This window comes from Salvelinus sp. IW2-2015, linkage group LG30 (assembly GCF_002910315.2).
Source record: "Salvelinus sp. IW2-2015 linkage group LG30, ASM291031v2, whole genome shotgun sequence".
In the NCBI taxonomy this organism is placed as follows: Eukaryota; Metazoa; Chordata; class Actinopteri; order Salmoniformes; family Salmonidae; genus Salvelinus; species Salvelinus sp. IW2-2015.
Window position 1 is genome coordinate 9055504 of NC_036869.1, and position 72089 is coordinate 9127592.

At 44.4% G+C, this 72089-nt stretch overlaps 1 pseudogene; it reads right to left on the reverse strand.

Annotated features, from left to right (window-relative positions):
* Nucleotides 1-4008: 4008 nt before the first annotated feature.
* LOC111955225 (septin-7-like) lies at nucleotides 4009-52862 on the reverse strand (annotated as a pseudogene).
* Nucleotides 52863-72089: the final 19227 nt, after the last annotated feature.

A 72089-nucleotide genomic window follows, 5' to 3' on the forward strand; every position in this document is an offset into this window, starting at 1 on the left:
AGGCAGCGCACAGTAGTCTCAAGGTCCTGGTTGGCTTGCTCTGACTGGCCGTTGGACTGGGGGTGGAACCCAGAGGACAGGCTGGCCGACGACCCAATGAGGGTGCAGAACGCCTTCCAGAACCGGGATGAGAACTGAGGACCCCGGTTGGAGACCATGTCAACTGGAAGTCCATGGATCTGGAAGATGTGCTGCACCATGAGATGGGCCATCTCTTTGGCAGAGGGTAGCTTGGGGAGAGGAATGAGGTGAGCGGTTGCCATCAGCCGGGGGAATCCGTGACAAAGTCCAGGGAGATGTGAGACCACGGACGGTGAGGGACAGGCAGAGGTTGGAGGAGACCAGCCAGAGCTTGCCGAGGAGTCTTGTTCTGTGCACAGACCGTGCAAGCGGCGACAAACGCGGAGACGTCAGGAACCATGGTAGGCCACTACAAGTGTTGTCACACAAATGCCAGGGTCCAACGGGAGCCCGGGTGCCAGGAGGAGTGGGCCCACGGACCGCGTCAGGCACGAACATCCGGTTATCTGGACCCCCCCCCCCCYGGTTTGGCTGGGAACCCTGTGCCTCCCGAACCTGCTTCTCTATTCCCCAGCTGAGTTCCGTCGCCAGGCATGAGGTGGGAAGGATGGTCTCAGGTTCTGGGATAGTAGTCGTGGGGCTATAGCACCATGACAGCGCATCCAGCTTGACATTCTTGGATCCCGGCCGGTAAGAGAGGGAGAAATTGAACCGGGTGAAGAGTAGGGCCCACCTAGCCTGCCTGGAATTGAGGTGCTTGGCGGTGCGGAGATATTCCAGGTTCTTGTGGTTGGTCCACACAATGAATGCCAGTGCCTCCACTTCTCTATCTTTACTGCGAGAAGCTCCCGATTCCCGACATTGTAGGTCCTCTCTGTGGCGTTGAGGCGCATCTGAAGCATCGGCCTCCACCACGAACTGGCGGGACGGTCAGGATGAAACAAGATGGGAGCTGTTTGAAGCGGTGTTTGAGATCCCGGAACACCTGGTCAGCAGCTGGGGACCACGTGAATGGAACCTTGGGAGAGGTGAGGGCAGACAGGGGGGAAAGCCAGGCGATAAAAGTTRGCGAAACCCAGGAAACGCTGCAGCTGTACTCTGGACATAGTGGATTGGCCCCAGCCTACCGCTCTCACCTTCCCGAGATCCATCTGTACGCTCCCTGCAGCGATGATGTAATCCAGAAAGGGGATGGTGGAGCGATGGAATTCGCACTTCTCTGCTTTTACAAAAAGCTGGTTCTCCAGGAAGTGTTGGAGAACCTGTGGAGATGTAGAGCACGTATTCTTGGGTAGGGCAGGAGAAGATGAGGATGTCATTGAGGTTGGCGAAGACGAATCGTTTCAACATGTCACGGAGAACATCATTAACCAGAGCTTGAAACACAGTAGGGGCGTGGGTAAGGTCAAAAGGCACGACCAGGTACTTGTAGTGGCTGCTGGCCGTGTTGAAGGCAGTCTTCCAGTCGTCCACTTCCCGTATCGGCACCAGGTGGTAGGCGTTCCGTAAGTCCAGCTTGGAGAACACTGTGGCCCCCTGGAGCGGCTCGAAGGCAGAGGAGATGAGAGGTAGCGGGTAGCGGTTCTTCACCGTGATGCCGTTGAGACCTCAGTAGTCGATGGACGGGCACAGGGTTTTGTCCTTCTCCACAAAAAAGAACCCTGCGCCGGCAGGGGAGGCAGAAGGACAGATGAACCCAGCAGCTAGGGAGTCCTCAATGTAGGTCTCCATAGCCTTGGTCTCCGGACCCGACAGAGAGTACAGTCGTCCTCGGGGTGTAGTGGTACCTGGGAGAAGATCAATCCTGCAGTCATAAGGTCGGTGTGGTGGCAGCAAAGAGGCCTGGGCCTTACTGAGCACCTCCCGGAGGTCCTGGTACTCCGCGGGAATGGTGGAGCATACGGCCGACTGTTGTTCCCATATTGCCGTAGCCCAGGCGAGAGCCCTCCCGGACATCAACGTGATGAGGTAGGCTATCTTAGAGCAGTCTGCGGGGAAGGAGGAGGGCTGTAGCTCGATGATGAGTGAATACTGAGCGAGAAACACCCAACAGGTGCCCGACTCTCCATCGAAGCACTCCGGTGAAGGTAAGCGGGGTTCCCGGGAAACGGCGCACTAACAGCTGGGTTACTGAGGGGCTGGGAGGTTACCGTCGTGGTAGGCTGCATAGTAGACAACCCACGGAATTGCTCCAGAAATGTGTTCAATGCTTGGTCGTGGCGTTCGGCCAAGGTCTGGAACCCCTCCATAAGACCACGAAGCAAACTCCTCGTGCCTTCCAATGGTGGCTCCTTGGGAGGAGATGGCGTTACGGAGAGAGTCCGAGTCTACTGGGTCAGTCATGGCCAGTTCGTACTATCAGGTTTCAGGTATGACCCAGATGCAGACAGTGTCAAAGAAACAAAAGTTTATTTCTAATACAGGGCCAGGCAAACGACAGGTCAAAGGCGGGCAGGGGTCAGTAATCCAGAGAATGTGCAAAGAGTCCAGAACGGCAGGCAGTCTCAGGGTCAGGCAGGCAGGGGTCAATAATCAAGTGAGATGTGGCAAGGTATAGAATGGCAAGCAGGCTCAGGGTCGGGGCAGGCAGAAGTGTCAAAACCAGGAAGGACTAGGAAACAGGAGCAAGAAACAAACAGGAGCAGGGGAACAAACGCTGGTAGATTTCACGAACAAAACGAACTGGCAACAGACAAACAGAGAACACAGGTATAAATACACAGGGGATAATGGGGAAGATGGGCGACACCTGGAGGGGGGTGGAGACGAGCACAAAGACCGGTAATCATATACAAATGTAAGCAAGGTTATAAATAATTTTGTTTTAGTCAAATATATCTGATTGGGTTCTTGTGGTCAATTTACAATCCTACGAATTATTTGTAATTATGTTCTAGCCCCCAGACCATTTGCTCAATAAACAAAATCATCCCATGGCTGAATCTAGTTGATGTTTTTCTAGAGTCAGTAGAAAGGCCTCTTTAGTGTCCTAAGTTTTCATAACTGTGACCTTAATTGCCTACCGTCTGTAAGCTGTTAGTCTTCACGGCCGTTCCACAGGTGCATGTTAATTGTTTATGGTTCTTTGAACAAGCATGGGAAACAGTGTTTAAACACTTTACAATGAAGATCTGTGAAGTTATTTGGATTGTTGCGAATTATCTTCGGAAGTCAGGGTCCTGAAAAAAGGACGTTGCTTTTTTTGCTGAGTTTAGTTGATGATCCCTGCTTTTTGGGATATGACGGAGTCAGTAGTTATTCACTGCCCCCTGCTGGTGAAATATAGCGTGCATCTTGGTGAGAAGGACAATACATTTCAGAAGACAGTTTATGGCTTGTAATTTGACTCGAAGGTGAGCTAAGCCACATCTTCCCACAGTAATTCCCTTCCATTTTAACAAAAACCTTCAATAAAACCACGCTGGGTTGTATCATCACAAGTTTATTACAGGACTATAAAAACAAAAGACAAATAAAAAATAGAGATGCAGGACATGAACAGAGTTAAATGTGATGTTTGGGAAGGGAACCCCACAGTTGTTTATTACAGTCAATATAGACTTGTTTATTTACAGCTATTGGAAATTGTAAGTAAACAACAATAACAACAATAGGGTTGTGTTAACGGGTTGAGTCAACAACCAATCATTCCTCCCCACAGTCTTCTAAAACAGGGTTTCCTAGCCGTGGTCAAGGGGGCCTACTACGTGTCAGCTGGAGTGAAATCCAGTGTGCACAGTAGACCTCCAAGACCAGAATGGGAAACACCTGCAAACAAACATGAAACGAATAATGAACAAATGATTACTGTAGCAGGGCCAATATAATAAAGGACCAAAAATAATAATAAATCAAATGTTCTAACATGCCGTCCATGGCTAGATCATCTAAATTACAAGAGATGGAAGAGCATATCATTTTGGGATCAGGATTACAAAAATAAAAGCGACAACTAAATAACAAAACCGTTATAAAACAAAACGCCTGAGGTGTGTAGCTTGAGGTGAGTAGCTTCCTACTCTGCCGTTTGGTCATTTGGCGTTAAATAGAACACTACAACATAGCAGTGCGAACTGTCTCCAAGGTCATTAACTAGAAAGAGAAAAAGTGAAAGAAAAATAGTTGTGGCATTCTGGGGTATAAAATAAAAAAAATACTTTCTGAAATCATGAAAGAGCTGATACCGGTGTGTTTTGTTTTTCTGTGTGTCACTGAACCACAAAACATGATTGTACAACCATCTAATGTGACCACTTCAGGAAGAAAATACATATATAAATAAAATAAAAAAGAGGGAGAGAGAGAAAAGGAGAAATAGTATAGTGATATAGCATGTTCCAGGACTGAGTCTGTCTGAAAGTGAGTTTGAGTTTAATGGAGGACCCTCTCTCCCCCAGTTAGAACCAACTTCCCCCAGACAGACCACGCTGCTCCGTCACACATACACACAGTAACAGGTTGTTGGTCGACAGGCAAACTGACAGTAGAGGCTGGTAAATTGGCAACTAGTACATTGTTACATGGTGGTCCTCCTGCAATACTTTTAAAATATCTTCTTTTTTTTGTTCTTTTCCAAGGTCCTGTAGGGCGAGAGAGAGAGAGCTATGTTGATTAACTTGTTTGGGATAGGGGACAGCATTTTCACTTTTGGATGAATTGGTGCCCAAATTGAACGGCCTCCTACTCTGTTCCAGATGATAATATATGCATATTATTATTACTATTGGATAGAAAACACTCTGAAGTTTCTAAAACCGTTTGAATTATGTCTGAGAGTATAACAGAACTCATTTGGCAGGCAAACTTCCAAACAGGAAGTGAAAAATCTGAAATGGGTCGATGGTAAAGTCATCGCCTATTCAAATCTCTGTCATTTATGGATCTGTATACACTTCATACGCCTTCCACTAGATGTCAACAGTCAGTAGAACGTTGAATGAAGCCAATAGCATGATGTGGGGCCGGATGAGAGCTATTGGAGTGAATGGTCTGGCAGATTGCCAGTTCCTGGCCATGCACGCTAGGCATGTGATGTCCATGTTTGCCATGAGTTATATAGACATGAAGAAATGCTCCGGTTGGGACGTTATTGGATATATATGATAAAAACATCCTGAAGATTGATTCTCAACTGAGTTTGACCAGTTTATTCGACTTMTAATATCACTTTWTGAAGWTTTCGTTCGACGTTTTCGTTCAATTGCGCAAGTGTTTAGACATGTGTCCTACACATGCTAGCCAAAGTTGCTAATTCGACAGAAGTAATGGACATTATAAAACAAAACAACGATTTATTGTGGAACTAGGATTCCTGGCACTGCATTCTGATGAAAGATCAAAGGTAAGGAAATATTTATGATGTAATTTCGTATTTCTGTTGACTCCAACATGGCGGAGAATGGCTGAGCGCCGTCTCAGATTATTGCATGGTGTGCTTTTTACAAAAGTTTTTTTTATTTTTATCTGACACAGCGGTTGCATTAAGAACCAGTGTATCTTTAATTATATGTAAAACATGTATCTTTCATCAAAGTTTTATGATGAGTATTTCTGTTATTTCACGTGGCTCTCTGTAATTACTCTGGATATTTTGGAGGCATTTCTGAACATGGCGCCAATGTAAACCAAGATTTGTGGCTATAAATATGCACATTATCGAACAAAACATAAATGTATTGTGTAACATGATGTCATATGAGTGTCATCTGATAAAGATGTTCAAAGGTTAGTGATTAATTTTATCTCTATTTGTGGGTTTTGTGAAAGCTGGCTGGATTCACAAGATGTTTATCTTTCATTTGCTGTATTGGACTTGTGAAAGTTAAATATTTCCAAAAAATATATGCCTTTTTTCAGTGGAATGTTGGGGGGGGGGGGTTCCGCTAGCGGAAGAGCCCTGTGCCGTTTTCAGACTTTCAACAGGTGTGTATTGTCTCAAAGGGTGTGTGTGTGTTTTGATCTCTGCCCTTTCCTCCAACCTTTGAAACAAGTCTGTTTCTCAACAAATGGACACTAAGTAATATTCCATCATATTCTATGAAGGTACAGGATGAGTAGAAAAATAAATACTGTATTATACAACACCACAAAAATTGGTTGAATAATTGTTCATGGTTGACTCCATGTAATGCTGTTGTATAGAAATGTATGTATGTGTTGTAGTAGTGTGTTGTACCTGGAGGAGTCTAGTTTCTGTTGCTCCAGCACCCTCTGCTGTGCCTCCCAGTTGTTCTTCTCATCCTCCAGCTGGCGTCTCTTCTCCTCCAGCTCCTTATGCTGGGCCTCCAGATTCTTCTTCATCTGCTCGTGGCGCCGCTGGAGCTGCAGACAGGACACCGGACACAGGACAGTTTGCACCATTTGCATGGCTGGAGTCGTGTGTGTGTGTGTGTGTGTGTGTGTGTGTGTGTGTGTGTGTGTGTATGATGTAATCACAGCTATGACCATATTAAAACATTTCATCATGTCTGCTGCAAAGAGTCAAGAGTTGGTGATGATTTGAAAGCATTCTGCCGTTCCCTAGGTGATTCTAAATCCTAAGAATACATTTACATTTGAATATGATGATATCACAATTAAATAGAGCAACTTCAGTAGAACGTTTTGAATTTAGAATGTTAGGCGCCAATGTTGATTTGGAACTCAGATTGTCCAGGCTGTACCATGGATGGCATCATGGATAGCAGAGATTGAGGGAGACAGCCCGGGTCTCTGGCAGTGTGAGCAGTACTGGACATCCCAGCTCAGACATGTGACCCTTGTCCTTGAACACAGCCAGCACCCGTCTGAGCAGGAGCAGAACCTTCTGGTTGACTGGTACACGGAGGTGAGGAGTATGTTTCTCTTTTACAGAGCGACAGTGAGATAGACCCTGGACAGAATCATGCAGCATGAGAGGAGAAAGGCTTTGGAGTGGGAGGAGTGACCAGCAGTGTCTCTTTTCTGATGAGAAACTGGAAGCCATTCTGAGGGTGTTGGACCTGCAGTGATGGGCTTCCTGTCTGCCTCTAAATCATCCTCTGACAGCTCAAGCCCTCTATGGACTGTACCCATGTTGAATTACTAATGATGCATTTTGTAGTGTTAACTTTAGGTAAGATAAGGCCTATTATCTATATTTCTGTTAATTAAATCAATTTAACCATTCAAAACGGTGGTGCGTCTTTTTAGTGAGATTGCTCTATGGAAAATACACTAATAAACATGGGAACAAACAGAGTATTTTAGTGATTTGATTGAGTGGTGTGAAGGTGTTCTGTTAGGTTCCTGTACCTCTTGCTCAGAGTCTTTGAGCTTCTGGATCTTCTCCTTGACCTTCATCTCAAACACCTGTTCCATTTCCATCTCCATCTTCATCATCTTGGCCACGTGCTCCCTCCTCTCCTCCTCCATCTGGGCCAATGGACTCCTGCAAGGTTGAGGCATGTGCACACACAACATCCATCAGTCTAAAGCCTTGCACCCCAACCCAGAGCAGTCAAACTCAGACTTTGGGCCAGGGTGGAAATTCCTGTCACGATCTCTCTTGCATACACTTATGCCTGGAGAAGGATGAGGAGGAACATGGGAGAGGAAGACCCAGCGATTCAATAGCCATTTCTGTCTGTGTTAGTAAAGCCAAGCCATTGCGTCGCTGAGTTAGTGAACGCCAAGTCACCAACAAGCTCTACTGGTACGGACGCTGAGTGAAGCTCTACTGGTACGGACGCTGAGTGAAGCTCACAAAGAAAGCAAGAGCCCCTTCACAGGACAACAAATACAATTTTCCAGGAAGACTATTGGAGACTATTCAGCCAACAAGTATTCAATGAAGACTGGGCAGTTTGCTAGATTGCCGTAGAATGATATCCATTTCATGACCTGGTAGGGGCCTCTAGCGTCAAATAAAGAACAGCATCTCTATACAACACATATCTGTACGAGGGAAAAACAGAGGAGAGTATAGAAACATAGCTAACAAGGGGTTCTTGAAGAACTGAAATGACACTTACATGCCTTCATTTGTGTCAAATCTAAAAAAAACAGAAACATACACACACTTAGCATGCTGATATTATGATGACCATGCGTTAGAGCGCTATTAGCTAGCTAATGGATGCTGGTGGTTAATGTGATATTACAGTGCATCATTTTAGTGAGGTTCTCTATACTTGGCTGTGAATTAGCAGTGGCTCAGGCTTATGAGACTGTGTTAGATCCAGCCCAGATGCTGGGTTGTGTGTGGATGACTGTTAGTCCCTGTGATCAGAGGAGTGGATTGCGTTAGTGCAGGTCCTCATCTCCTTCCCTTCATCCACACTGTTACAGAAGACCTGGAATGGAGAGAAATGGAAAACAGAACCACATACAAACACCTTTAGTCAACTTTTGGTTAGTACTCACTTGGTCATTGGTCCCTTGTTCTTGTTGTTGTCCACGCCGTTGTATGTGACGGCTGCTAGCTTCCTGCTGCGGTAGTTCTCATAGTGGACATTGTTGGTCACGTCTTTCAAGTCCTGCATGTGAGTTCTGGATCAAAATCAAATTAAAACTTTATTTAGACGAAATGTAAGTTCTGGAACAAGAAGACAGAACCACTGAAATCAAATACAACTTTATTCCAACTAAAATGAACCACAGCAATACACTTTACAGTAAAAAACAATAGTGACATTAAAATCCATTTAAACAGTCAGAGAGAGCAGTGAGGATTGACATTGCACTGAAAACTGGCACCATAATCTCCCTACCATCTGCTGCTGCTCATGCAGCATTTAAACCAGGACACTCAGTGGGGCATGACCATAATGCAGAGGAGAGTGTGTGTGCTGTAACGGTACCTGATGAGCATGTTCCTCAGGATGGTGAAGTCACAGTGCTCTCCATTCTCCACTACAGAGAGAGGGGAGAGAGAGAACGGAGAAAGAGTTAGAGAGAGTACAGTCAGTAGCCACCAGGGGGTGTGGCAGTCACAGGAGAGAGAGCGCGCTAGAGAGCTAGGCTCAGCTCCAGGGAAGACACAATTGGGATATTTTCCTAGAGAGCTGTGGGGAGTAGACAGGGAGGAGTGTATGGGTGTAATACTGTCAGCAGCCACAGGGCGGTGCCAGACACCACATACTCTACCACATACACTAGCTCCTCTGAGGTTTCTGTTTGACTGCTGTAGGGAGTGGATCACAAAGCTGAACAGTGGCCTTGCCCTCTCCCGCCCTCTCTATATTTACACACTTACGTGGTGCCCGAAACATTTTTTAAATTCCAAAACTCCCTCCCCATGGGCGGGTAACATGGAACCACAGAGGTATTCTCTAGTAGTAGTAACCACATTTCATCCTGTCGAGAGCACACAACTCTGTCTAATCCAGAACTACAGCCACACACATAACTCATTACAGATCAAAGACCATCATAGACAGAGATAAAGAGCTGTATCTGAATGGTAGAGTTTAGGGTACAACTGATTTGACCATATACTCATGCAGCGGTAGAAAACAGTGGGGAGCAGAGGGGGGACATGAAGAAGTTATGGGGTTAGAGGGTATTCATGTGTGCGTGTGTGTGATTTGAGCTCTGGGGTGATGACTGCTGGGGTCATGAAGTTAAAGTTCAGAAGAGCTAGCTAAACTTCATAAACATGTCTACTCTACTAAGAACAGTGCTGTAGATTGTAGACTAATTTACAACGATTCTTAACATGAGGTTATATTAAAGAAAAACCAAGGATATGCACGTCCAAGTTGTACCCATCAAGTCAGTTTGAGTGAAGAAGACGAGATGCAGAGAGGCATGAACAAGAGCCGCGTGTTAAAATGGTGAACCTGTCCTCTTTCAAATCAATGCTCTCAATTCATCTCTCCCCGTGAGCTGTTTCATTCCTGCGCGCACATATTTCTTAGTCGGATGCATTCTGGGTTTTTTTAGGTAGTGGAAAAATATTGTATTTGTGCTCCTGCAGCTTCCTTTCATTCTGTCTGTTTGTCTAGCATCAAAGAGAACTGAACACACATATCCTGTTGAGTAGAACACGTCTCATCTACATACAGGACTGCCTGCTCAAAACACACCTCTCCATCTAAAAGGGCCTGTTCTATTGAGTGGAAGTAGAACTAAATAGTTACAAGTTGATACATAGCAACAGTCATACGATCTCAACGCTTGTCATTTTTTTAGACATTAACAAATGTCATGTTCGCTGTATGCAATATGACATAAGTGCTACTCTATTTGTTTAGAACATTCCATGGTCATTATGTCACCAGTAGATAATGCTGAGTATTAGCAGACAGAGTTTTATCACTCAAGACACACACAGGGCCAGAGAAAACATAACAAGTCTATGTTGATAACACAACATACCTCTAAATGTCAACTGTTAGGCAGGAGGCTACTGAACTTAACCTGGTTCTAGTAATCTAATGTTTAGTATAGGAATAGTGTTGCATTTTAATACACTTTTTGCAGCCATGTAAATACTTGTGTCACTTCAACTATGTGAGCTGAAACTAGAAACGTAGATGGGACTCTACGCCGGCTTCGGCTCGGGCTGATTTGAAGGTTTTACTGCTAACCTACAACGCATTACATGGGCTTGCTCCTACCTATCTTTTCGATTTTGTCCTGCCATACATACCTACACGTACGCTACGGTCACAAGACGCAGGCCTCCTTACTGCCCCTAGAATTTCTACACAAACAGCCGGAGGCAGGGCTTTCTCATATAGAGCTACATTTTTATGGAATTGTCTGCCTATCTATGTGAGAGTCTTTATTGAAGACTCATCTCTTCAGTAGGTCCTATGATTGAGTGTAGTCTGGCTCAGGAGTGTGAAGGTGAACGGAAAGGCACTGGAGCAACAAACCGCCCTTGCTGTCTCTGCCTGGCCGGTTCCGCTCTCTCCACTGGGATTCTCTGCCTCAAACACTATTACAGGGGCTGAGTCACTGGCTTACTGGTGCTCTTCCATGCCATCTCTAGGAGGGGTGCGTCACTTGAGTGGGTTGAGTCACTAACGTGATCTTCCTGTCCGGGTAGGCCCCCACGGGTTCATGCCGTGGGGGAGATCTTCGTGGGCTATACTCGGCCTTGTCTCAGGATAGTAAGTTGGTGGTTGAAGATATCCCTCTAGTGGTGTGGGGGCTGTGCTTTGGCAAAATGGGTGGGGTTATATCCTGCCTGTTTGGCCCTGTCCAGGGGTATCGTCGGACGGGGCCACAGTGTCTCCCTCCTGTCTCAACCTCCAGTATTTATGCTGCAATAGTTTGTGTCGGGGGGCTAGAGTCAGTCTGTTATATCTGGAGAATTTCTRCTGTCTTACCCGGTGTCCTGTGTGAATTTAAATCTCTCTCACTCACAGGACCATGCCTCAGGACTACCTGGCCTGACTCCTCCTTGCTGGCCCCAGTCCACCTGGTCGTGCTGCTGCTCCAGTTTCAACTGTTCTGCCTGCGGCTATGGAGCCCTGACCTGTTCACCGGACGTGCTACCTTGTCACAGACCTGCTGTTTTCAACTCTCTAGAGACACCAGGTGCGGTAGAGATACTCTGAAACTGACATTTCCTACTGAGGTGCTGACCTGTTGCACCCTCTACAACCACTGTGATTATTATTATCTATGAACATTTGAACATCTTGGTCATGTTCTGTTATAATCTCCACCRGGCACAGCCAGAAGAGGACTGGCCACCCCTCATAGCCTGGTTCCTCTCTAGGTTTCTTCCTAGGTTCCTGCCTTTCTAGGGAGTTTTTCCTAGCCACCGTGCTTCTACATCTGCATTGCTTGCCATTTGGGGTTTTAGGCTTGGTTTCTGTACAGCACTCTGACGTCAACTGATGTAAGAGGGGCTTTATAAATACATTTGATTGATAGAAATGTGAGCATTTGCATTGAGACACAGAGCAGGCCTAAGGGGCAAAGCAGAACTGTTACTCTAAATCAACATCACCTGCAGATGCACTTCCCCCAACACACACAAACTATAAGCAGAGTGCAGTTTCCCGGATAATGTATTGACCCCATAGTAGGGTGAGATAGCTTGTACTTCTTCCAGACATAAACCTTTCAAATTAAACCCAGAGACACAGTATGTGTAGGACAACCTTGGTGCTAATATTGAATAACACCCAAAGACTGGTGTGTGTGTGTGTGTGTGTCCAGGCCAGTACCTGACTGTGACCTCTGACCCATGACTCCTCACCTTCCGCCACACCCCAGGGGTACTGCCTCCCTCGCACCCGCTTCTCGTTGACCACGATGATGGTGTTGCTACCAACAACAGCCAGGGGTAAGCGATCCTGCAGGAGGGAGGGACAAGTGTTACACAGCTGACACACAACAAACAAAAATAAATGAAAACCTGTTAGACGAGGCTATCTGCACACACACAGTCTGCAGAAGTCAACTTTAGTGTGACCTTCGCTGCAGTGAAGTATATTCACCAGGTTTCCCTTTTTTAAATTAGATGGAAAACTGACTGGAGATAAAGTAGTGTATTGAGATCACACAAGCTCAGTGACAGTTGAGAACAGTGCTTAGTGTGTGTGTACAGTGGCTTGCAAAAGTACTCACCCACCCTTGGCATTTTTCCTATTTTGTTGCCTTACTACCTGGAATTAAAATTGATTTTTTGGGGGTTTGTATAATTTGATTTACACAACATGCCCACCACTTTGAAGATGCAAAATATTTTTTGGGGGGGAAACAAACAAGAAATAAGACGAGAAACAGAAAACTTGAGCGTGCATAACTATTCACCCCCCCCTGGGGTTTGCGCCAGACATAGTGTTTTCCTTGATGACCACTGGGATTTTTGCACATTCTTCAAGGCAAAACTGCTCCAGCTCCTTCAAGTTGGATGGGTTCTGCTGGTGTACAGCAATCTTTAAGTCATACCACAGATTCTCAATTGGATTGAGGTCTGGAATTTGACTAGGCCATTCCAAGACATTTAAATGTATCCCCTTAAACCAGTCGAGTGTTGCTTTATCAGTATGCTTAGGGTCATTGTCCTGCTGGAAGGTGAACCTCCGTCCCAGTCCCAAATCTCTGGAAGACTGAAAAAAGGTTTCCCTCAATTAAGCACCATACATCATTCCTTCCATTCTGACCAGTTTCCCAGTCCCTGCCGATGAAAAATGGATGGTGTTCTTGGGGTGATGAGAGGTGTTGGGTTTGCGCCAGACATAGCGTTTTCCTTGATGACCAAAAAGCTACATTTTAGTCTCATCTGACCAGAGAACCTTCTTCCATATGTTTGGGGAGTCTCCCACATGCCTTTGGCGAAAACCAAACGTGTTTGCTTATTTTTTTTCTTTAAGCAATGGCTTTTTTCTGGCCACTCTTCCGTAAAGCCCAGCTCTGTGGAGTGACCAGTTTAAATATGTCCTATGGACAGATACTCCCAACTCCGCTGTGGAGCTTTGCAGCTCCTTCAGGGTTATCTTTGGTCTCTTTGTTGCCTCTCTGATTAATGCCCTCATTGCCTGGTCTTTGAGTTTTGGTTGGCGGCCCTCTCTTGGCAGGTTTGTTGTGGTGCCATATTCTTAAACATTTTTAATAATGGATTTTAATGGTGCTCCGTTCAAAGTTTCAGATATTTTTTTATAACCCAACCCTGATCTGTACTTCTCCACAACTTTGTCCCTGACCTGTTTGGAGAGCTCCTTGGTCTTCAATGTGGCGCTTGCTTGGTGGTGCCCCTTGCTTGTGTGTTGCAGACTCTGGGGCCATTCGGAACAGGTGTATATATACTGAGATCATGTGACACTTAAATAAAGTCCAGTGTGTAATTTATCTAATTATGTGACTTCTGAAGGTAATTGGTTGCACCAGAACTTATTTAGGAACTTCATAGCAAAGTGGGTGAATACATATGCACGCACCACTTTTCCGAATTTTTTTTTTTTTTGAAACAAGTAATTTTTTTAAAATTTCACTTCATCAATTCGGACTATTTTGTGTACGTCCATTACATGAAATCCAAATAAAAATCCATTTAAATTACAGGATGTAATGCACAAAATAGGAAAAACGCCAAGGGGGATGAATACTTTTGCAGGCACTGTATGTTGTGTGTATATGTTTGTGTGTATTTGCTTGTGTGTATATGATTGCGTGTGTGTGACACAATATAAGTGCAGTGTGTGCTGGACCAGTAGAGGACGTGTGATTGTGTGACCTAATATATACTAATTCTACCTGTATGGCCCTATGGTAGCTAGTTAACTTCTCTGTATATCTCTATGATAGCTAGCTAACTACTCTGTATGGCTCTATGGTCAAAATAAATATCATCTTTAAAATCTTTTTTTTTTTACGGTCGCCAACAAACCAGTCAGTCTCCACGGTCGCCAACGAACCAGTCAGTCTCCACGGTCGCCAACGAACCAGTCAGTCTCCACGGTCGCCAACGAACCAGTCAGTCTCCACGGTCGCCAACGAACAAGTCGTCTCCACGGTCGCCAACGAACCAGTCAGTCTCCTCGGTCGGCCAACGAACCAGTCAGTCTCCTCGGTCGCCAACGAGACCAGTCAGTCTCCACGGTCGGCAACGAACCAGTCAGTCTCCCGGTCGGCAACAAACCAGTCAGTCTCCACGGTCGCCAACAAACCAGTCAGTCTCCACGGTCGCCAACGAACGAGTCAGTCTCCACGGTCGCCAACGAACCAGTCAGTCTCCACGGTCGCCAACGAACCAGTCAGTCTCCACGGTTGCCAACGAACCAGTCCGTCTCTACGGTAGCTAACAAACCAGTCCGTCTCTTGTCAATACTGGGGCTGTTGGGGCCAGCTCAGCCAAAACACTAGTGTTAGATTTATTGGATTTATGTTATGGGGCTGTAAACATGACATATCGCAATCGGGATAAAGATAGTGATGCGTGTTCATGTTTGTTTGTCATGTCAAGTTTTTTTCTCCTATTCAATTCCATATCTTGCATGGAGAATAAAAGCAGTGTGTGTGTGTGTGCGCACGCACTGGGAGAAACCAAACCTTGATCTTCTTGACTATCTTGTTCTCCTCCTCATCGTCAGTTTCTGGGAACTCGTAGATTTTGATTTTGTGCTCTGTGATTTCTCGCATGATCTATAAAGAGATAAGAGGAGGGAGGGAGGAGGGGAAGAAGAGAGGGGAGGGAGAGAGAAGGGGAGGAGAAAAATATAGAAAGGTGAGAGCAATGGGGGTGGAGAAAGAGACAGCGATGAGACAGAGAGAGCTAGAGATGAGACATAGGAGACCAAGAGAGGAGACAGAGCGAGGAGAAGAGACAGAGCGAGGAGAGGAGACAGAGCAAGACAAGTGAGAGAGAGGAGACAGAGAAAAAGTGAGAGACAGATGAGACAGAGATGACAGAGAGAAGGATGAGACAGAGAGAGAGAGACGAGACAGAGATAGATGAGACCGAGAAAATAGATGACAGAGATGAGATAGAGATGAGAGAGAGACGACACAGCGACGAGACCGAGGTGCGAGAGACGAGACCGAGAGAGACAGCGACGAGACCGGAGACAGACAGTGAGACCGAGACAGACAGTGAGACCGAGACAGACAGTGAGACCGAGACGAGACCGCGACGAGACCGCGTGCGAGACCGCGACGAGACAGCGTGCGAGACCGCGACGAGACAGCGTGCGAGACCGCGACGAGACAGCGTGCGAGACCGCGACGAGACAGCTGCGAGACCGCGACGAGACAGCGGTGCGAGACCGCGACGGAGAACAGCGTGCGAGACGCGCGACCGAGACAGCGTGCGAGACGCGACGAGACAGCGTGCGAGACGCGACGAGAACAGCGTGCGGACGCGAGAACAGCGTGCGAGACCGCGACGAGACAGCGTGGCCGAGACCGTGACGAGACACGCGTGCGAGACCGCGACGAGACAGCGTGCGAGACCGCGACGAGACAGCGTGCGAGACCGCGACGAGACAGCGTGCGAGAGACGTGCGAGACGCAGACGTCGAGACAGCGTTGCGAGACAGCGTGCGAGACAGCGTGCGAGACAGCGTGCGAGAACAGCGTGCGGAAGCAGCGTGCGAAGCAGCCGTGCGAGGCAGCGTGCGAGGCCAGCGTGCGAGGCAGCGTGCGAGGCAGCGTGGCGAGGCAGCGTGCGAGGCAGCGTGCGAGGCAGCGTGCGAGGCAGACAGCGACGAGACCGACAGACCAGCGAGACCACGACAGACAGCGGCGAGTCGCCAGCGAGACCACGCCAGCGAGACAGACAGCGGCGAGACAGACAGCGGCGAGACCGAGACAGAGAGGAGAGACAGCGAGCCGAGACAGAGAGGAGAGCCAGCGAGCGAGACAGAGAGGAGAGACAGCGAGCCGAGAGAGGGAGAGACAGCGAGCCGAGACAGAGAGGAGAGACAGAGAGGAGAGACAGAGGAGAGACGAAACGATGATGGAGATGAGTCCTGCTCCCTCTCGCTTTGTCAATCTAGGCCAACGAGTCACAAATATCAATACTCACTCACACTGAAGGGTAAGTCAATACACAGGATGAGGAAACTGTGCTCGCACACACATTCGCTCTGTGCAACAACTGTGCAGCACTTATTTATTGCATGTGTTCTCTCCACAGGAATAGTTTGCATAAACTACTAATCACACACCAAACTGTTGACTTCTGCATTCAGAGAAAGACGTGGGTTTTTTAACAAACCATAAACACACAGGCCACCCATAGAGCACGGTATGTACACAGAGCTAACACACCACACACCTGCTTCTTGAACTGTTGCACTCCTCAGGAGTCATATTGGTGGTCCGTTAGGCGATGAGGGGGATGATGTTCACTTTTTCATGTAACCGCTTCATGAACTCTATATCAAGAGGCTTCAACCTGGAGAGAGAGAAGAGAAAAACTSAGATTGCACAGCTTGGCCGACCTCGGGACTAAAAAACAGCATTTCTTGTTTCCAGAATGAATCTCTCTCTCCATGGCAGCATTGCTGCTGAAACTGCACATCTGGCCGGCCCACAACACACTGTAAATCCACTGAGCAGAACAGGATTCTTCTGTTCTGTCTGCCTGAAAACAGCTCTAATTTAAACAGCCATCACATTGGTATTTCATACAGAGTTACAGACTCCAGACTGTTTGTGAAAGGAGATGCTGGGATATCTAAGCAACGTTGAATCCTGGCACGCAGACAAGAAAAAGTTAAAGGGCATGCCAACAAGTACAAGTCTAGTACAAGTCTGACTTGGCTGGCTGTGGCTAGATTAAACTTTACGTTCACAGAGTTCGCTCAAAAGAACAGAATGAATCATTGCACTTTTGAGAAATGTTTTAGTCTTAATTTTGAAAGATCAGTTTGTGCACACACACACACACACACACTAGGCCTAGATACACACTTTGCTCTCTGCCCTGGTTCTAGCTGTGCTGGTAATGTGCTGTGAGAGTCCCGTGGGGACACAGAGGAGACGACAGATGTTAACTGTGAATAGAGCCATACGGTGCTAGTCCTCTTGGATGACCACAGACTGCTGCCAGCCAGCCAGGCACATGAACAGAACAGAACAAGGACTTGGTCAGAGATAGACACACTTTGGGCCAAGATGGTGAGGGGCACTGACACCCAAATGGAGAGAGCGCTGGCCTGTCAAATGACCCTTTGTTTATGGGGAGCACAGAGCAGCCCAGTGTAGGGATGTAATGTAACAGCAGGGACAGCTGTGTGTTGAGCAGAGCAGAGCACGAACTGGAGCCAAGATACAGAGCGGAAACAGCCTCAAACAAAGTGAACCCAGGAGAGGAAAGATGACATAAATGTTGTCCCAGTGTGCCTCTAAGCAGTTCCAGTAGGGGTTCAGCGTGGGGTCGAGAGTGGGGCGGGCAGCTAGGCCTAATTGAAAACTGACAGCTGTACTCCTCACCAGGGGCAGGAGTGTGGATGACCAGCTAGTAACATGTAAACAGTCTTAGGCACACAGTAGTTGTACTACTGATTTCATCCCATGACCAATACCCCGTCTGCCCTGTTAGGGAACATTCTCAAGAGCTATAGGATCATGCTTAATCTCAAATGAGAGAAGGAAAATACTGGATTCTTAACACTTGAAGAATTATTCACATTTTGAGAAGCGACACAATATCAACTGTGATTCAACACTGAATATCAATGTTGTGTTTCAGAATGGAGACCATACCAGCTGCAGTACCTACCCATGTCCAGAGGGGGTAATGAAGTAGAGGCAGCAGTGCACTCTGTTGTCAGGCATTTGCCGTCTATTGACCCGGGACTCTGAGTTGAGGTAATCCTCAAACTTACTGTCGATGTGATCAATGACTGGCTGCCAGCTATAGGAGAGCAGAGCACAGACATTACTCAATGTCAGGTAACAGTGACTACATTTAATGTAGAATATACACATTCAGATAGAGATATAGGGCAGGTTAGTCAGTCAGTCAGACGTACCAGTTACTGTTGTCGACAGCGTCTCCGAACCCTGGCGTGTCAACGATGGTGAGAAGAAGCTGAACTCCTCCTTCCTTTACCAGCACCTTAGACTGCTCCACCTGAGATTGTAGAGAACACTAAATAAATACAACAAAGACAGCACTGAATCATGGTGAACTTCTAAAAACACCATGACATCAATATCTCCCCATTTATGGTTCATTTGAAGGGTGGGGTTTCCCAAACTCGGTCCTCGGGACCCCAAGGGGTACACATTTTGGTTTTTGCCCTAACACTACACAGCTGATACATTTTTTAAATAATAAAAACTAATCATCAAGCTTAGGGCAAAAAAACTAAAATATGCACCCCTTGGGGTCCAGAGGACCGAGTTTGGGAAACGCTGGAATAGGGACATGTACAAACATGCATTGCATCATAGTGTGTGTATAACTTGCGCTAATAGTGACAGTTTGCAGGATCTCCACCTCAGAGCACTTCTCCTCTGAGGGGATGGGCTCAGACTCAAGGGCTTGGTTAGGAAGTCTGACATAGTCCTTTCATCTTTATCTAGAATGTGTCTGTTCGGAGAAGTTAGCTATACATCAAACTACAAAAGCCCAGGTGAATATTTTTTGAGCATTAACAAATATAAATCACAGATGGCGATACACTTGTGGAGGGTTGCCAGCCAGGCAGAATGAAGATGAATCCAGCAACATGGTCTTAGAAGATCTTTGACCTCAGACTCAGAGCGCGCTCTAGTTATATTTGGCTGCCCACCTGGAGTGTCCAGTACAGGGTGTACAGAGCTGCTTGCAGATTGGCCTCTTAGCTGATCAGAGAGCTTTAAAATCAGCAGGCGATCCAGACCAGCCCTTGTAATTAGCAGATGAGCTTCACTTCAATGATTAAACCAGGAGGAACAGATGAGTGCATGTCGTGTTCCGCTCAGATTGCAATGGAAGCAATCATTGTGCGTGTTAAATGCAGCTCTCTGTACAGTAAAAGCAAGCTCAGTTTTATTAGTTGTACACAGACCACAACATAAAACACTACTATACCTCATGCTTTTACACACACACACGTCACAACCGGATGTACTTTGTGATATAAGCAGCCTTTTGTTTACTTGATGGCATGCTTCATTGACGTAGGAACATTTTGACAAAGCCAGCCCAGCCGGCAGCCCATGGTTTCCCAAAGAGCAGCACTTTTGAGTTTAACCACAGGCAGCTAAACTGAGCCGTCACCTTCCACTTAAACAGAACCACAGAATGCCCGTGGTCTGGGCCTGAGGCAGGGTTATGGCTACTCTCACTCAGCCCACTAGCTGGGCCCTGGCTAAAGGCTTCCTCTCCCCCACACAGCCCCACTGTGGGCAGGCCACCTCTTGACCGGCTAACACAGAGCAACGCCCTGAGAGCTGATTTAGCTAGACCACTGAAATAAAAGAGAAAACAACTAGTGTGTTTTGGTAGGTGATAATCAAGCTGATTTAGGCGAGAGAGAAGGGAGAGCGAGAGAGAGAAAAAAAACGGGGGGAAAAACGGATTCAAAGTCCCCAAAAAATGACCATAAAAAAAAGGAGAGACTGAGGTAATAAAATAGAAAACAAGTGTTTAGTGGGTTAGCATCTATTTCCAGTCAGCTAGTGAAAGGGATCAGTGTTGAACCTAAAGAGGTGTGTCCTGCCAGGCCGCGAGGTCCGTCTGCTTTCTGGGTGGGTGACTCATGTGTCCCAAATGGCATCCTATTCCTTATAGTGCACTACTTGGACCAGGGCCCATAGAGCTCTGGTCAAAAGTAGTGCACTATGTAGGATGCAGACATACGGCTGTTTGAACAGGCCACTGTATCCAGGCCACAACACTAATAATGAAACCATTTAGAACAGCTGGCTGGCTGGCTGGCTAGAAAGAAAGAACACTAAAAGCAGGTGTAACTTTCACTTATTTTCACAGGTATCATCTTATCAGTTCATCTACGTACATTCAACAGTTTGATTTGAAAGACTACATTCACAAGCAGGAAATGGATACTTTAGACAACCATTCTTGACCCTGAAAAATTGCATACTTTTCAAAACCGATGGGTTCTCTTCTGAAGCAAGTTTTGAAAACAAAGATGACATGTCACATGTGTGAACTGATGTGCGTGTGTGTGTGCTCTAGCCACAGAACAGTTTACCTACTAACTGCAGGGAAAACAATGAGGGGAAAATTGCATGGTTGGATTTATATTTATTTATTTATTAAATCTACAGAGTCGTCGGTTGACGAGTCACTCAATCGCCAGCGCTGGAACGCACAGCTTTTTTTAATAGGGCACACACATCCTCATCCATTAACTCTGCTAGAACCATACATTAAAAACAGTAGATGGTGATAGCACTGACGTCATTCACGTATTCCTATGGAAAACTCCCAATGTCGCATGAAGCCAGAAGTATTTGAATTTGAAGCGCGCCATATTGCTGAATGGCACCAACAACAACAAAAAAATGTATAAGGATCATGGTCAATGTAGTCATTCTCATCCTGCCTGAGAGAGTCAACCGGGAGACTCCCGACCCGTGATTGGGCTGTGTCAGCACATGGTCCTGTGTGACAAGAACGTAGTATTCAGAATGGTTTTCTATTTAATAAAATATCTTGATTTGTAACGACATTTTTAATAATTCACAGTGGGGATCAAACTTCATCATAAACTAATTTGAGCCAAAAACCGCAGTCACCGACAAAAATTGTGGGGGTCGTTCTGGCGATCGTGATTTACATAGGCTTTCAAGGGCAGACCAGGGCTTTTGGCAATGCTAGGTTGCTATGCACCAGACAGGACACTGGGGGTAAAAACCCGGCTGTTCATTCCAGCTCACAGTGTGTGTGTGTGTGTGTGTGTGTGTGTGTGTATAATGCTGCCTTTTACTGCCCTACCCTTACATTTACAGGAATCCATCAGACTGCACATTACACTCCTCCTCTCTCTTTACTTGACCTCTAACCCCCTATTCATAGACCTCACCCTGGTCCTTTAAGCACCATCAGAGTAAGACTTTCTCCCTTCTTCCACTCTCTTTTTCCCCTCTCCTCTCTCTCTCTCTCTCTCTCGGTCATACTCACTTTCCCTCCCTCATCTCTTGGCTGTCTTGTTGTAACCAAAACTCAACTGGTTACAGATACATTTGAAGTTGGAAGTTTACATACACCTTAGCCAAATACATTTAAACTCAGTTTCACAATTCCTGACATTTAATCAGAGTAAAAATTCCTTGTCTTAGGTCAGTTAGGATCGCCACTTTATTTTAAGAATGTGAAATGTCAGAATAATAGTAGAGAGAATGATTTATTTCAGCTTTTATTTCTTTCATCACATTCCCAGTGGGTCAGAAGTTTACATACACTCAATTAGTATTTGGTAGCATTGCCTTTAATTTGTTTAACTTGGGTCAAACGTTTCGAGTAGCCTTCCACAAGCTTCCCACAATAAGTTGCGTGAATTTTGGCCCATTCCTCATGACAGAGCTGGTGTCACTGAGTCAGGTTTGTAGGCCTCCTTGCTCGCACATGCTTTTTCAGTTCTGCCCACAAATTTTCTATAAGATAGAGGTCAGGGCATTGTGCTGGCCACTCCAATACCTTGACTTTGTTGTCCTTTAGCCATTTTGCCACAACTTTGGAAGTATGCTTGGGGTCATTGTTCATTTGGAAGACCCATTTACGACCAAGCTTTAACTTCCTGACTGATGTCTTGAGATGTTGATTCAATATATCCACATAATTTTCCTACCTCATGATGCCATCTATTTTGTGAAGTGCACCAGTCCTTCCTGCAGCAAAGCACCCCCACAACATGATGCTGCCACCCCCGTGCTTCACGGTTGGGATGGTGTTCTTTGGCTTCCAAGCCTCCCCTTTTTTCTTCCAAACATAACGATGGTCATTATGACCAAACAGTTCCATTTTTGTTTCATCAGACCAGAGGACATTTCTCCAAAAAGTACAATCTTTGTCCCCATTGTGCAGTTGCAAACCGTAGTCTGACTTTTTTTCTTTCTTGCCGAGCGGCCATTCAGGTTATGTCGATATTGGACTCGTTTTACTGTGGATATAGATACTTTTGTATCCGTTTCCTCCAGCATCTTCACAAGGTCCTTTGCTGTTGTTCTGGGATTGATTTGCACTTTTCGGCACCAAAGTACGTTCATCTCTAGGAGACAAAACACGTCTCCTTCCTGAGCGGTATGACGGCTGCGTGGTCCCATGGTGTTTATACTTGCGTACTATTGTTTGTACAGATGAACATGGTACCTTCATGCGTTTGGAAATTTCTCCCAAGGATGAACCAGACTTGCGAAGGTCTAGAGCGCTCTCTGAGGTCTTGGCTGATTTCTTTTGATTTCCCCATGTCAAGCAGAGGCACTGAGTTTGAAGTTAGGCCTTGAAATACATCCACAGGTATGACTCAAATGATGTCAATTAGCCTATCAGAAGCTTCTAAAGCCATGACATCATTTTCTGGAATTTTCCAAGCTGTTTGAAGGCACAGTCAACTTAGTGTATGTAAACTTCTGACCCACTGGAATAGTGATACAGTGAATGATAAGTGAAATAAATCTGTCTGTAAACAATTGTTGTAGAAATGACTTGTGTCATGCACAAAGTAGATGTCCTAACCGACTTGCCAAAACTATTGTTTGTTAACAAGAAATTTGTGGAGTGGTTGTAAAACGAGTTTTAATGACTCCAACCTAAGTGTATGTAAACTTCCGACTTCAACTGTATCTTCTCAGGAGCCATCAAGGCAAAGATGATTGACAGTGGCATAAATAATTCTTAATATTTTTAAATGGTTTCATTCATGCTATTCAACCGACTGCACCCTTTACAGTGTCATGAATGGCAGGAGCTAGTGTGAGACGTTGAATGAACAAAAACAACAGACATGGACCCCTCCCTGTGTGGCATGAGTTAGTTGGTACTAAACAGTGTAACGGTAGGAGGAGAGGGATCTTCCCTGTGTGTGTGTGTGTGTGTGTGTGTGTGTGTGTGTGTGTGTGTGTGTGTGTGTGTGTGTGTGTCTGACCACAATGACCTCACAGACAGACAGGGAAGAGGAACACTGACCGTTGCCACACTCCTCTCCACTACGGTTGGTTTGCTCAGCTGTGTTACACAAGGACATTGGGCTGACAGACTAAGCACGCTAAGCGCTAGCCTCATCCCATACCCTCTCTATCTGTTCTTAACTAACCGACAGACGCCTACCCTAGCCAGGACCAGATTTGTTTAGCCAACTCCTATGGTCAGTGGCAATGAGCACTGGAGTTGGCTGAACAGGACAAATACACCTGGGACCAGGCTAGTGCTGTCCCTCCAATAACATAATATAGCATAACATAACCCTTATCAGGCTCTAGTCATTCATCCCTCCTCCTCCTCTAGGATAAACAAGCATAGAGTTCCCACTAACTACTCTTTCCTTCTTGGATCCTGACCCTGCCAAGTTTATCACCAAACCTCTGGCATAACGCTCACTATTGGAGCCAAAGGAAGCAGAGAAAACACAGATACACTAATCACGTTTAAACTTTAATAAGTGCTTAAGGGTGTGTAATGCGCAGGTAAACACATTGGCGGATGCTGGGTGAAAACAGAGCAGAGTGCTGTCTGGGCTTAGTGGAGATATAGACTAGTGTTGAGAGGGAACAATTCAAGAGAAATGCTGGAGCTTCTGTGGGTGAAAGCTAGCTACATGGAATACCACACACCCAGGCAGAGGCTGTTTCTATTGGCAGTGAATCATAGAAACGGGATCACTTTCATGCAACTTCAAAAGGGAGGTACAATACAATGTGGGCATCGTTTTTGGAGGGATATTTCTGAAGTCTGAAAATGAGAAGGCACTCCTGCTGCACACCTACTGTAACCTGATGCTGAAGGCCCAGGAGAGGAAGCAGGTCCAACTAAATGGCTAATCATTGATCAGGTGATGACGTCATCATAAGACAGTAAACCACAAGTCTGGCACCTTCAGTACTACTTCTTGTTAGTACTATGACTACTTCCTCTTCTTCAACTGGCATGGCGGCCTTGTCAGTCTCCCTCCGTTCCTCCCTCAAGCTTCAGATCCAGAACCCTTAGTAAGGACTGGGACTTTTACTGCCAGTGCTGCCCCAACAAACAAATAGACAAACAAGGAGAGATTGACTGCATCACAAATTCCAAATAGTCTATTCAATCAGCTAACACAAGGCAAGTTTCTTCACAGTCCCAAAATACAAAACTAAGTCAAACTGAGTATCTATGTGCAATGTTACAAAGCATGGACTGCTGAGAGTTAAGTGTATGAAAGTGTGTATTGTTTTCAATTTAGGGAAAGGGGGATACCTAGTCAGTTGTACAACAATGCATTCAACTGAAAATGTGTCTTCCGCATTTAACCCAACCCCTCTGAATCAGAGATGTGCTCATCTGAAGTCAATGTAATTCTCCGGTTGGAACGTTATTCAAGATTTATGTTAACATTCTAAAGATTGATTCAGTACATCGTTTGACATGTTTCTACGGACTGTTACGGAACTTTTTGACATTGTCAGCTTTTAGTGAATGCGCTTCCTGACGTTGGATTTGTTTACCAAACACGCTAATGAAAATAGCTATTTGGACATAAATGATGGACATTACCGAACCAAACGAACATTTCTTGTGGAAGTGGGAGTCCTGGGAGTGCATTCCGACGAAGATCAGCAAAGTGAAGATTTATAATGCTTTTTATGAGTTTTGTTGACTGCACAATTTGGTGGGTAACTGTATGGCTTGCTTTTGTGGCTGAACGCTGTTCTCAGATTATTGAATATTGTGCTTTTGCCGTAAAGCTTTTTGAAATCTGACACAGCGGTTGCATTAAGAACCAGTGTATCTTTAATTCTATGTAAAACATGTATCTTTCATCAAAGTTTATGATGAGTATTTATGTTATTTGACGTGGCTCTGCAATTTCTCTGGATATTTTGGAGGCATTTCTGACATGCCGCAATGTAAACTGAGGTTTTTGGATTAAATATGAACTTTATCGAACAAGACATATATGTATTGTGTAACATGAAGTCCTATGAGTGTCATCTGATGAGGATCATCAAAGGTTAGTGAATAATTTTATTCTATTGTGCTTTTTGTGACTCCTCTCTTTGGCTGGAAAAATGGCAGAATTTTTCTGTGAGTTGGTGGTGACCTAACATAATAGTTTGTGGTGCTTTCGCTGAAAAGCCTTTTTGAAATCGGACACTTGTGGGATTAACAACAAGATTACCTTTAAAATGGTATAAGATACATGTTTAAGGAATTTTAATTATGAGATTTCTGTTGTTTGAATTTGGTGCCCTGCACTTTCATTGGCTGTTGTCATATCATCCCATTAACGGGATTGCAGCCATAAGAAGTTAACTAGGCAAGTCAGTTAAGAACACATTCTTATTTTCAATGATGGCCTAGGAAAGTGGTTAACTGCCTTGTTCAGGGGCAGAATGACAGATTTTTACCTTGTCAGCTCAGGGATTCAATCTTGCAACCTTACGGTTAACTATCAAAACGCTCTAACCACCTGCCTCACGAGGAGCCCGCCTGTTACGCGAATGCAGTAAGAAGCCAAGGTAAGTTGCTAGCTAGCATTAAACTTATCTTATAAAAAACAATCAATCATAATCACTAGTTATATACACTCACATGGTTGATATATTACTAGTTTATCTACGTGTCCTGCGTTGCATATAATCGATGCAGTGCGCATGTCGAGAAAAAGGACTGTCGTTTGCTCCAAAGTGTACCTAACCATAAACATCAATGCCTTTCTAAAAATCAATACACAGAAGTATATATTTTTAAACCTGCATATTTAGCTAAATAAATCCAGTTTAGCAGGCAATATTAACCAGGTGAAATTGTGTCACTTCTCTTGCGTTCATTGCATGCAGAGTCAGAGTATATGCAACTGTTTGGGCCGCCTGGCTCATTGCGAACTAATTTYCCAGAATTTTACGTAATTATGACATAACATTGAAGGTTGTGCAATGTAACAGGAATATTTAGACTGATGGATGCCACCCGTTAGATAAAATACGGAACGGTTCCGTATTTCACTGAAAGAATAAATGTTTTGTTTTCGAGATGATAGTTTCCGGATTCGACCATATTAATGACCTAAGGCTCGTATTTCTGTGTGTTATTATGTTATAATTAAGTCTATGCTTTGATAGAGCAGTCTGACTGAGCGATGGTGGGCACCACCACGCTCGTAAGCATTCATTCAAACAGCACTTTCGTGCATTTTGCCAGCAGCTCTGCTGTTTATGAATTCAAGCCTATCAACTCCCGAGATTAGGCTGGTGTAACCGATGTGAAATGGCTAGCTAGTTAGCGGGGTGCGCGCTAATAGCGTTTCAAACGTCACTCGCTCTGAGACTTGGAGTAGTTGTTCCCCTTGCTCTGCATGGGTAATGCTGCTTCGAGGGTGGCTGTTGTCGATGTGTTCCTGGTTCGAGCCCAGGTAGCAGCGAGGAGAGGGATGGAAGCTATACTGTTACAGTGGCAATACTAAAGTGCCTATAAGAACGTCCAATAGTCAAAGGTATATGAAATACAAATGGTATAGAGAGAAATAGTCCTATAATAACTACAACCTAAAACTTCTTACCCGGGAATATTGAAGACTCATGTTAAAAGGAACCATCAGCTTTCATATGTTCTCATGTTCTGAGCAAGGAACTTAAACGTTAGCTTTCTTACATGGCACATATTGCACTTTTACTTTCTTCTCCGACACTTTGTTTTTGCATTATTTAAACCAAATTGAACATGTTTCATTATTTATTTGAGGCTAAATTGATTTTATTGATGTATTATATTAAAGTTAAAATAAGTGTTCATTCAGTATTGTTGTAATTGTCATTATTGCAAATAAATAAATAAAAATGGCCGATTAATCGGTATCGGCTTTTTTTGGTCCTCCAATAATCGGTATCGGCGTTGAAAAATCATAAATCGGTCGACCTCTACTCAATACTGCCCCTGCAGCCATAGGAAGTTAATCAACATCCACGTCTTCGGCGACCGGGGAACAGTGGGTTAACTGCCTTGCTAAGGGGCAGAACGACAGATTTGTACCTTGTCAGCTTGGGGATTCGATCCAGCAACCTTGAGGTTACTGGCCCAATGCTCTAACCTGTCGATGAGTTGTCATCGTCTATAATGTTCTGTATTATTTCATGTTTTGTGTTGACCGCAGGAGGATAACGGCTTCGTTAGCAGCAGCTAATGGGGATCCTAACAAAATACTAAAAGTGACTCACCAGCAGACTGAGGATTGCACAGCTATGAAGCAACAGGCTGGCAGAAGTACAGTACATCATCCTGGCAGGCCCTAAAACCTGGCACGACTCAACCACTTTACTAATTTCGGGCCCTCTACAGGCACACCAGGACCAGCCCAATGACATCATGACCATCACTACAGCACTATTAACACATGCATCCTCACCTACCTTAGCCTGGGGGCCAGTCGGTTTCTGCTCTCTTGCCAACTCCTTATGGGATTGTTGGCATGACTGAAAGGCTGACACCCAGGTTACTGCTCCCTGGCATGTACACAACATGACAAACAGTCATCCAAATGACAAATCATATTCCTATTGAGAAACCTTCAAGCCAAGTAGAATATGGGACTAATAATGATCTGTCATCGGATAGGTGTGGTGTCATAATACTATGAGGAACTGTTTGTTTGTGTGTGCATGTGTACACACACACACACACACACACACACACACACACACACACACACGTGTGTCTTCAGAGGCATGTAGGCCAGCTCTGATAAGAGACCCATGTTTTATCACCCGTTCAATCATCACAGGAAACAGTCTGTTTGGAGCGCCCCTCTGTGCTGTGATGCACGTGCATAGCCAATCCAATGGCGTTCACACACACTGCAGGCTGTTTATGGCTTTCAACACCAGGAATTGGCCTGGAGGCCATACTTGACATGAAATGCGATCCAACGACAGACAGAGCTTGTGTGTGTGTGAGTTAGGGAACTCATTCAGGCAGCAGCAAGACAAACAGAATAAACCAAAAGGATGGGACATTTTTGGGAATCCTCTTAACTATACATTAGGCTCATTAAAACAGATAAAGCCAGGTCTCTCAGCAAAACTGACATTTACAAATAGGTGTCTGCAGTGGTGTAGACATGTTGCAAATCAACTATGTGATGTTTCACAGACGTTTGAAAATTCCATATACAGAAACATTTACATTTACATTTAAGTCATTTAGCWGACGCTCTTATCCAGAGCGACTTACAAATTGGTGCATTCACCTTATGATATCCAGTGGAACAACCACTTTACAATAGTGCATCTAACTCTTTTAAGGGGGAGGGGGGGGTTAGGAGGATTACTTTATCCTATCCTAGGTATTCCTTAAAGAGGTGGGGTTTCAGGTGTCTCCGGAAGGTGGTGATATTATCACTGACACATGGCAGTGTCAGTGATAAAACTGGACGGGAGAAGACAAGTATTCCTCAACGTGTGGGCAAATAGAGTAGGAGGGAATATCTATAAAATCACTAATACCATTCATATCCCACTGTCAATACCACTACCACTATACCAGTAGCAAAACACTGGTTTGGACCAGTGTAGGTGAATCAATAATCCTACACTAAAATATAAAATCTCTCAACCATTTCACTGCTTCTCAATGAAAAATGACATTGTGAGTGTGTGTGTGGTCTGGTTGGTTGTAAACTGATTTCCCAGATCCCTAATCAGACTAGACTAATATTTGCTAGAACACACACACACAGTTTAAGTCGGAATTTTACATACACCTTAGCCAAATACATTTAAACTCAGTTTCACAAATCCTGACATTTAATCCTCGTAAAAATGCCCTGTCTTAGGTCAGTTACATCACCACTTTATTTTAAGAATGTGAAATGTCAGAATAATAGTAGAGAGAATGATTTATGTCAGCTTTTATTTCTTTCATCACATTCCCAGTGGGTCAGAAGTTTACATACTAATTGAGTGTATTTGGTAGCATTGCCTTTAAATTCTTTAACTTGGGTCAAACGTTTCAGGTAGCCTTCCACAAGCTTCCCACAATAAGTTGCGTGAATTTTGGCCCATTCCTCCTGACAGAGCTGGTGTCACTGAGTCAGGTTTGTAGGCCTCCTTGCTCGCACATGCTTTTTCAGTTCTGCCCACAAATTTTCTACAGGATTGAAGTCAGTGCTTTGTGATGGCCACTTCAATACCTCGACTTTGATGTCCTTAAGCCATTCTGCCACAACTTTGGAAGTATGCTTGAGGTCATTGTCCATTTGGAAGACACATTTGCGACCAAGCTTTAACTTCCTGGCTGATGTCTTGAGATGTTGCTTCAATATATCCACAATTTCCCTACCTCATGATGCCATCTATTTTGTGAAGTGCACCAGACTTGTGGAGGTCTACAATTTTTTTTCTGAGGTCTTGGCTGATTTCTTTTGATTTTCCCATGATGTCAAGCAAAGAGGCACTGAGTTTGAAGGTAGGCCTTGAAATGCATCCACAGGTCCACCTCCAATTGACTCAAATTATGTCAATTAGCCTATCAGAAGCTTCTAAAGCCATGACATCATTTTCGGGAATGTTCCAAGCTGTTTAAAGGCACAGTCAACTTAGTGTATGTAAACTTCTGACCCACTGAAATTGTGATACAGTGAAATAATCTGTCTGTAAACAATTGTTAGAAAAATGACTTGTGTCATGCACAAAGTAGATGTGCTAACCGACTTGCCAAAACTATAGTTTGTTAACAAGAAATTTGTGGAGTGGTTGAAAAACGAGTTAAGGATTCCAACCTAAGTGTATGTAAACTTCCGACGTCAACTGTATATATAAAATTGTTTGCTTTCTTTGACATTCAGAGGCTGAGCTACAACCTAAAAAAGAGAGACTTTGCTTGGGAAGTTAACTGTCACTATCAATTGACTAAGCTATTCACTTTCTGTACAATAGAAGATGTTTAAACCCAGACAGCTTTAAGAGAAACACTTGTGACCTTCTCTCGTTGGGTTAAACCACAGAAGAATAGTAGCCAGCAGTTAAATCTTACATTTTTTCTGCATTGGTAGGCCTACTCTGTCTGGGGTGGAAAGGTAGGGGACAGTTTCGTTGCAAACAAGGCACACTAATTTGGCATTGGAGAAATATGGTCAGTCCCTGGATGGGAGACCAGATGCTGCTGGAAGTGGTGTTGGCGGTCCAGTAGGAGGCACCCTTTCCTCTGGTCTAAAACAAAATATCCCAATGCAGTGATTGGGGACATTGCCTTGTGTAGGGTGCTGTCTTTCGGATGGGACATTAAACGGGTGTCCTGACTCTCTGTGGTCACTAAAGATCCCATGGCAATTGTCGTAAGAGTAGGGGTGTTAACCCCGTTGTCTTGGCTAAATTCCCAATCTGGCCCTCATACCATCATTGCCACCTAATCATCCCCAGTTTACAATTGGCTCATTCATCCCCCCTCTCCCCTGTAACTATTCCCCAGGTCATTGCTGTAAATGAAAATGGTGTTCCCAGTCAACTTACCGGGTGAAATAAGACAGACCCATCTTTGTTAATTCTTGGCCTGTAATTCCAGTAATGTGTGTGGTATTAAAAAAGATTCTGCTAATATGTAAAATGACATAGAATTGCATGAAATGTTTTTAAAAAGGCAATTTCTCAGACCTGCAAATACAATGATAGCGCAAAGGGCTGAATCTATCAAAATTCCTGCGTTGCCATGTAATGCTTAGAAAATMAAAAACTGTTTCTAAAACAGCATATCTAAGGCTCTGATCTGTCCAATAAGTGATGGGAAACGGTCGACATATTCTCTGCTATCCACTTTGTTTAATTATTATTTTGTGTATAGGGCATGGTTTTTATTTATTATTTAACCTTTAATAAACTAGGCAAGTCAGTTAAGAACAAATTCTTATTCACAATGACGGCCTACTCCGGCCAAACCACGATGACGCTGGGCCAACTGGGGAGTCCCATAGGGCAGCGCGCAATCATGGTCGGATGTGACATAGCCTGGATTCTAACCAGGTACTATAGTGACGCCTCTTGCACTGAGATGCAGTGTCTTAAACCGCTGCGCCGCTCGGGAGCAGGCAGGGTCAATGGTATTGTTTTTTATTTAAAAAAAATGTAAGCTTTCACGGAGGGTTTAGGTAAAATATATTTTGTTGGGCCTCCCGGGTGGCGCAGTGGTCTAGGGCACTGCATCGCAGCGCTAGCTGTGCCACCAGAGTCTCTGGGTTCGCGCCCAGGCTCTGTCGCAGCCGGCCGCGACCGGGAGGTCCGTGGGGCGACGCACAATTGGCCTAGCGTCGTCCGGGTTAGTGAGGGTTTGGCCGGTAGGGATATSCTTGTCTCATCGCGCTCCAGCGACTCCTGTGGCGGGCCGGGCGCAGTGTGCGCCAACCAAGGGGGGCGGGTGCACAGTATTTCCTCCGACACATTGGTGCGGCTGCCTTCCGGGTTGGAGGCGCGCTGTGTTAAGAAGCAGTGCGGCTTGGTTGGGTTGTGCTTCGGAGGACGCATGGCTTTCGACCTTCGTCTCTCCCGAGCCCGTACGGGAGTTGTAGCGATGAGACAAGATAGTAATTACTAGCGATTGGATACCACGAAAATTGGGGAGAAAAGGGGGTAAAAATTTATTTGAAAAAAAAAAWWTATATATATATTTTGTTGAAGGGAAGGCCCTTATTATAAATAATGTTCACTCCCTTAGCGAGCGCAACTAATTTCCCCTAACCTGAGCATCATCTTCTGTCTCAGTAGTCAGTACTATTCCACCAACAGAGAGGAGGAACATGACTCCAGTTATAATGAAATGTACTAGTTCTTTCCAGCAAAAACTCCCTGTTGCTATTTGTTATGCACACCATTCGTTTTCCCAGTCGATGAGTCAGTCGCCACCCCCTGATATTCTGTATGGTTACAGAGCCCCATCTCTTTCCAGTCAGTCATTCCTCCTAGTCTAAGTAGATGAACTGGTTGTAGGCCTTGTTATTCAGACAGATGACAGGGCAGCGGTGGTAGCAAGTTATGAGTAGATACCACCCTGTCGGAGTGTAACAGGTTATGAGTGGCCAAGCCTGAAGCGTGTCAGAGAGCAGGTATGAAGTGGAGGGAGGGCCAGGGCTGTGACATCAACGACCCAAAACACAGAAAGGGCTGGGTGGGAGCTGGCTGGGGCACATCAGATAATTTACCAGAGAAGAGCAGGCCGTTTATGGCCAAAAGAGGAACTAATGGGTAAGTCAGACAGGATGGAGACACGTTACCTAGTTACCACCCTGCACTTAAAGCAACAGAAAGGGGAAACAGCTTTTTTAATGTGGCGAGCTGAAATATTTATCTTCTTTGGGAAAAGAACAGTCATTTCCTTTTAGAGGGAGAGACGGTATCTACTAATCTGTTACAAAAGGGACACAAGTATGTTTTCTCCTAGAGACAAACACAAGTAGGGTGTTGAAAATGAGTTGAAGCTATGGTGCAACATATAATGAATAGTTTATTTGTTGTGTTTCTATCTGTTCCCATTCAAATATACCATGAATAAATCAAATAGATAMGGCATCTTAGTGTTTACCTGTACAGTCTTCTTGATTCTGTGGGAGGGACCAGGGTATTCAGGGGAATACAAGTCTGTCAGGAAGAGGGAGTTGATCAGTGTAGACTTCCCCAAACCTGATTCACCTAAAGAAGGGGGAGGGGGGAGAAAGAAAAGAGAGGGGTAGAAAGATTACATTTCAAGAGGTGTATTTCACACCGTTTTTCTAATCCTTGTTTACACCAGACCGAGTGGCAACATGACACCAATCTCCAGATGCCCTCCCAATGTTTAGAATTCTTTAAATGTTTCACATTAAAACTTTTTTCAACAGGAAATAAATCCATTTGAGCTGCCTCAAGTGATGTAACAAGCATTAAGTCAAGTTTTATTATTAGTCATATGTGAAGGATACACATGGTATACACCATCCAACGAAATGCTTACTTGCAGGTTCCTTCTTGATGCAACAATAAGAAATAAAAGATAATACAAACAAAGTAAATGGCTCAGTAGAATAGAATAAACATTTTATCATAAGTATTATACAGGAAGGCACGATTTATATTCCAATATTTACACTTGTAAATTGTGCAGTGTTTAAATGTAATATGCGATGGAGAGAAGGAGAGAGACAGGCGAGGGAGGGCGGGAGGGCTGAATATCTTTCCTCCCAGTCAAATTATTTTCCTGTCTGCATTTCAGGAATCTAATCAGGGATTCTTCTGATGAGGGAAGCCTGGGGACGGCAAAGTAATCATACTGTTACAGTGACTAAGTCTAACCACAAAAGATTTAGGGAATTTGTCTTGGATACAATAACGGTTCAACTTCATTTTGTGTCTCCCTTTCCAAGATGCTGTATATTGAGACTATATACAACCTTTTTCCATGATATTAATTGACAGTGTATTTCAATGAACATTCCCAAATATTCGTTCCATAGTACTCTCATTCAATAATATGCTCTGGAATTTGTATATGGGCTACATTTTCCTTCAACGTCTTTGTCAGATTTTCAGAGAACAATCCCAGGTCCCTCCTTATGTCTGGGTAACCCAACGCCATCAACAGTATACATAGCAACGGTTGGCATGGGGACAGGGGCAATGAGAGCGGCTGAACAATGGGAGCTGTGTGATGAAGGGGGCGGGTCTGGAGTCACATGCTGGGCTGGCACAGGACCGCATCACACTGCTGCTGCGTGCACCAACCGTGCTGCCCCTGCCCTGCGTTTTTCCTGACCTTTAGAAGAGTGGTTAGGCCCAGCGTCCAACAACAACTCACTACTGCCAATTAACTAGCTACTTAACACTTGTGTGCAGGGAAAGAGAGTGAGAGCGAGAAAGAGGCAGAGATGGAGAGAGCAATAGAGACACCACACAAAGGAGAGCACTCTTTCGCTCTCCATCCCTCAAAGAAGCTTGCTCAACGCACTCTTTCACATGGTAAATGTTTTCTGCAAGGGCTACAGCCACACTGACCTCACAATAACATAACTGTTTTAGCGGTTGGGCTGTTGAGGAACAACGTGGATATGATCATCTATGTGGATATTTCTTCAGGACGGAAGTCAGGATTTAGGGCCTACTCCCCTCACAGAGCTGGCTGGAGAATGATGGAAGGTGGGGAGGGGACGTGTTGCGGTCTTGTGAAAACAGCGGGCTGAAATACGCCTGTCTTGAAAATGTCAGCTTGCATTAGGGAAACCATAAGCTGACAGAATGGCAGACCCAAGCGGATTCAGCCTTCAGTGTCTGTGAAGCTGGTCCAATACAGATTCAGATCCAGCAGCATTGATGGGCAGAGAGAATGGAAGCTTAGCTCTATGGCCACATAGAAGACAGGAGCCAGAACACGACACATCTCTCTGGGTGGGAGGATAGAGTGAGGGATAGAGAGAAGGAAGGGAACGGATGGAACAAAGAGGGGGATGGCGGGATTGTCAGAGAGCAAGTTGTCTATTCAGACTTCAGAGCTGGGTCTGCTTGTTTTCTGAGGAGAGAGAGGGAGGGAGTGATAAATGAAGAAAGGATGGGAAAGAGGGTGGGGGGGGGGGAAATCAAAGCTGATAAAGCTATTCAGAGCTTGAGTTGCAGAATTTGTTTGCGAGTAGCCCCAGAGAAAGGCCTCTCTAAATCCCTATGGCCATGGACATGAGAATTGAATCCCCCCTCTGATAACCAGGTGGTGAATCGCATCTCTGCATGTCTGGCAGACATATCAGTGTGGATGACGATCACCACCTCAAGCTGAACCTCGGCAAGACGGAGCTGCTCTTCCTCCCGGGAAGGACTGCCCGTTCCATGCATGCGCATCACGGTGACAACTCCATTGTGTCCTCCTCCCAGAGTGCTAAGAACCTTGGCGTGATCCTGGACAACACCCTGTCGTTCTCAACTAACATCAACGGTGACCCGTTCCTGTAGGTTCATTCCCATCGCAGAGTACGACCCTGCCTCACGCAGGAAGCGGCGCAGGTCCTAATCCAGGCACTTGTCATCTCCCGTCTGGATTACTGCAACTCGCTGTTGGCTGGGCTCCCTGCCTGTCCATAAACCCCTACAACTCATCCAGAACGCCGCAGCCCGTCTGGTGTTCAACTTTCCCAAGTTCTCTCACGTCACCCCGCTCCTCCGCTCTCTCCACTGGCTTCCAGTTGAAGCTCGCATCCGCTACAAGACCATGGTGCTTGCCTACGGAGCTGTGAGGGAACGGCACCTCCGTACCTTCAGGCTCTGATCAGCCCTACACCCAAACAAGGGCACTGCGTTCATCCACCTCTGGCCTGCTCGCCTCCCTACTCTGAGGAAGTACAGTTCCCGCTCAGCCCAGTCAAAACTGTTCGCTGCTCTGGCACCCCAATGGTGGACAAACTCCCTCACGACGCCAGGTCAGCGGAGTCAATCACCACCTTCCGGAGACACCTGAAACCCCACCTCTTTAAGGAATACCTAGGATAGGATAAAGTAATCCTTCTAACCCCCCCCCCTTAAAAGAGTTAGATGCACTATTGTAAAGTGGTTGTTCCACTGGATATCATAAGGTGAATGCACCAATTTGTAAGTCGCTCTGGATAAGAGCGTCTGCTAAATGACTTAAATGTAAATGTAATTGGGATTTCCCTACACTGGGCTATAGCTGGGGCATGGGAAGGGATCTCCCTGCAATGGGATGGGATCATCTGCAGTGGTCTGATGACAGGGAAAACCGGAGAGCAGTTAGCATGGATGCTACTGTTGTAGCCTAACCCCAACTCAAAATGTGTCATCGTTTGAAAACCAGTCAATTGATTATCTATCTACAAAGGGCAATGGAATAGACTTAGCCTTGAAGCACTGCAGTGTGTGTAACGATGTGACAGCGATGACACATTAACAGCATTAGGTGAAGCCTCTGATTGTACAGCTAGAACWGGATGCTATGCTGGTTTATGTGACCTGGACCTAGAAATTAGCATTCAAGTGCCACCAGACCAGAGCATGACCATGGCCCTGGCCCCCCTCTCAGTGCAGCCCTGCCTGGCCCATCCCCGCCAGTGGCACTCCTTGGTCAGCAACCAACCCAGCCAGCAGCACACTTCCTTTAAAGGAAATTTCCAGCAGCTGTGTCAACCATGGAGGCTTATTCAGAGGAACTTCACCCTGCTCTGCATGCATGGAGAGAGGAGCTTCCTGGGGCGGGGGAAGCAGGAAAACATTTGGATTGCAGAGAGGGAGAGGAGACAGTTTGTTAGTTCATTTGACGGCGCTGCCTTCTACTGCAGTGACACGGGACAGAAAATACACTGACTGCTGAAATGAAAAGTGCTTCTGTTCAGAAACTGGCTGAGGTAACCCTGCTTTCACTGTATTTAACGTTCAGGTAAAGTATGTCTCAGATGATTGCGCGTGAGTGTGTGTGTGTGTTGAAAAAGGGGATTTTCCCTTCAAATAGGGAACAGGAAAAAAGACGATAAAACTTTATAAGTCTGGCTAGCTCTWTAAATATCTTCTGGCAAACCCATCAATTTCCTTTAACGAGTCAGCGTGCAAGTCAAATCCTACTTGTTTGTCGGGGACATAGTTTCCAGAGAAGATAAATACTAAAATGAATTAAAAAGTGTGTCAGCGAAGGGCAACCACAATGAGCTGAACTACGGCTGCCTGCGGTGCAGTAGCCATTCTGGCCAAGATCAAACATTGTAAATCATTAGCAAATATTGACTTTTACCGATGGATGCAAACATCTGACTGCTGTGGCCCACTTTCACTGACTTGGGCTGCTGACAATCAGTTCTGCCCAAGAGAGCCTAAAGCATGCTTGCTTTCCAGTCAAAACAGTTCACACATATATTATGTCAATTTCGTGACGTTTTTGTTCATTTTAGTGTTCGTCAGTTTTTTGGGGGGCTGTTCGTGCACACAACTTTTTCACTTGAGGCAAGTCGAAGTTCGGTAGGCGAAATCTATGCCTCTTCGTTGGTGATTGGTCAATAGTACTACTCCTAGGAGTAGGAACTATGGACGGGACTCTTCAATGAAATGCTTGTTGTCATTCAACGAGAGACTGGTTTTCATGCGCTTTTTTCCACTTGAGAAATACTGCAACAAACATCTGATGTAAAATTGCTCAACTAAGACCTCCCCTAAAAAAGTTCAAATTTAATTACAGATTATCTTCTTTTACCCCCTTTTCTCCCAAATTTCGTGATGTCCAATTGGTAGTTACAGTCTTGTCTCATCGCTGCAACTCCCATATGGACTTGGGAGAGGCGAAGGTCAAGAGCCATGCATCCTCCGAAACACGATCCTGCCAAGCCGCACTGCTTCTTGACACACTGCTCGCTTAACCCGGAAGCCAGCCGCACCAATGTGTGGGCGGAAACACTGTCCAGCTGGCGACCGAAGTCAGCTTGCAGGCACCACAAGGAGTCGCTAGAGTGTAATGGGACGAGGAAATCCCAGCCGGCCAAACCCTCCCCTAAACCCAGACGACGCAGGGCCAATTGTGCACCACCACACGGGTCTCCCGGTCATGGCCAGCTGTGACACAGCCTTGGATTCAACCCTGGGCTGTAGTGCCTTAGACCGCTGCGCCACTTGGGAGGCCTAATTACAGATTTCCTGATTTATCTTTGATTCATTTTTAATATTTTGAGGAAGTGTATACTGGCCGTTGTTAATACGGCATCTCAAGAGGGACAAAAAGTACGATTGCCGCTTTTCTCATTTTTCAAGCAAGAGGTCTTTTAAAGAAGTATGCGAGACGTTCGCGTCATCTTGCAGAGTTCTGCTAGGAGCAAATTAAACCTAGTATATGGGCACCTTTAAAATACTTTGGCACACTTCCCATTGCAACCAGGGCCATTACATGAGTTCTCTGGTAATTAAGAAAAAACACAGAGCGAAACACACCCCACATAGCAGCAGAGTAAACAACATGCACTACTATCAGACAATGCATCTCCTACAGCATGACATGAGCTCAGCTTCAATTACCCTGCCATTCTAATTACATGCTCCAGACAAAATTGAACCTATAACTGCCTTTTTCCTGCGAGCGCAGCAGAGGGGAAATTCCAGGGAGAGACCACTTGAATGCTTCTCAACTCTACTCAGACTGACAGCAGTGGGTCTGGAATAACAGGCAGGCATTCCCCCTCTTCTCCTCCTCCCTCGTTATTTCTCTTGCTCCCACTCTCCTGGCCCTGGGGCAGGTGGGCATGGGTTGACTCGACAGCCCGCCGCCAACCACAGGGACAGAATATGACCTCACTAGGGTGTTCACAGCCATTTCCTGTACAACCAAGTTTGGTACAGTGCCTTCAGAAAGTATTCATACCCCTTGACTTATTCCACATTTTGTGGTGTTACAGCCCAAATTCAAAATGGATGACATTGCTTTTCTTTTTTTCCACCCACCTACACACAATACCCCATAATGACAACATGAAAACATGTTTTTAGAAATGTGTGCAAATTTATTGAAAATTAAATGGAGAAATCTTATTCAAACCCCTCAGTGAATAAATGTTAGAGTCACCTTTGGCAAGAATTACAGCTGTGAGTCTTACAGGGTAAGTCTAAGAGCTTTACACACCTGGATTGTAGAATATTTGCACATTATTCAATTTTCAAGTTCTGTCAAGTTGATTGTTGATCATTGCTAGACAGCCATTTTCAAGTCTGGCCATTGATTGTCAAGCCGATTTCAGTCAAAACTGTACAACATTCAATGTKGTCTTGGTAAGCAACTCCAGCGTATATTTGGCCTTTATGTTATTGTCCAGCTGAAAGGTGAATTTGTCTCCCAGTGTCGGTTGGAAAGCAGACAACCAGGTTTTCCTCGGATTTTGCCTGTGTTTAGCTCTATTGTTTCTTTTTATCCTAAAAAAAACTCCCTAGTCCTTGCCGATGACAAACACACCCATAACATGATGCAGTCACCACCATGCTTGAAAATATGAAGTGTTACTCAGTGATGTGTTGTGTTTGCCCTAAACATAACGCTATCTATTCAGGACATAAGGTTCAGGCATCCTTCTTTTCACTCTGTCATTTAGTTTTCTTTTCCAAATTTTTTGCAGTTTTATTTCAGTGCCTTATTGCAAACAGGCATCCTTTTATGGACTGTCAATTAGGAGGTTAGTATTGTGGAGTAACTACAATGTTTTTGATTCATCATCAGTTTTATCCCATCACAGCAACTCTGTTTTAAAGTCACCATTGGCCTAATGGTGAAATCCCTGAGCGGTTTCCTTCGTTAGGAAGGACGCCTGTATCTTTGTAGTGACTGGGTGTATTGATACACCATCCAAAGTGTAATTAATAACTGCACCATTTTCAAAGGGATATTTAATGTCTTTTTTTTGTCTTTCTTTTTTCCCCTCTTCCAAATAGGTACCATTCTTTGCGAGGCATTGGAAAACCTCCCTGGTCTTTGTGGTAAAATGTGTTTGAAATTCACTGCTCTACTGAGAGAKCTTACAGACAATTGAATATGTGGGGTACAGAGATGAGGTAGTCATTCATACAGTTGAAATCGGAAGTTTACATACACTTAGATTGGAGTCATTAAAACTCGTTTTTCAACCATTCCACAGATTTCTTGTTAACAAACTATAATTTTGGCAAGTCGGTTAGGACATCTACTTTGTGCATGACACAAGTCATCTTTCCAACAATTGTTTACAGACAGATTATTTCACTTAAAATGCAGGGGCAGAAGTTTACATAAACTAAATTGACTGTGCCTTTAAACAGCTTGGAAAATTCCAGAAAATGATGTCATGGCTTTAGAAGCTTCAGATAAATGATGTCAATTAGCTTGAGTCAATAGGAGGTGTACCTGTGGATGTATTTCAAGGCCTACCTTCAAACTCAGTGCCTCTTCGCTTGACATCATGGGAAAATCTAAAGAAATCAGCCAAGATCTCAGAAAAACAATTGTAGACCTCCACAAGATGCTGGAGGAAACAGGTACAAAAGTATCTATATCCACAGTAAAACAAGTCCTATATCGACATAACCTGAAAGGACACTCAGTAAAAACTGCCATAAAAAAGCCAGACTACGGTTTGCAACTGCACATGGGGACAAAGATTGTACTTTTGGAGAAATGTCCTCTGGTCTGATTAAACAAAAATAGAACTGTTTGGCCATAATGACTAGAGGTCGACCGATTAAATCGGAATGGCCGATTAATCGGGGRCGATTTCAAGTTTTCATAACCGTTTTTTTTTGTATTTATTTTCTTTTTTTACACCTTTATTTAATCTTTATTTAACTAGGCAAGTCAGTTAAGAACACATTCTTATTTTCAATGACGGCCTAGGAACGTTCTGCCTCTTTCAAGGGCAGAACGACAGATTTTTTACCTTGTCAGCTCGGGGGATTCAATCTTGCAACCTTACAGTTAACTAGTCCAATGCTCTAACACTGATTACATTGCACTCCACGAGGAGCCTGCCTGTGCCGCGAATGCAGTAAGCTAAGGTAAATTGCTAGCTAGCATTAAACTTATCTTATAAAAAACAATCAATCAATGACTGTCATTGCTCCAATGTGTACTTAACCATAAACATCAATTCCTTTCTTAAAATCAATACACAAGTATATATTTTTAACCCTGCATATTTAGCTAAAAGAAATCCAGGTTAGCAGGCAATATTAAACAGGTGAAATTGTGTCATTTCTCTTGCGTTCATTGCACGCATAGTCATGGTATATGCAACAGTTTGGGCCGCCTGGCTCTTTGCGAACTAATTTGCCAGGATTTTACGTAATTATGACATAACATTGAAGGTTGTGCAATGTAACAGGAATATTTAGACTCATGGATGCCACCCGTTAGATAAAATACGGAACGGAATAAACGTTTTGTTTGAGGTGATAGTTTCCGGATTAGTCAAAGGTATATGGTTTAGAGAGAAATAGTCGACGCGTTATAATTCCTGTAATAACTTGCGGCTGAACTTGAAAGGGTTTCCTTCGTTATTTTACCGTTCATGTCTTCCATAGAGAATGTCTTGATCTACTTCAAATAAGGTCTGTGTTTCGTGCAGGCTTAAACCGCCTCGACGTTTTGATACCCGTGTAAATCTCACTAGGATAAGGTAACGTTTGTCAACATATTTTCATAAATCCACTCTACAAAAAAAATGATCTTCGCTTATATTTAGCCAATATTGATCAGAGTTACCTTGTCCTATGGATATCTACACAGTTATAAAATTGGCAAGGTGGTGTAAGCCTACACGAAACACAGACCTTATTTTAAGTGAATCTAAAAAATATCCTATGGAATAAATGAAGGAACCGCTTTTCAGATTTTGCTACAAGGTGTCATGGGATGCACTTTGGTCGTCAATTCTTACCATGCCCATTATTAAAATAGGATTTCCTGCATATAGAAATGACAGTTTTTGTTTTCAACATTCATCACAGGTAACTTAAACTCTATTTTTATTCAAACAGTTGAGAGTATGTCTCCTAAGCAGACTCTTCAGTATCATTGTCACAGTATCACAGAGCTGTGTGTGTGTGTGTGTATTTATGTATTATATTAAGTTAAAATAAAAGTGTTCATTGTTCATTCAGTATTGTTGCAATTGTCATTATTACAAAAATGTGTGTGTGTGTGTGTGTATGATATATATATCTATAAAAACATACTTTTTTTTATTTTTATAAATCGGCCGATTAATCGGTATCGGCTTTTTTTGTCCTCCAATAATCGGTATCGGTGTTGAAAAATCATAATCGGTCGACCTCTAATAATGACCATTGTTATGTTTGGAGGAAAAAGGGGGAGGCTTGCAGGAAAAAGGGGGAGGCCTGCCACCCCCTGTGGGGGAGGGACTGGAGGGACTGGTGCACTTCACAAAAGATGGAATCATATGGGAGGGAAATTATATGGATATATTGAAGCAACATCAGTCAGGAAGTTAAAGCTTGGTCGCAAATGGGTCTTCCAAATGGACAATGACCCCAAGCATACTTCCAAAGTTGTGGCAGAATGGCTTAAGAACAACAAAGTCAAGGTATTGGAGTGGCCATCATAAAGCACTGACCTCAATCCTATAGAAAAAGCGTGTGCGAGCAAGGAGGCCTATAATAGTTGGGCCATAATTCACCCAACTGATTGTGGGAAGCTTGTGGAAGGCTACTCGAAACGTTTGACCCAAGTTAAACAATTTAAAGGCAATGCTACCAAATACTAATTGAGTGTATGTAAACTTCTGACCCACTGGGAATGTGATGAAAGAAATAAAAGCTGAAATGAATCATTTTCTGCACTATTATTCTGACATTTCACATTCTTAAAATAAAAGTGGTGAGCCTAACTGGCCTAAGACAGGGAATTTTTACTAGGACTAAATGTCAGGAATTGTGAAAAACTGAGTTTAAATGTATTTGGCTACGGTGTATGTAAACTTCCGACTTCAACTGTACATGCAACTTATGTGAGTTGTTCAGCAACTTTTTGCAGGGTTGAACAGGGTTGAATACGTATTGAACAGGGTTGAATACGTATTGACAAGACATTTCAGAATTTATTACATTTGTAAACATTACTAAAAGCATAATTCCAGTGACACACAATCTCAATTTAATCCATTTAAAATTCAGGCTGTAGCAACAAAACGTGGGGGAAAAAATCAGTGGTGTGAATACTTTCTGAAGGCACTGTTCCTCTGGGCAGGACTTATGGAACAGAGAGGACGGAGTGGAGAATGGCAGGGATGTAACGGTGCCTACACCCTGTGTCTCTTTCCCTCCATCCCTCTCTCTCTTCAGATGTTCAGGCTCCAACTCTAGCTGCATGAATGGAATTACAGGAAACCTTCCACCCACAATCCAAAAGGCACATTATACACACACACACACCTCAAACACCACACCTCAAACACTTCGCACACACAGAGACACAAATGTTCAAACACATTCCACAGTATGGGGGAAATAAACCCTGCCTACCCTCCATTGCTCAAGCACATTTGTTTTAAATATGGTTTCTTCAAGTCCCGCTTTACATGCAAGACAAGTTATCCCAACGCAACAGAAAGCATCGCTAATGCATTTTAACAGCCAGCTGCCAGCACTATGGCATGACAACATTCCTGACTGTAAAATTGAACACTGCTGGACTGAACGTCTATGGCCATGTGTAGGCTATATTACATATGCACATACATTTATTACACAGATGTGTACGCGTCTTTCGAACAGAGATGGCACCCTATTCCCCATACTAAACTACTTTTGATCAGCGCTCTATGGACCCCATACTAAACTACATAGGGATTACGGTGCCACTTGGGACACAGACGGAGCCTCTAACAGTCATTTTCATGCATACTTCACTGATCCATACAATAATATGAAAACAGCTTTTTACACAGCAGTAAAATCTCCATCTGTTTTCCCAGATGAATACCGGGTTCTTTTTTCTGTTCTTTTGGGGTCTTACTTGGAAAAGAGGGGAGACGTAAAATAGGATGCAAAGATCTCTACTCACCCACGACCATGAGAGTGAACTCGAAGCCTCTCTTGACAGACTTTCTGTACACTTGGTTTGGGAGATTGGCAAAGCCCACATAACCTTCCAGAAGCTTCTGTTGCTGTAGACCAAAACATCAGTTAATGCTTTTCCCCAACTGTCCGGGCAGGTAACAAGGCTAAACAAAAGTCTGGTTACCAACACTGTTGACTTATTGCTTCAGTAGCTGGGATATCACTTGCCTATAAAAACGGATGACTTGACAGGTTCAGGAAATACATAAAAAAAAAACAGCAACATGGACAATTTGTTGAGTCGAATTCAATCATTCATCAGATAATTTTATTAATATGCCCAATCTAACATTCTTAAACTATACATACACAAAAGTACACCTTCAAATTAGTGGATTTGGCTAATTCAGCCACACCCATTGCTGACAGGTGTATAAAATCGAYCACACAGCCATGCAACCTCCATAGACAAACATTGGCAGTAGAATGGCCTTACTGAAGAGCTCAGAGACTTTCAACATGGCACCGTCATAGGATGACGCCTTTCCAACAAGGCAGTTCGTCAAATTTCTACCCTGCTAGGGCAGCCCTGGTCAACTATAAGTGCTGTTATTGTGAAGTGGAAACGTCTAGAAGCAACAACGGCTCAGCAACGAAGTGGTAGCCCACACAAGCTCACAGAACGGGACCGCCGAGTGCTGAAGGGAGTAGTGCGTAAAAATCGTCTGTCCTCTACAGAGTTCCAAACTGCGTCTGGAAGCAACATCAAACCATTCTTGTGCTGTCGGGAGCTTCATAAAATGGGTTTTCATGGCCGAGCAACCGTACACAAGCCTAAGATAACCATTCACAAAGCTAAGAGTCAGCTGGAGTGGTGTAAAGCTCGCCGCCATTAGACTGGAGCAGTGAAAACACATTCTCTGGAATGATGTATCACGCGTCACCATCTGGCAGTCCGACAGACTAATCTGGGTTTGGCGGATGCCAGGAGAACACCACCTACCCCAATACATAGTGCCAACTGTAAAGTTTGGTGGAGGAGGAATAATGGTCTGGGACTGTTTTTCATGGATCGGGCTAGGCCCCTTAGTTCCAGTGAAGGGACATTTTTACATTTAAGTTATTTTGCAGACACTCTTTTCCAGAGTGACTTACAGTAGCGAGTGAGTGAAAATCTTAACGCTGCAGCATACAATGACAATCTAGACGATTCTGTGCTTCCAACTTTGTGGCAACAGTCTGGGGAAGGCCCTTTCCTGTTTCAGTATGACAATGCCCCTCGTGCAGAAAGCGAGGTCCATACAGAAACGGTTTGTTGAGATCGGTGTGGAAGAACTTGACTGGCCTGCACAGAGCCCTGACCTCACTAATGTGCTTGTGGCTGATTGAAAGCAAGTCGCCGCAGCAATCTTCCAACATCTGGTGGAAAGCCTTCCCAGAAGAGAGGAGGCTGTTAAAAGCAGCAAGTGGGGACCAACTCCATATTAATGCCCATCATTTTGGAAAGAGATGTTCGACAAGCAGGTGTCCACATATACTTTTGTTCATGTTGTGTCTCTTAACATTTTTAAATAAGTAAATGTTATAGCCTAAAAGGTACAGTGGAGTGGCGTTAGGTAATCAGTCACAATAATACTTACAGCTGGTTTGGAGAGTGTGCAGGTCAAGATGGTTGACAATGAGGTGGTGGTGGATGAGAGGAGATGCAGAATGATTCACAGACCACGGTAGACAGGTGGAGCACCAACCATAAAAAAAAAAAAAAAGTGAAATACAGTATATCAGTTAAGACCGGCAAATGAGTCCACCATCCATCTTGTGTCAGAATAACACATTCATGCCTGCGGATAAAAGCCCAGACGCACTCTCAGGTGTCAATCTCACTTTGACGCCATTTCAATGTGCAAGTGCAATCATGAATAAGAGATATGCCTACTTATATAGTAGTCAGAAAGGCATAGCTTGAGGTATAGTTTACCTTGGTAACTTCTAGCCTATACAATATGCCTGATAGGTCTTGCTACTCTATTTTGCCTATAGCACTCAATCAGATCAGCAGATGTGTGGTGGTGGTACACATCATTTTGGTTTGCTTGGTTAATGCTAGTTCCTGTATCTCTTTCACCAAAAATGTAATTTTTGACAAATAACTAAGGGTATAACCATTCTTTTCCCACTCAGTTTCTTCATTCTATTTGAAGGGATGTTACCAATGTTTTATAGGGCTAGGTTATTTGTAGTCAAACCCACGCATAAACGTCTCAGACAGACAGACAGGCACACATACACACTACCGTTCAGAAGTTTGGGGTCACTTAGAAAATGTCRGTGTCTTTGAAAGAAAAGCATATTTTTGTCCATTAAAATAACATCAAATTGATCAGAAATAGAGTGTAGACATTGTTAATGTTGTAAATTACTATTGTAGCTAGAAACGGCTGATTTTTTATGGAGTATTTACATAGGCGTACAGAGTCTCAACGTCAAAGGTGAAAAGGCGACTCCGGGATGCTGGCCTTCTAGGCAGAGTTCTTCTCTTCAGTGTCTGTTCTTTTACCCATCTTAAATATATTTTATTTTTATTGGCCAGTCTGAGATATGGCTTTTTCTTTGCAACTCTGCCTAGAAGGTCAGCATCCCGGAGTCGCCTCTTCACTGTTGACGTTGAGACTGGTGTTTTGCGGGTACAATTTAATGAAGCTGCCAGTTGAGGACTTGTGAGGTGTCTGACTAGTTTGAGAAACAATCTAATGTACTTGTACTCTTGCTCAGTTGTGCACCGAGGCATCCCACTCTTTCTATTCTGGTTAGAGCCAGTTTGCGCTGTTCAGTGAAGGGAGTAAGACACATTGTTGTACGAGATCTTCAGTTTCTTGGCAATTTCTCGCATGGAATAGCCTTCATTTCTCAGAACAAGATTAGACTGACGAGTTTCAGAAGAAAGGTCTTTGTTTCTGGTCATTTTGAGCCTGTAATCAAACCCACAAATCCTGATGCTCCAAAATCTCAACTAGTCTAAAGAAGGTCAGTTTTATTGCTTATTTAAATCAGGACAACAGTTTTCAGTTCTGCTAACATAATTGCAAAAGGTTTTTCTAATGATTAATTAGCCTTTTAAAATGATAAACTTGGATTAGCTAACAACGTGCCATTGGAACACAAGAGTGATGGTTGTTGATAATGGGCCTCTAAACGCTTATGTAGATATTCCATATACATTTCTTTTTACATCAACCCTTTCCAGCTACAATAGACATTTACAACATTAACAATGTCTACACTGTATTTCTGATCAATTTTATGTTATTTTAATGGACAAATTAATGTACTTTTCTTTCAGAAACAAGGACATTTTTAAGTGACCCCAAACTTTTGAACGGTTGTGGATGGATGGATGGATAGATATAGATAGGAGAGTAAAACACGGAGATGAATCACAATTCATGATAGCAGCCATTACTGAAGAGGAGTGGGGGCTCAGAAGCCAAAAAATAACCTATTTACCAACTGTACTGACACAGACAAGTTCAGGCTGAAGCAGTAGGACAGACAATGATGCTTGTTATTCAGCACATCAGAGAGGAAAGCACGGTCAACCTACCTAGCATTCAAATAGCCTAATCCTGCACTCCTACAGCTCACTTCAGAGGCTCAGTTTTGTTGGAGTTACAACTAACTCAAACTTCCTACAGTATTTTAGGTCTGTTTATGGGAGCTGTCATTGGTTAATCCCAGAGTTGAGGTGATGATGCATCCTTCAGTCATTTCACCGGCTGATGTGAAATGAGATCCAATTGGCTACCAGCCCACAGCCGTGAAATCTCATTGGCCGACAGCCCACAGGCGTCTTCACACGGCGTCCAGTGTTGGAGAGACTGACGAATAGCAGATCATCCTGAGTCAGTAGCTAGGCTCCATGTTTCAGTCCTCACACTAACAAAAAGCAATTTCCTACATGTTTCGTCTCTCAAACATCGATGTGTAAAGCCATCAACAACAGGATGGCAAGATTTTGAGCATTCACTCAGGCTATCCCAGACCCAGACAGTTGGGCAAAAATATTGAGATTATTAAGCAGAGGAGCTGTTTTTGCCAGTAAAGCACTGCTCAGAGCAGGAGGCTGTTCATTCCTCTACCGTTTTTCAGCTCATTGGCTAATAAACGACCCACTTCCACAGGAGAGGATCTGCCCCACCTAACCTTCACTCAAGCTCATCGTATTTGAGGGTTATAAGTTGACAGATGTAGCCTACTGTAGCATGACTCACCGCCCAAGCCACTTCCTCCTGTTGTCTGTCTGTCTGCTCTGGAGCAGAAGCGTCTGTCACGTACACAGTACAACTGTCAGTGGTGCCTGTCGCTGATCAGACAAATGGCAACCACTTCAGCACATAGCTGAGACAGCAGCATCATCATCATCATCATTATGTTGATCTCTTTGCTAGCTTGCGCTGAGAAGAGACATGTTTGATGTGCAAGTCAGAACCAATAACAATGAGCCATCCATACTTTTCCGTGAGTCCAAGGGGAGGGTCATAAAAGTTAGCCTCATCTTATGAAAAAAAGGAGTGAAATATAGGCTACATCTACCGCAGCTTCCTGACTCATATAGCAGGCATAAGAGGCTTGTTGACATGTACTAAAGGAAGTCAGGTCTTCTTCAAGGCAACACCCATGATACATTTCCAATACCACTGTCAAGGTTGGAGAGAGAGCTTCCACCTAGGCCAAGGTCACAGAGGGACATGTGGTGTGGTGGACATCTGTGTCTTGGCTGTTCACCTCAACCTTTCATAACAATTGCTTTAACAAAGGCCACTACATACCTCCAGGAAAGCAGCACTGCCTTCTCCTTTAGGCCTCCCCTTCCACCACTCTTCCCCATGCTTTTCAATGCACTGATAGCCTGATACATTATGTTCCCACTCACATTGCTACATGGTCCCTTCAAGCAGAGTAGATTTGTTATTCTTCTTTGCTGGTGGTGGGTAAACTGCCGGAAGAGATGTGGTGGGATTAAGGCCAGTCTGCCTCAGAGAGCCCAAGGTTAGAAAGAGGTGTGTTAATCTAACCCTAAAGCAAGGCCTAGCAGGTTAGCCTAGCACAGTAAACTGACTTTGGCTTGCAAATACTAGAGGATACACAGTAGAGAATGTTGTTCTGTGCTGCTTCAGAAAGTCTGACCCCTCCCATGACCTTTCTGCATCGTCCCAAACACTGGACTTACCGGTGTGTGTGTTTGTGTACAGTTTTTCCTTCCTCTCCATAAGAGTCTGTCTTGCATGCTATAGAGTGTCTTCATAACAGTCCATTTTATTTCTATACTGTAACTTAGGAATAATGTTAAGTCTGTAGGAGTAAGACAGTCCTGATTGGTCTACATGGACGGTTGATCCATTCTCCCTACACTAGTAGAGGGATGGGGGGGATATATACAGTTACATATCAGGATATTATCTTTGACGATATATCGTATTGTTGACAATATGACAATATTATTTTTGTGCTAGTTGTCTGTAACTGCACCAAAACTACAGTATTTTTCCTTCCTAGCTTGTTCTCAGTCTTCTTTTTAAATTGGAGGATCCAATTTGTTTTCAGTACTTTCATTTCTATGACTGATCAAAACTCGTTTTCTCATGGCTCTCTTTTGTCCCTCTACAGCAGACATATGGGGAGCAATATGTTTGGAACATCGAATCGCAATATAGAATGGTGAGGATTGTACTACATATAGTATCAGCACCTAAGTATTATGACAATATTGTGAGGTCCCTCGCAATTCCCAGCCCTACAACCTACAATTTAGCCTCGGTTCATCTGAGGCTAAATTTCAATTCTCACCCCATGAGTGGATACCATATTTCTCACACCAAAACAATGCTTTTACAATCTTTGAGGGGGACTGAACGAATAGGATAGAGGAAGAATACAAAAATGTAGCTTTTATGGGAACCTAAACAAACTGATGTCTGTGTCATCACAGACATCCTGGCATTCCCAGGCCTCGCCATGTGACACACTGACTCACAGACTGGACTCCTATTGTGTCACTGGGGACAATAGGTCATCACACTGAGGAAGGCTTGGCATGTAATGCATCTGTCATGCAATCAATTGGCCTACAACCCAGAAATGCTCAGTTTCCAACCAATTAACATGACAAAAATAATTTTTCCATACTCCTCGTTTAGAAGAGCCTGAGGATTTTTGAGAAAAGAACAAGTCCGATGGAATTTATCCTATGAATAACAAAACACAGGTGTCACTGACACCCCTAGCCCTGACTGACACAAAACTTGTTAGGGAAAGGGGGATACCTAGACAGTTGTACAACTGAATGCCTTGAACTGAAATGTGTCTTCCGCATTTAACCCAACCCCTRTGAATCAGAGAGGTGCAGGGGGCTGACTTAATCGACATCWACGTCTTCGGCGCCTGAGGAACAGTGGGTTAACTGCCTTGCTCAGGGGCAGAATGAAAGATTTGTACCTTGTCAGCTCGGGATTCGATCCAGCAACCTTTCGGTTACTGGCCAAAAGCTCTAACCACTAGGCTACCTTAGCCACAATAATGGAGAGATGACAATTGTTCAATAACAACAGAGAGATATGGTGGGAAACTGCATTTATTTACTCAAGCTAAAGTAATAACATTGCATGCATTCCATAGCGACTAGAGAAAACATTTGAATGGCTAGAGTGACGATCTATGACGGCCTCTACACTCACTGCAAGCCATTCCATGACAGATGCTACAGGTCACATAGAGGAATAACAGAGGCACAGTCACTCAGTCAGAGCATCCACCATGTGAGTACAGTACCACAGTATGAATCCAGTCTCATGTAAAGGACTAGGTTTTCTAAAAAGTAGATACTGCAGTCATCCTACCCCACTCTGAGTAAAACATTTTGTTGATGCTCAATAGAAAGTTTTTGTTTGACATTTTGATAGACACTCAAATGATGTAGGTATCCAACTAGATGTTTGAGGAAGTTTGTAGATTCATAACTTTGCTCAAGGTTTCCCCACACTGACTTTAGCATTGATTAAACCTATTTGAATTAATTAATGATTATTTGACCAACGCTGGCATTTTACATCTGAAACCAAGCTAACATTAGCTACGTCGACTTTTCAGAATAGCAGCCATTCACAGCTAACGTAAACTCACCCCATTCCGTACAAATGTGCGCAACCGCAACATTCAAACGAGGCTACAAAGAAAACTAATGGGACTGTAGCGACTGTGTTGACTTAAAAATCGGTGGTGTGAACTAGGTTTCTATTCAAGCATTGATCGACATGGTAATGGCTCTATAGTATTGGAGAAAAGTTGAAAAAACGGACCCTCCGTTACATCGTGACGTGTCATGTCGTAACGTACAGCACGCATAAAGCAACTATTTCTGTCTTACAATCTCTCTCCACCAGGTGTAGCACTTCTCTCATCGTTTAAAAACAAGAAATGGACAGTGACGGGGTAAGGGGGGGATACCTAGTCATTTTTTGCGACATCATTGCATGCGATCATCATTCTCAAAGCCGCTGTTTACTTCTAAGATAACTTTAGCACCGCCCTAAAAACCCGATTCAAATTCGACACAAACCTTCAAATAGGTATGTAATGACACATTATATAAACTCTTTATAGTGTTTTATTTACATTTTAGAGGCGATAAGGTGATAAGTTGGACAGATCGAGTGAAAAAAAGCAATTTTCCCACACGACCTCTCTCCTTCTCACTATCACGCATTAGTTTCGCTTCCCCACCCYCCATTTTTTTAAAGACCCATTGCCTGCTTGAATTATGCAGAAACGGGCAGCGTTTAGTGCATGTAATTGATCATGTTGGAAAGGGGAGAAATTGTGCTTTACAATGGTATTGACATTACAGTTATTCTGGAAGTATTACGTTTTTGGGGCGCTAAAATTGGGGCAATTGTACGGACCAAGGCGATGTACGAGTTTACGTTAGCAAGCAAACTGCGACGTCAACTATCCAGGCATCACAACCTACTGACTAGCTAGTTAGTGGCAAACGTATTTATAACTAATCTCGTTCTATCTGTACTAGTAGCTAGTAAGCTAACTTAGCTATGTAACGTTAGTTTTGTTAGCTACTGTAGGTAAGTTACTGTAGTTAGCTAGAAACGTAACGTTAGTTATGATGAGCCTTTGTTGGGGTTGCCAACTTCTCACAAGCACCACAACTGGCATCTGAAGTTTCTCAGTTGACATTCTTCACACAGCATATCCTTTGGCCAGTAACGTTAGTAGTCAACTTATCTGGTTGAAGCAGATAAGTTGACTAACTACTGGCCAAAGGATATGCTGTGTGAAGAATATCAACTGAGCAACTTTACTGGTTGTATCTCAAAATGCTAGTTAGCTAATGATACAGTAGGTAACTAAGTTAGTTATCGTTTGCTAGTACTAGCCGACTCTGTGCCTGGGACCAAACACACTTCACAGTCGAACATATACAGTTAATGCCACAGAGTATTCAGTCATTTTCGAGCTATCGTTGTTTTTCTATTTAAGCAAGTTAACTTAGCTAACTAATTCTGGCAAGATTTTTAGTAGCTAACGTTAGCCGACTAACGTTACCCCGAGGACACAAACGATAACAAAAGTTCCAGTATGAATTAACTTACCCATAATGTTGCCGTTCCCAGGCGCTTCACTAACGGACGTTTCACCGTTCGGCATTCCCTTTCACGAATTCACCGGAGACCACAGAACTGTAAAAGTCGTACGCAACTTAATTCGCGTAAGACCAAAAATGTCTACTGTCTGCTTGATGTGAAGGAGACATAGAGATAGATAGAGGACTAGTACCGCAACAACAAAAAAAAGCCTTATTCTTCTTCTTCGGTGAGGTCTTATAGCGAACTACATACAAAAGGAGTATTGTCGCCGCCAACTGGGCGAGGGTAAAAAAAAAATGCACAAAAGAAACATCAATTCCACACAGGCAGTGCTATTTACCACCATTGCTAAAAATGACAGAACAGTCCACTTTCTTCACATTAAAAATGTCTTGGTACTGCTGGTGATACTCAGCCTGCGGTGTAGGCCTACCTACCCGGTTCATCTGAGGCTAAATTACAAGTCTCTCCCCATGAGTGGATACCATATTTCTCACACCAATCCAATGCTTTTAAAATCTTTCAGGGGGAGTGAGCGAATACGCTACAGGATGAATACAAAAATGTGGCTTTTATGGGCACCTAAACAAACTCCTTCAGTGATATTTGATCTTTCTGCCCTTTTGACAACTTTCGCATAGGAGACTCTCTCAACTGCCCTGATTTTGCCAACCTCAGTCTCTTTCATGGATTGATAATATGACTTATGCTGCCACCTAGTGGTTATTGAATGAAAGATAGACCATAATCAACAGGCAAACAGGCCATCTTTATTTAAAGAACTTCACAATATACACAATGGGATCTTCGTCCAAGAGGTCTTGACATCTATGGCACAGGAGATAGCATGCCTTCCCTATCGCCATAGTGTCACTGGATCAAGCATCTTGATAGCTCCCTTCTAAGTCCAACACATTATCTACATTTAAAATGTAAGAAAAAAAAAATATTCTACTGTATTATTGACTGTATGTTTGTTTATTCCATGTGCAACTCTGTGTTGTTGTATGTGTCGAACTGCTGTGCTTTATGTTGGCCAGGTCGCAGTTGTAAATGAGAACTTGTTCTCAACTAGCCTACCTGGTTAAATAAAGGTGAAATAAAWWWWTTWATTGGTGGCAGCGTTGGGATGATGCCACAGTACCTCAGGCCTTTCTTAAAATCATCACCAACACAGAAGAGGAAAATTGGACTGTAACATTGAGCACTAAACAGCCTTGAAACCCTGAATACACCATCTAACCACATGACAGCCTCTGTGTTGAGATGAAATGGGATGTGGCACTGTAGAGGAATGAGAATGTCGCTTTACATATCTGATATGCGAGAGATCATCAGCTGAATGACTGACTTTGTGCCACCTGTGTGTGTGTGTGTTATTACTGTGGCATGGATTCAGCCCATCTAATGAACAAATACTCTAACCAGTTATAGGGAAGTCTGAATATATTACTGTGAGAAAATTGACAAATTACAGGGCTGCTCGATGATGTAATTGAGGAGTGATTGGTTAAAGGTTACACACAACAAGTGTATTGGGGTAGTTACAGTGTATTTGTCTTTTGCTTTATCACACACTATAATTTGCCTTCTGAGACACACCCTCTCATTTACATATTCAATATTCTAAATGAATAAAGCACGCAATTAGACAATATTAGTTATAGCATGAAACGTCCACAAGATGTCAGTGTTGGTGATATCAAATGCAACTATATGGCATGCAGTTCAGTATTTCTTCTCATAGGAGTGAACAGCGGCGGGATTGGCTGTACAATCAAATCTAGGCCCTGGGAATGGGCTCTCCTGTAGAGGACTGTTTATGTCTGAGTCATAAAGAGAATCGCCATTCATTCACAGTTGATCTAAGTGCAGTAATGAATGTAATGACTCAGACTCTTCTGAAACCCTCCACAGCATCTCATAGCAGAGCTCAGTCAATATCCTCCACTCACATAGTTGTTCTATAACATCTGAATGCTAATTACACTGTGTGTGTGTGGTTGTGTGTGTGTGTGTGTGTGTGTGTGTGTGTGTGTGTGTGTGTGTGTGTGTGTGTTGTGTGTGTGTGTGTGTGTGTGTGTGTGTGTGTGTGTGTGTGTGTGTGTGTGTGTGTGTGTGTGTGGTATGTTTTATATGGATATAATTCCATAAACTTATATTCCCTCATTCAAAGAAAGAGAACTGAGAGGCAATTGCTCATTCATTCATTATTTCACATGGATCCTGGAGTGCTTGGGAAGAAAACCATGCTGTGAAGTAGCGTGCCTTGGCACAGGGGACCTTTTCCTGCTACAATAGAGAACAATTATAGTAAATGGTATATACATTTTTCATAGATTATCCCAAAATAGGCTCAGATATAGGTATCATTTATTTAGTTTCAAGTCTATTGCAATTTCTAAATGTAGGCTACATTCCTATGAGATTTAAGACAATGAAGTAGAATGTTTGTAGTCAGTGAAATAATGATATTCAGAACATGCATGTCCTTCATGTCATGTGTGTCTTGCCCGTGTAAAACTGTGTTCGTCTATAATTATTCTATACCCACCTTTGCACAAACCAATGTCACTGTTGCCAGTGTAGTGATCTTTTTTTGAGTAATTTAAAATGTAAAATCAAATCATGAAACATGCATCCACTTCTCAGAATGGATTATTGGGTGAGCGTTAGTGTGGGCTGTATATGGGGTAATGCATGCATGAACATGTGGTGTGTGTGCAAGTGTGTACGTGCGTATGTGTTATAATACAAGCCATTAGAGACACTGTTGTCATCTTCAGCCATAGCTCATTATGGAGGCTAAAGAAAGAAAGCTCACAGCTCAAGAGAAAGGAAAGAAAATATGGGGGAAAAGTGTAGCTATGATATGTGTGTGTGTGTGTGTGTGTGTGTGTGTGTGTGTGTGTGTGTGTGTGTGTGTGTGTGTGTGTGTGTTGTGTGTGTGTGTGTGTGTGTGTGTGTGTGTGTGTGTGTGTGTGTGCGTGCACAGGCTGTGATATGTGTGTGTGTGTGTGTGTGTGTGTTGTGTGTGTGTGTGTGTCACGTTCGTCATAATGATGAGACCAAGGCGCAGCGTGAGTAGAGTCCACATAATTTTAATCAACTGAAACTCACCTAACAAAACAACAAACAACCAAACGAAACGTGAAGCTACAGGTGTGCACTCAGGCAACTCAATGTAGACAAGATCCCACAACACAAATGAGGGAAATGGCTACCTAAATATGATCCCAATCAGAGACAACGATAAACAGCTGTCTCTGATTGGGAACCATATCAGGCCAACATAGACATACAAAAACCCCTAGACATACAAAAACCTAGACATACAAAAACTACCGTACCCACCCTAGTCACACCTTGACCTAACCAAAATATATAGAAAAACAGAGACATCTAAGGTCAGGGCGTGACAGTGCTCCCCCCCAAAGGTGCGGATCTCCGGCCGCAAACCTGAACCTATAGGGATGTCCGGTGGGCATCTACCCTCGGTGGCGGCTCCGGTTCTGAACGCAGCCCCCCTCCTTATGCTGATCCCTCCACTTTTGTGGAACCGGACCGTGGATCACACCGGAGGCTCTGGACTGTGGATCATCGCCGGAGGCTCTGGACTGCAGCTCGTCGCTGAAGACTCTAGACTGCAGCTCGTCGCTAGAGGCCCCGGACTGGCGGCGCTGAAGACCCGGACGGGACGTCGCTGGAGACCCGGACCGGGGACCGTCGCTGGAGGCTCCGGACCGTAGACCGTCTCGGAGGTTCCGGACGTAGAGTCTCAAGTTCGGACCGTAGACCGTCTCAGGAGGTTCGGACAGTGGCCCGTCGTTGGAGGTTCCGGACGGCTCGTGGAGTCCGGACTGTGGCCGTCTTGGAGGGTCCGGACTGTGAAACGTCGCCGGAGGTTCCGAACTGTGAAACGTCGCCGGAGGCTCCGGACTGCGGAAACTGTCGCCGGAAGCTCCGGACTGGAACTGTCGCCGGAACTCCGGACTGGGAACTGTCGGGAAGCTCCGGACTGGAAACTGTCGCCGGAAGCTCCGGACTGGAACTGTCGCCGGAAGCTCCGCTGGATGTCGCCGGAAGCCGGACTGGAACTGTCGCCGGAAGCTCCGACTGGGAACTGTCGCCGGAAGCTCTGGACTGTGGAGGCGCACTGGAGGTCTGATGAGTGGGACCGGTACCGGTGGCACCGGGCTGATGACACGCACCTCGGGGCGAGGGCGGAGAGGCACAGGACGTACTGGACTGTGGAGGCGCACTGGAGACCTGATGCGTGGGACCGGTACAGGTGGCACCGGGCTGATGACACGCACCTCAGGGCGAGTGCGGAGAGAGGGCACAGGACATACTGGACTGTGGACCGCACTGGAGGTCTGGAGCGAGAGCTGGCACAATGCGTCCTGGCTGGATGCTCACTTTAGCTCGATAAGTGCGGGGCGCTGGCACAGGACGCACTGGGCTGTGGAAGGCGTACTGGCGATACAGTACGTAGAGCCGCGCAGAATCCTGGTCCGAAGAGGTGTACTGGAGACCAGGAGCGCTGAGCCGGCACAACCCGTCCTGGCTGATGCCCATTCTGGCGCGGCAAATGAGGGAGCTGGAATAGAGCGCACCGGCTATGAATGCGCACGGGACACCGTTCGCATCACTGCATAACACGGTGCCTGACCAGTCACACGCTCCCCACGGTAAGCGCGGGAGTTGGCTCAGTCTAAACCCTACCTCCGCCAATCTCCCCGTGTGCCCCCCCACCCCCAAAAACAATTGGGGAGCTGCATCTCGGGCTCCGTGCTAGCCGTGTCCCTCTATCGTCGCCTTTCCTCTTTCGCTGCCTCCGCCTGCTCCATGCAGGATCTTGTCCCCTGCCATTACCTCCTCCCAGGTCCAGGAGTGCCTCCACTCTCTTTTCTCCCGGGCCAGAATCCCTGCTCCTCTTGAACACGCGCTTGGTCCGTTGGTGGTGGGATCTTCTGTCACGTTCGTCATAAGATGAGACCAAGGCGCAGCGTGAGTAGAGTTCCACATAATTTTAATCAACTGAAACTCACTTAACAAAACAACAAACAACCAAACGAAACGTGAAGCTACAGGTGTGCACTCAGGCAACTCAACGTAGACAAGATCCCACAACACAAATGAGGGAAATGGCTACCTAAATATGATCCCCAATCAGAGACAACGATAAACAGCTGTCTCTGATTGGGAACCATATCAGACCAACATAGACATACAAAAACCCCTAGACATACAAAACCCTAGACATACAAAAACTAGAGTACCCACCCTAGTCACACCTTGACCTAACCAAAATATATAGAAAAACAGAGATATCTAAGGTCAGGGCGTGACAGTGTGTGTGTGTCCAACCCCTACCCATCCTACAGGGTGTTTTAATCAGTGGTGGAAAAAGTACCCAATTGTCATACTTGAGTAAAAGTAAAAATATCTAAATAGAAAATGACTCAAGTAAAAGTGAAGGTCACCCAGTAAAATACTACTTGAGTAAAAGTCTAAAAGTATTTGGTTTTAAATATACTTAAGTATCAAAAGTAAATCCAAATGCAAAAATGTACTAAGTATCAAAAGTAAAAGTGAAAATATAAATAATTTCAAATTCTATATGTTAAGCAAACTAGATGGCACAATTGTTCATGTTTTTTTTAATTTACTGATAGCCAGGGGCACACTCCAAATCTCAGACATCATTCAGAAAGAAAGCATTTGTGTTTAGTGAGTCCGCCAGGTCAGAGGCAGTAGAGATGACCAGGGATGTTTTCTTGATACTCGAAGTGCATGAATTGGACCATTTCTGCCCTGCTAAGCATTCAAAGTGTAACGAGTACTTTTAGGTGTCAGGAATGAGGTGAAGTAAAAGTTGTCAAAAATATAAATAGTAAAGTAAAGTACAGATACCCAATAAACGACTTAAGTAGTACTTTAAAGTATTTTTACTTAAGTACTTTACACCATTGGTTTTTAATGTACGGAAACACTACAGACYGACCATGACGCCTTCTCCTTCACGCCACGACCCTGCTTATGATGCCAGCAGAAAGGGCTGTATGGGACTCCATACTCCTTACTCAGTGTACTGTAACCTCACTATGCCTTCTGAGAGGCTTAATTCCAATAAGCTGCGGTCCGAGGGCTGGGCACTGGGAGTGATGGGCCTACAGTACACTGTTAATTCTAACACGTGTGTGTCCGTGTGTATGTCTGTGTGTCTGTCTTCGTGGGGTCCTTCATAATAACAAAGAAAGATCCTCCTGGACCTCTCAAAAGTGACAACTTGAAAGCTACATGAGAAAATCAGTCAAGTTTTTTAAAACAAGAGGCTTCCTCGATAGAGAACAAGCATTGTTTTGTGGCCTGCAGATGTATTTCTACATAGGCACTCTGTTTTGTTCCCATCACATGCGACACCTCTTTGTCTATATGTGAATACATTTGTCTCTGCCACTGCAGCAGCTTGTTGGCTTCTGTGTACCTGGTTCCAGCAGCCTCGCTGGCTTTGAAGTTTCCATGAGTTGGACATAAAACAGTCCTGTTGTCATTATTGATTTTCATCGGTGGGAGTTTTTGTGTTTCATACACTGTTAAGACATTTCTCCCGCTTGATCCCCTCGAGGCTGAGGCTTCTTTTATGTGCCGTCTTCCAGGCGACAGTAGGCTGGCACACGTGAGCAGTACGATGAGACAAGGACTCAGGAGAATTCAATGACAACAGTAATATGCAGTTATCTTCCATGGACTTCAAATAACATACAGTTACAGCAAAAACACAGGTCTCCTGTCAACATGGTCTCATTAGACTACTGTATGTCGTAATAGTGCCATTTAACCATTGTACTTACATGTTACCTACAGTAAGCTGAGATATGTCTGACTCTGTACTCCAATACTTTCCATGGACTAACTTAACTATGGGAGTTACGAGTCCCCGGCTGTGTTCACATGGAAGATATGGATCCTAGATGTCCGGGGGTGTTCCACATTTTTCAGTATGATTAAAGACCCAGGGGTGTCCTGTGAAAACCATTAGCATATTCAGGGTTTCTTTAAAGAATAATTGCATATAACCATTCATCTGAATTAAATACCCTTTTTAGACGCTTTGGAATACAGGGGAGGGGGTGCAGCGGGAGGGAAAGAGTGCCTGTAAGGCCATCGGCAGGCATGGATCCTGGGAAGTTAAGGTTATTGGCCAGCATTTTCCAAACTAGGGGTTGTGACTTGAATATGAGGTTGAGAGAGAAACTGAAATAAAATAAAATAATTTGCACTTGGTTCATAGAACTGGCGTTACGTCAGTAACCTCTGGTAGCCGCTAGATGTGGTTGTAATAAACAGAGTGGTTTCTGTTTTCTTCCTACAAATGTGGCTCTGTCTTTTGAACGGTTAGCTACAAAATATTATGACCCCATCACTGAAAGATAAGACTCTCAGGAACACGTATGCGTCTTCTGTTTCCCTCTACAATGCCCACAAGCCTAATTAGAACAAGTGGACAAGACCAGACACTAAAGCAGACTGGGGGGAAAGACAACCAAGGATGAGGTTCTTTTCTACACAGAAGATCATACAAAATTATTGCCTGATGATCTTCTGAACTTCCCAGTACCTTTCTGCTGCATTTCAGTCACTTCAAACCATACTTCCTTCATATTGAAACACTGTCAAAAGTACTGTCATACTGATTTGTAATAGACTGTCATAGCCCCCAATTTAAAAAATAAATGATTACATCACCTTTTTTTAAATGGTGGGGTTGCTAAAAAATGTTGATGTCAAAAAGGGTCACGGGCCAAAAAAGTTTGGGAACCCTGTATAGACCATCCAAGTGAATGAGTTCCTATTTTTTCAGATGCGCTGTTGCTATGGCCATCCTCACTTCCAACACTAGATTAGTTGTGATTCACTGGCACCAATAGCTACACATGTTTAAGACAACTTAACATATATACAGAAACATTTTGCCATCTCTCCACAAAGAGTAAGTAAACATAGCATGTGTTTTTAAGTCTTATTTACTTAAGTTTGTCTTTATCCCTTGTATGCGCAAACCATGACATTGGTTTAGTGTCTCTCTTTCTCTCTCTGGAGTACTGACTATCATGCAGCCTTTGCTCCCTGCCCTGGTCTCTATCCTACATGGTAGGATAGCATGAGGGCATAAGCGCCATGCTGAAACAGGGATAAACACAGTTTACCATGATCCTGTTTATAGGCAACACATGCCTTGTTTGGCCCTATGAGAGGAAATCATGTGAGTATGGTAATGAAGAGTGTAATTACTCACAAACTGAATGTGAGGTTTTTATAACCCTTATTATATACTATATACTTCTATACATCCTTAAAAAGGACAATACAGTGCCACTGACACAGCCCGCTACCAAAACCTGCGGACTCTCCTTCACTGCAGCCGACGTGAGTAAAACATTTAAACGTGTTAACCCTCGCAAGGCTGCAGGCCCAGACGGCATCCCCGGCCGCGTCCTCAGAGCATGCACAGACCAGCTGGCTGGTGTGTTTACGGACATATTCAATCAATCCCTATCCCAGTCTGCTGTTCCCACATGCTTCAAGAGGGCCACCATTGTTCCTGTTCCCAAGAAAGCTAAGGTAACTGAGCTAAACGACTACCGCCCCGTAGCATCACTTCCGTCATCAATGAAGTGCTTTGAGAGACTAGTCAAGGACCATATCACCATCCACCCTACCTGACACCCTAGACCCAATCAAATTTTGCCTTACCTCCCAATAGGTCCACAGTCGACGCAATCGCAACCACACTGCACACTGCCCTAACCCATCTGGACAGAGGAATACCTATGTGAGAATGCTGTTCATCGACTACAGCTCAGCATTTAACACCATAGTACCCTCCAAACTCGTCATCAAGCTCGAGACCCTGGGTCTCGACCCCGCCCTGTGCAACTGGGTACTGGACTTCCTGACGGGCTGCCCCAGGTGGTGAGGGTAGGTAACAACATCTCCACCCGCTGATCCTCAACTGGGGCCCCACAAGGGTGCGTTCTGAGCCCTCTCATGTACTCCCTGTTCACCCACGACTGCGTGGCCATGCACGCCTCCAACTCAATCATCAAGTTTGCGGACGACACTACAGTGGTAGGGCTTGATTACCAAACAACGACGAGAAGGCCTACAGGGAGGAGGTGAGGGCCCTCGGAGTGTGGTGTCAGGAAAATAACCTCACACTCAACGTCAACAAAACAAAGGAGATGATTGTGGACTTCAGGAAACAGCAGAGGGAGCACTCCCTATCCACATTGACGGGACAGTAGTGGAGAGGGTAGTAATTTTAAGTTCTTGGCGTACACATCACGGACAAACTGAATTGGTCCACCCACACAGGCAGAGTTGTGAAGAAGGCACAGCAGCGCCTCTTCAACCTCAGGAGGCTGAAGAAATTAGGCTTGTCACCAAAAGCACTCACAAACTTCTACAGATGCACAATCGACAGCATCCTGTCGGGCTGTATCACCGACTGGTACGGCAACTGCCCGCCCACAACCGTAAGGCTCTCCAGAGGTAGAGAGGTTCTGCACAATCGCTCACCGGGGCAAACTACCTGCCCTCAGGACACCTAACCACCCGATGTCACAGGAGCCATAAAGATCATCAAGGACAACAAACCACCCGAGCACTGCCTGTTCACCCCCGCTATCATCCAGAAGCGAGGTCAGTACAGGTGCATCAAAGCAGGGACCGAGAGACTGAAAAACAGCTTCTATTTCAAGGCCATCAGACTGTTAAAACAGCCACCACTAACATCGAGTGGCTGCTGCAACATACTGACTCAACTCCAGCTCACTTTAATAATGGAATTTGATGGAAATTGATCAAAAATGTATCACTAGCCACTTTAAACAATGCACTTAATATTAATGTATATGTATATACTGTACTCTATATTCATTACTGCATCTTGCCATCTTTATGTAATACATGTATCACTAGCCACTTTAAACTATGCACTTTTGTTTACATACCCTACATTACTCATCTCATATGTATATACTGTACTCGTACCATCTACTGCATCTTGCCTATGCCATTCTGTACCATCACTCATTCATATATCTTTATGCACATATTCTTTATCCCTTTACACTTGTGTGTATAAGGTAGTAGTTGTGGAATTGTTAGGTTAGATTACTCGTTGGTTATTACTGCATTGTCGGAACTAGAAGCACAAGCATTTCGCTACACTTGCATTAACATCTGCTAACCATGTGTATGTGACAAATACAATTTGATTTGATTTGATTTAAATCGTGTGATTAGATACATCAAATGATGAGAAAACACAGAGAAATTCAATTGGCAACATGTCAGTAGGCAGTATGTTAATATCACTATCGGCAGTGTCACACATGCAAAGTGTGCCCATATGGTGGTACACAGCTAATTTAATTTAATTAACGCCTTCACATCTAACATTGTTGTACCCTTGTGGTCTGCTCCCTTGTCATCCTGGTGTAGTGTTGTACCTGAGAAACTCTCAAATGTTTTACATTTACCCTCCTAATGAGGCTGATATCTACGAGGCTGATATCTACTTGTCATTGAGAAATAATTAACCGTGGACTCCCTTCCCTTCCAAAAAATATAACTCAACTCAATAAACCCAGTTTGGGGAAAATAAGCAGAATGAAAATTCAGTTCCTAAGCAAAAAGCCTTGTATTGTCAAAGAGACCTCTTTGCCAACTGGCTGCCAAAGCCTTCTGCTGGGTGAGTTGTGATGTGTAAGCTGTACTCCGCTAACAAGCTGCCCAAATCCCACATAAAAGCAAACAGACAGACAGTGGCACGAGCTAGCTGGCTGCATTTACATATTCCATCCTCTCTGGAAGAGAAGAGACCCTAAAGTCTGTCGAGAAACTGATGATCAACACACTGAAACGAGACCACAAAAACTAGAAAGAAAATACAAATATCTGAGTCTTGTCCACATGTTGAGGAGGACAACATTCAGCTGTCAGAAACACTGTCAGAGCCAGTAGGGACATAGAGAAAAATACTTCTTATGTGTTGCTTTCGAATAGGAGCAGAATTGACATTTTTCACATGACTATAATATTGTAAGAAGTTGAACCTTGTTAATGTTATTCAGGGAAAGAAAGACTGAGATTGAGTCTTCTACTGTCTTTGACGCCACCGGTGTCACACTTTAAAATAGCACTATCTTGTATACATTTCTTCACAGGGAAGTAATGCTGTTTGGTGGATTGGTGTTTGGCTTGAAAATGTGAAACAAAATTAACTTCAAAGATGATGGTTTGAGGCATCCATTAGCAGTAGAAACCTCAAGTCGGTAGATCAAGTCTAATTACCCCGTAAAGGTTTAGCTGAGGAGTTTCCCAAAGGATACAAGTTCCAAGAAGTCAGTGAGAAAGAGGTAGCACCATATATCATCAGAACAATGTTCCTAAAACAAAGCCTTGAGGAACTCCATACACATCTTATTTCAACATAAATATGTTATGTTATAGTTCTCAGTATCCCTACATACAGCAAGGACCATCATCTGACTATGAATGGTCTTGCTCCTTCTCGTGTTTGCTTTCTCCTATAGCACAGCACCACCATGAGAGTGGCATCTCCATCACGCTAAATCAAGCTGATTATTGCAATGAGGTTTCACACCTTTGATTTCCTCCAGAGCCTTGGGGAGAGGTTGTGAAGATGAACATGAGAGGGTGAAAGAAACCAGGTGAGATGGTGGGAGGGACAGAAGGAAGGAACATGGTGTGAGTGAAGACTAAAAACAGCATCCCTCCACAGGCGTGCCATGCTTCTTCCAGGTCAACTGCGATACAGTAATGTACAGTTGATGAAAGATGTACTCCCTGAGGCAATGCATTCATCTCACAAGTAGCGTGCAAGAGATTTATGCAATTTGCAACATTTGTGGAGAGCTGAGGACTTGACAGTTACAATACTTCCAATACAAATTTCTGAGTATCCAGACAGAATGTCTTCAAAAGCAGTCTGGTATTTAAGCAGAAAAGGGAGCCTGGATCTTTGAGGTATTTCTGTAGCGGTGGACAAAGAAACATGTACTATTGTGTATAATCAGTCCTGTGGAGAGGGAATATGTTTCTACGCATACATGACTGTCACTTTAATTGCTGATTTTCAACATGTAATTTCTCCTATAATGTTTTTTTCTGTGGATAGGGGTGTCAGACCCTGGAACGTGGATCGTGTTATGCATTTTTAGTTTCAGGGGTCTGGCTTGGTATGATTAAAGTTATCAAGAATCCCAGGAACTCCCAGCTATATGTTTGATTCCTGATTAATATAAAACTCACTCACATACTGTACTATCTAGGATTGGGTAGGTCTGTCTGACCATCCCAGGAAAATCATTGTTAAGAGGCTACATTTGCAATGTGAATGAGGCTTAGTGTAAAAAACCCAGGTTTCAGAGCCTAGCTAGGTACAATAATACCTGGTTCTAGCTAGTTTTATAGGGCTACCTACAGCCGGTTTGTAATCACTTGCACTACACACATCTTCAAATGCATGCAGGTTCATGTGACATCTCTGCTAGGCTGGCTTAGTCACACAGCCCTGGCTGCTTAACTCCGATAAGGTGGAGGAGAGCCAAGTTTCTGACTAACGCTTCTTTTAACATGAACACACACACACACACACACACACATCACACACACACACACACACACACACACACACACACAACACACACACCACACAGCAGACGAAGACACAGACAGAACAACAGCAGACGACGCAGACAGACAGACAGACAGACAGACAGACAGACCAGACAGACAGACAGACAGACAGACAGACAGACAGATCAGACAGACAGACAGACAGACAGACAGTAGACAGAACAGACAGACAGACAGACAGACAGACAGAAGACAGACAGACAGACAGACAGACAGACAGACAGACAGACAGACAGACAGACAGACAGACAGACAGACAGACAGACAGACAGACAGACAGACAGACACGGAGCGGCCCTGTGGCCATATTACACTGTGGCTTTCATTTCTTCGCCATTTGAAGGGATTATTCACGCCAATTAATAGTCTGTTGCTTTCTCCTTCCACCCACCAACTTCCCCTACGGTTTTATTTACACTCACACTTCATGTGTTATCATCACCTTAATGGCTGTGTTGGTTCATACCTAATACCTAATACACCTTGCATGGTTACATTAGTAAAATAGAGAGAGAGAAATTGCAAATGGCCAGGTAACTTAACTTGTGTTGTCATTGAGTAGATTATTCCAGTGTTTGGGGGGGAAAAAATATAGGGTGTTCATTGAATACATTTGTGCCATTCATTGCGACCTTTGGCCTTGGATAATCACTGGGCCAGGTCACTGGTATCACAGAGGATGACACAGAAAATGCAATAATTAGGCCTACTGCCTGTTCTATAGTCTCATCAATGTGTTACTGGCTTTGCTATCAAAGGTGTAATAAATTCAGAGTTGATCATTTATGAGCATGTTTTTTTCCCATAATAACAGTCTGAGTAATTTAATGTGTGACATTTTCACATGGACAGCAGTCGTTTATTAGTCTCACTCTTTAGCAAGATACATGATGTTGTTAATTTCTTAAATAAAATGTATGATATGTGAATGACTTTCATTATTTGTTAACCATTTATAAACCCTCTGCATACCCTTTATAGATGGGACCTCCATTTTATGTGATGGTGTTATGGGTGTTATTTTAACATGCTGGACTTACAGTCGTCATACATAAACTCAGTAAAAAAATAACCGTCCTCTCACTGTCAACTGTGATTATTTTCAGCAAACTTAACATGTGTAAATATTTGTATGAACATAACAAGATTCAACAACTTACACATGAAGTTCCACAGACACGTGACTAACAGAAATTGAATAATGTGTCCCTGAACAAAGGGGGGGTCAAAATCAAAAGTAACACTCCGTATCTGGTGTGGCCACCAGCTGCATTAAGTACTGTAGTGCATCTCCTCCTCATGGACTGCACCAGATTTGCCAGTTCTTGCTGTGAGATGATACCCCACTCTTCCACCAAGGCACCTGCAAGTTCCCAGACATTTCTGGGGGGAATGGCCCCAGCCCTCACCCTCCGGTCCAACAGGTCCCAGACGTGCTCAATGGGATTGAGATCTGGGCTCTTCGCTGGCCATGGCAGAACACTGACATTCCTATCTTGCAGGAAATCACGCACAGAACGAGCAGTATGGCTGGTGGTATTGTCATGCTGGAGGGTCATGTCAGGATGAGCCTGCAGGAAGGGTACCACATGAGGGAGGAGGATGTCTTCCCTGTAACGCACAGCATTGAGATTGCCTGCAATGACAACAAGCTCAGTCCGATGATGCTGTGACACACCGCCACAGACCATGACGGACCCTCCACCTCCAAATCGATCCCGCTCCAGAGTACAGACCTCGGTGTAACGCTCATTCCGTCAACGATAAACGCGAATCCGATCATCACCCTTGGTGAGACAAAACTCGTCAGTGAAGAGCACTTTTTGCCAGTCCTGTCTGGTCCAGCGACAGTGGGTTTTTGCCCATAGGCGACGTTGTTGCCGGTGATGTCTGGTGAGGATTTGCCTTACAACAGGCCTACAAGCCCTCATTCCAGCCTCTCTCAGCCTATTGAGGACAGTCTGAGCACTGATGGAGGGAGTGTGCGTTCCTGGTGTAACTCGGGCAGTTGTTGCCATCCTGTACCTGTCCCGCAGGTGTGACGTTCGGATGTACCTATCCTGTGCAGGTGTTGTTACACGTGGTCTGCCACTACGAGGACGATCAGCTGTCCATCCTGTCTCCCTGTAGCGCTGTTTTAGGCATCTCACAGTACGGACATTGCAATTTATTGCCCTGGCCAAATCTGCAGTCCTCATGCCTCCTTGCAGCATGCCAAAGGCACGTTCATGCAGATGAGCAGGGACCCTGGYCATCTTTCTTTTGGTGTTTTTCAGAGTCAGTAGAAAGGACTCTTTAGTGTCCTAAGTTTTCATAACTGTGACCTTAATTGCCTACCGTCTGTACGCTGTTAGTGTCTTAACGACCGTTCCACAGGTGCATGCTCATTAATTGTTTATGGTTCATTGAACAAGCATGGGAAACAGTGTTTAAACCCTTTACAATGAAGATCTGTGAAGTTATTTGGATTTTTACGAATTATCTTTGAAAAACAGGGTCCTGAAAAAGGGACGTTTCTTTTTTTGCTGAGTTTTTGAAATTCTTCATTGTTGACTGCCCTTGACCAGCACAAAAACACCCTGTGGCGTATTGCACTAGCTTCGAATAGTCCCCGAGATATGCAAATTTTCAGGGAAGTCAGGAACCAATATACACAGTCAGTTAGGAGAGCAAAGGCTAGATTTTTCAAATAGAAATTTGCATCCTGCAGCACTATGTCAGTAGGGACACTGTAAAGTCCATGGAGAATAAGAGTACCTCCTCCCAGCTGCCCACTGTCACCAGTGATAAATCCACGATAATTGAGAATTTCAATAAGCATTTCTCTACGGTTGGCCATGCTTTCCACCTGGCTATCCTAACCCCGGGCAACAGCTCTGCACCCCCGCAGCAACTGGACCAAGCCCCCCCCCCCTCTCTTCTCCTTCATCCAAATCCAGACAGCTGATGTTCTGAAAGAGCTGCAAAATCTGAATCCCTACAAATCAGCTGGGCCAGACAATCTGGACCCTATCTTCCTAAAATTATCCGCCGCCATTGTTGCAACCCCTCTGTTCAACGTCTCTTTCGTATCGTCTGAGATTCCTAAAGATTGAAAAGCGGCTGTGGTCATCCCCCTCTTCAAAGTGGGAGACACTCTAGACCCAAACTGTTACAGACCTATATCCATCCTGTCCTGCCTTTCTAAAGTCGTTGAAAGCCAAGTGAACAAACAGATCACCGACCACTTCGAATCCCACCGTACCTTCTCCACTATGCAATCCGGGTTTCCGAGCTGGTCACGGGTGCACCTCAGCCACGCTCAAGGTCCTAAACGATATCATAACCGCCATCGATAAAAGACAGTACTGTGCAGCCGTCTTCATCGACCWGGCCAAGGCTTTCGACTCTATCAGTAACCGTATTCTTATCGGCAGACTCAACAGCCTTGGATTCTCTAATGACTGCCTCGCCTGGTTCACTAACTACTTCTCAGATAGAGTTCAGTGTGTCAAATCGGAGGGCCTGTTGTCTGGACCTCTGGCAGTCTTTATGGGGGTGCCACAGGGTTCAACTCTCGGGCCGACTCTTTTCACTGTATATATCAATGATGTTGCTCTTGCTGCGGGTGATTCTTTGATCAACCTCTATGCAGACGACACCATTCTGTATACATCTGGTGTCACGATCGTCGTATTGAGGAGACTAAGGCGCTGCGTGATATGAAAACATTCTTCTTTTAATAACGGAAGAACACTGAACAAACTAACAAAGTAACAAAAACGAACGTGAAGCTAAATAGAACGAGTGCTGACATGCAACTCCACATAGACAACTACCCACAAAACCCAAATGGGAAATGGCAACCTAAATAGGATCCCCAATCAGAGACAACGATAAACAGCTGCCTCTGATAGGGAACCAATTCAGGCCACCAAAACCTACATTACCTAGACATACAAAATCCCCATAGATAAACAAAAACCCTAGACAAGACAAAAACACACATACCCACCCTCGTCACACCCTGACCTGACCAAAATAATACAGAAAATATAGAAAACTAAGGTCAGGGTGTGACATCTGGCCCTTCTTTGGACACTGTGTTAACAAACCTCCAAACGAGCTTCAACGCCATACAGCACTCCTTCCGTGGCCTCCAACTGCTCTTAAATGCTAGTAAAACGAAATGCATGCTCTTCAACCGATCGCTGCCCACACCCGCCCGCCCGACTAGCATCACTACTCTGGACAGTGCTGACTTAAAATATGTGGACAACTATAAATACCTAGGTGTCTGGTTAGACTGTAAACTCTCCTTCCAGATTCACATTAAGCATCTCCAATCCAAAGTAAAATTTCGCAACAAAGCCTACTTTCACTCTTGCTGACAAACATACCCTCGCAAAACTGACTATCCTACCGATCCTTGACTTCAGCGATGTCATTTACAAAATAGCCTCCAACACTCTACTCAGCAAATTGGATGCAGTCTATCACAGTGCCATCCGTTTTGTCACCAAAGCCCCAAATACGCCCAATATACTACCCACCGCTGCAATCTGTATGCTCTCGCTGGCTGGTCCTCGCTACATATTCGTCGCCAAACCCACTGGCTCCAGGTCATCTATAAGTCTTTGCTAGGTAAAGCTCTGCCTTATCTCAGCTCACTGGTCACCATAGCAACACCCACCTGTAGCACGTGCTGCAGCAGGTATATTTCACTGGTCATCCCCAAAGCCAACACCTCCTTTGGCCGCCTTTCCTTCCAGTTCTCTGCTGCCAATGACTGGAACGAATTGCAAAAATAACTGAAYTCTGAGACTTATATCTCCCTCACTAACTTTAAGCGTCAGCTGTCAGAGCAGCTTAGCGATRGCTGCAGCTGTACACAGCCCATCTGTAAATAGCCCATCCAACCAACTATCTATCTCATCCCCATATTTATTTTTGTTTTTCTGCTCTTTTGCACAATAGTATTTCTACCTGCACATCCTCATCTGCACATACAGTTCAAGTCGGAAGTTTACATACACTTAGGTTGGAGTCATTAAAACTCATTTTTCAACCTCTCACCAATTTCTTGTTAACAAACTATAGTTTTGGCAAGTCGGTTAGGACATCTACTTTGTGCATGACACAAGTAATTTTTCCAACAATTGTTTACAGACAGATTATTTAACTTATAATTCACTGTATCACAATTCCAGTGGGTCAGAAGTTTACATACACTAAGTTGACTGTGCCTTTAAACAGCTTGGAAAATTCCCGAAAATGATGTCATGGCTTTAGAAGCTTCTGATAGGCTAATTGACATAATTTGAGTCAATTGGAGGTGTACCTGTGGATGTATTTCAAGGCCTACCATCAAACTCAGTGCCTCTTTGCTTGACATGGGAAAATCAAAAGAAACCAGCCAAGATCTCAGAAAAAAATTTGGAGACATCCACAAGTCTGGTTCAATTTCCAAACGCCTGAAGGTACCACGTTCATCTGTACAAACAAAAGTACGCAAGTATAAACACCATGGGACCACGCAGCTGTCATACCGCTCAGGAAGGCGACACGTTCTGTCTCCTAGAGATTAATGTACTTTACATTTTTTATTACTTTTTTTTACCCCCTTTTTGTGATATCCAATTGGTAGTAGTTACATTTTTGTCTCATTGCTGCAACTCCCGTACGGACTCGGGAGAGGTGAAGGTCAAGAGCCATGTCCTCCGAAACACAACCCAACCCAGCCGCACTGCTTCTTAACACAGCGCGCATCCAACCCGGAAGCCAGCCGCACCAATGTGTCAGAGGAAACACTTTACACCTGGCGACCTGGTCAGCGTGCACTGCGCCCGGCCCGCCACAGGAGTCACTAGTCCGCAATGAGACAAGGATATCCCTGCCAGTCAAACCCTCCCTAACCCGGACGACGCTGGGCCAATTGTGCGCCGCCCCATGAGCCTCCAGGTCGCGGGCGGCTGCGACAGAGCCTGGGCTCGAACCCAGAATCYCTGGTGGCACAGCTAGCACTGCGATGCAGTGCCTTAGACCACTGCGCCACCCGGGAGGCCGAGATTAATGTACTTTGATGCGAAAAGTGCAAATCAATCCCAGAACAACAGCAAAGGACCTTGTGAAGATACTGGAGGAAAAAGGTTCTTAAGTATCTATATCCACAGCAAAACGAGTCCGGGCTTTGACTAGACCATTCCAAGACCTTTAAATATTTCCCCTTAAACCAGTCGAGTGTTGCTTTAGCAGTATGCTTAGGGTCATTGTCCTTCTGGAAGGGGAACCTCCGTCCCAGTCTCAAATCTCTGGAAGACTGAAACAGGTTTCCCTCAAGAATTTCCCTGTAGAAAGCTAAATTTTAGTCTCATCTGACCAGAGTACCTTCTTCGATATGTTTGAGGAGTCTCCCACATGCCTTTTGGCGAACACCAAACATGTTTGCTTATTTTTTTCTGGACACTCTTCCTTAAAGCCCAGCTGTTTGGAGTGTAAGGCTTAAAGTGGTCCTACGGACAGATTCTCCAATCTCTGCTGTGGAGCTTTGCAGCTCCTTCAGGGTTATCTTTGGTCTCTTTGTTGCCTCTCTGATTAATTCCCTCCTTGCCTGGTCCGTGAGTTTTGGTGGGCAGCCCTCTCTTGGCAGGTTTGTTGTGGTGCCATATT